Consider the following 72,089-nt stretch of genomic DNA (forward strand, 5'->3'; position numbering starts at 1 on the left):
TTGTTGGCTGTCTGTATGTCTTTTTTTTTGGAGAAATGTGTATCTTCATCCATTTTTGATTGAGTTATTTGGGGTTTTTTTATATTAAGCTGCATGAGCTGTTTGTATACTTTGGAGATAATCCTTTGTGGATTGCTTCATTTGCAAATATTTTCTCCCATTCTTAGGGTTGTGTTTTTGTTTAGTTTATGATTTCCTTTGCTTTATTTCTACCACCAGTATACAAAAAGATCCATTCATTGGGTATTATCATTTACAAAATAATAAAAATCAGATTATGGATTTAATCGATTTAAAGAGATACTTTATGCTAGTTGTGTTTCTTTGACCATCACGGTTCTGGTTTTCTGGGGAAGCTTTGGAAACGGGGTGCCCGTAACAGGTGGCCCAGCCATGACTGCTGTCCTCCGAGGGGCCAGGCCAAGTCAGACCTGCAGCCGGGGCCTCACCATGACTGCGCACACATGGGAACAGGCCACGTGTGGCTCCAAATCCACGGGGCAGCCTGACTGGGTGCAGCCGGTCATGGGACCACGGCGTGCAGGGCTGGGGCCGCGAGAGGCTCCGGAGCCAAAGAAGGAGCTGGATTCGGTGCCAGCTCGAGTGTGTGCTCCCATTAACCGGCTTTATTCTATTTGAAAAAATGAATATGCTATGAAATTTTCAATTAATCAAATTTATTGACTTTCTTATTAGATAACTTCAAGTGTTACTGTGCTTATAAAGATTATTGTATACTTTTAGATCAAAAAAATTTTATACTTATTTCTTTTTTATACTTTTTTAAATTTATACTTTTTATTTAATACTCCCTCCTCTTGAATTGGGCTTCCCAGGTGGCACTTGTGGTAAAGAACCTGCCTGCCAGTGCAGGCAACTTTAAAGACATGTGTTTGATCCTTGGCTTGGGAAGAACCCTTGGAGGAGGGCATGCCAACCCACTCCAGTATTTTTGCCTGGAGCATCCCATGAACAAGAAGCCTGACGGACTGTAGTCCACAGGGTTGCAAAAAACCAGACATGACTGTAATGACTGAGCAGGTAGCATTCACACCTCTTGAACTATTTGGGAATAATTTCAGCTTCCAGGAACAGAACTCAACTTAAACATAAATAGCTTAAATATGAAGGGATTTGTTTCTCCCCCGAATAACTATCAGGGCATTATTTCGGCTCTGTGTGTGGGAGGCAGACAGTCTGTCACCTCCAAGGCCTGACCCTGCCTATCAGGGCCATCCCGGGCCCCGCACCCCTCCCCCGGGCGAGCGCTAAGTGGTGGGACCTGCACCCTGGGGACCTCACCGCCCCACCCCGGTCCCCTCCTCCCAGGTCGGGAGACTCAGTATGAAACTGAGGCTACTGTCCAGGGGTCAAAGCCTGCGTGGTCACCGACCACCCCGTGCAGTGGGGGTTCCCCTTACTGAGACCTCCTGTGACACACGCCCAGCCCGCCTGGCGCGCCGTCTCCCAGGTCCTGAGTGTCGCTTCCCTGTCCCCCGGGGTCTTAGCGCCGTGTTGGGAGGGGTCAGCCCTGGGCGGGCAGGGCCTCCCAGGAAGCCCCTCGTGTCCTCTGTCACTTTGCGCTGAGCTCGGTCACTTGGCCTCTGTCGTCGCTAACGGGGAGCCTCAGGGTGATGTTTTGGAAGGAACAATACATGAAGGGAGGCGTTTGTGCTCAGAGCCCACGGCGGGAGGAAGGGCGCCGAGCAGAGAGCTGTGTCCTCCCGCCTCCCCTCCACCAGGAGAAGAAGCAGGAGGCGACCAGAACCCAGTTCGCAGCACCCACACTGAGGGCTTGCTTTTTCCTGGAACCATTACTCCTATCGATCATCAGTATGCTGTCAGGTAAACACGGCGCGTGCCATCAACCACGGACTCAGCCATGAAACACAGCGCTCCCATCCTCACGAGCTCGCTTTGGCTATTGGAGTGACGGCACCGCAGATGCGAGAAATAGAAGCCGGGAAAGCACTGCCTCTCTGGTGCCGGCAGCCCGAGGTCTGGAGTCGGTCCTCTTTCTGGTTTCCTGTTCGCCCCGTCGCCGCCTCTGCTCCCTCTGTGTCTCGGCTGACGCCATTCCACTCACAGCTTGGACCTCTGTTTATGGTCTGCTGTTTAGAAACCTTCCATCAGAGTGTGATTTGAAACCACTTTTTCTATTGTGATGTCCTGTTCCTTTACTTCACAGTTGTTTTCTTTTCTCTTTTTCGTATGGAGTATATTTGATTTACAATAATTACCAGTTTACAGAGCTGACCCCTTGCAACTTAATGTCCATGACATAGTCAAGCAGAAGGCAGACAACTGTTATTAGGATGCCTCGAAGCAGAAACATCAGCAGGCTGCTCGATCTGACTTCAGGTCAACTCCAGCCTGGTCAGCCTGTCCAGGGATTTCAATCATCCTTCCCTATCTGCTAAAAGCTGCCTCCAAGAGATTTTCTAGGGAACTCTTGATGCCAGATATTAAGGTCTAGTTTTCAAACAAAAGTGTATACTCCACACCTGAGTTCAGCTTCTTAGCAACAAGCTAGAATTGAGGAGCAGCAGGCAGAAACCCAAGCAAAGCAAAATGCTTGCGTGGATAACTCTCAACTCAAGAAAAAGAAACCATTACTGGCAGTGGGAGGTGGGTAAGGAAAGAAGTGATCCTTAAAGGAAAGGGAAAAGGCTGGAAGTGGCGTTACAGGTGGTGGACGAACTTGCTTGCTAAACAGACTTCAGCCAAGGCCACCCTCATTGCAGGGAATGCAAGGCCAGGCTTTGTCCCCATGGAGACCAGCCACACTGCTGCAGGCCCTGTGCAGAGCTCCCACCTCATCTCTCCTTGATGGTGGGGCCTGTGGACTCGAGAGAGGGAAATAAGCACTGTCCTGTGCTGAGGACAGCGGCCACCTGGAAGCCATCAGCCTCCCTCCTGGGCGCTGGGGGACCTGACTCAGCTCGCCGTGCAGGGTAGCCCCCCAGCCCAGCTCTGGTCAGAGGATGGAGGGGGAGGGACACTCACAGCTCGAGGCCTGGCGCCCCAGTCTGGAGACCCACCCACCCTTCCCCCGGCCCCGGTTCCTGCTGCCCGCAGAGACCCTGAACCCTGGGGGGAAGGTCCTGAAAAATACATCCTCAGTTGTTGGGCCACTGAAGTTTAGGAGTGTCTCAGCGATTGGACTATTCTGACTAATATGTCATGCTCTTTATTTCCTAGAATGTTACACTCTTGGAGTCAGAAATTTGGGAATGATCATTTTCTTCTTTTGTGAGAAGCTTCTCAGGTCAGTGGAGTAGGTGGAGACCAGAGCCGTTCCCAGCTCTGCAGGGTCATCTGAGAGCCTCGGACGAGATGGGAGAGTGTGCGGGTCTTTCTCGGTCTTAGCGACAATGAGATGCCATTTTGTAGTTCCAGGGGTAGTGTGAAGGCCGGTATATAAATATTGCAAGAAAATAGACACAACTCCCACTGAGGTCAGCACAGAACTTAATCAGGACCAGGAAAGCCTAGAGCATGCTGAGCTCCTGACAAGCGTCCAAGGAAACCCTAGTCTCCGCCAGGTGGGGGCTGTCGAGGGGTTAACTACACACAGGAACCCTTAGCTTCACGACAAGTGGGAACAGAACCTCCAAAGGCCGCTTGCTTTTAGCCTGGAGGACGCTAATAGTTGTAGATAAGCCTGTGAACAATACCTCCTGGGCGTCCAGCTTAATCCACACAGACAGGAAGGAAGGAAGTCATTCAAGGACATAATTTAAATAAACCGAGCACTTCAAGAGAAAAGAGGCAGTGCTAGCCTGCCCACCATCAGGAAGCAAACAAAGGGGCAGTGCTAGCCCCTTCCTGAGTAAGTCTACACCCTCCATGTTAACACCCACACGGCATTCCTGATGTGAAAGGTCCGCATCCTTCATTCTGACCCCACAGAGACCCGGGAATTATGGCCCAGAGCAAGCACTCACCAGTGAAAGTGAAAGTCGCTCAGTTGTGCCCGACTCTTTGCGACCCCATGGACTATACAGTCCATGGAATTCTTCAGGCCAGAATACTGGAGTGGGCAGCCTTTCCCTTCTCCAGAGGATCTTCCCAGCCTAGGGGTCGAACCCAGGGCTCCTGCATTGCAGGCAGATTCTTTACCAGCGGAGCCACAAGGGAAGCCCAAGAATACTGGAGTGGGTAGCCTATCCCTTCTCTAGTGGATCTTCCCGACCCAGGAATCGAACCGGGGTCTCCTGCATTGCAAGCAGATTCTTTACCAACTGAGCTATGAGGGAATATCTTACTCACTAAGTATTCTGCACCTTATTAAATAGAGTACGAACAGACAACAAACCATTACAATTTCCAATCAGATGAAACCAGTGAGAGAAAAGAGCGTGTCCGTTCACTGAGGAGAACCTCTCCTTCCTGAGCCCCACTCTCCACAGACCCGAGACACCGAAAGCACGTAAACCACATCTAGCTGCGTGCCCTGTGCAGGGAAGCCCCTGGGCAAACACTTTCAATTTTCTCTGGTTTTGTGAGTTTTGTTCCACACTGAATTGAATTTGTTTCACACTAATTCTGCTTCAAGAGGCTAATTCCCCAGCATGTTGCCGCTCATGGGAGGGACATATCTGGAATGTGACTCTACAGGTACCTGGGCACACAGGGCCTCAGAGCTGTGTGTGAAGCTGCACTTGAGGACTTTCACCTTCAAGTTGAGCAGCATTTTCAGATTCAAAAGCAGGACTTGCAAGTCCAGGCTCAGGGTTTGCCTCAGTCTCCAAGGAGACATTCCAGGCTCCCAGGAACCCTGGAGAGGATGCTAACTCTTACCTGTTTTAATACGAGTAGTTAAATTCAACAGGAATTCAACATCTAAATGGAAGCATAAGGCTGGAAGTTAGAATGTGTTCTGGTTCCCAGCCCAGTAGGAGTCACTGAAGTGACCCAAACCTCACATCTAACGGTGTAATTTCTACAAAAAGGACTTAGATCTATTCATAAGAATTGGGGGTTTAATAGGCTCCAGTTTCATCAACCACTACAATATTGTAAAGTAATTAGCTTCCAATTAAAATAAATTAATTAATTAAAAAAAAAAGAATTGGGGGTTTAAAACTCAGAACTTGAGTTAATTCTCCAGAGTCTTGTCCTCGTTTCTGTGAATCACCCTGGAGTTCTAGACACGAGCCTCTAGACTTCTTTGCAGACAGCTTCCTTCTCTTTAATCCAGCACCCTTGCCATCCTCCAAAGCCCTTGGTCCTGAGTCTCCTTTTGCATACATTCCAACAATTTGTTTTCCGCTCCCACTCCACAACGCGTGCAGTGTCCCGGGCTCCTGTATAAATCAGTCTCACAGATCGAGTTTCTTTGAGGCCTGGCACCTCCTGTGTCAGAACTCGCAGGGTCCCCCAAATGTGTGTATCTTCACTTACTTCTGACCAAATATGCTGTTTGTTACGGCACCTAGAGGAGCTCACGGCGAGGTGCGCGTCCCTCTCATCCCTGCGCCCTCTTGGTAAGAAGGCAGGCGGAAGCGAGGCTTCCCCAGAAGGCGGCTCCGGAAGGGGTCGGGGAGGAGCCGCAGAACCCGGAAGTGATCCTCCTCGAGGAGCCGTTTCCGGCGTCAGCCGCGAGAGTGAGGGCGCCGGTTCCCGGCAAGTCCCTAGGTCCTCGGTGGGACCCGTGCCCTGAGGCCACGCTGCCCTCCCCCAAATCTAGATGTGACAGGTCTCTGCGTCCCCCATAGACTGAGCCCCGGGATGCCCTGCGCAATCCTGCCATCCTCCAGAATGGACCCTCCCTTCGGCACAGGAACTATCTTGACTGGAAAACACATTATATGCTTTTCTGGCACTGCACGTTCATGGTATAAAATTCTGAACACTATTAAGACCATTAATACTAAGGCTGAAGATCTGGGTGTGAACAAAGGCCTGTTCTGCCGGAATTACTCACTGTATTTGCTCTTTTCCTGTAAGATTTGCTGAGGCACTTGTGTTACGTCCCTGGCAGCTTGGACGTGCCCGGAATCTGTCGGCTTCTGTTCCACTTGCTGACCAGGCCCTGCTGGCTTTTGCCCACCTCAGCTCCCCACTCTCTGCGGCCCTCCCTGCCTTAGGACACACTATGACCAGCAACACCGATTTATTCGTTTAATGAGATTAACTCTACAAAGAAGAAAAGTATGGGAAACCTCGTCTGGCTGCCTTGTAAGATTCTCACACCTGAGGCCAGAGAACACAGTGATGAGAACCCTGCCAACCAGACAGACACACCCGGCACTGCCCCACGGGAAGGGACCTGTCCAGAGCCAGGGCTGAGCGACCGTTGGCTAGGAGTAAGTCCGAGAGCCGCCCTAAAGGAGCGACAACGCGGCCACATCAGTCACAGGTGTAGAAATGGGCAGCGTTTGTGAAATCGCATGACACGTTTGGAGAATGTGATGTTGTGTGAGGACATGTGGAAGAAGAGAAATGCAAGCCGGGTAGTGTAAACTTCACCTTGCGGACAGAGGGAGCTGTGAAGAGACTCCGTGTCCAGTTCTCCACTTAGAAAGTCACTTGGGGCAGATAGGGAGAGGGAAGACCACGGTGGAGAGCCACGTCAGACACGAGTGCTTCTGTGGAGACAGAAAACCCAGGAAGCCTGTTCACTGATCACAGCAGGCCGTAGGGGAGGGACCCAACAGAGGACACGCTCAGGTCCTGCCACACCGGCTCCAAGCCTGACTGCCTGCTTCCTGGGCTCCTGAAGGCGGGCACCTTATTAAATGTGCAGTAGGAGTTTGTTAGGAAAATAAACAAATGCACGAGCCTTGTTCCCTGTTCACAGGCTCCCCTCTGCCAGGTGACAGACGCGAGCCCCCAGAGAGCACCAGCTGTTTTCGCAGAAGATGATGAGCGGAGCGATGCTGAGAAACGGCTTTATCTGAGCCTCAGAGGCCACCCTGCACCATGTACATCGGCCTCCATTTTCTTCTCCCTCAGACCAGCTTCTTCTGCTCTAGTTTTCCCATGAATACATAGGAGGGAGATGCCAGCTCATCAGCTGAGACTCATTCTGGGACCGGATGGTGCCTCAGTCCCACAGGCGTGAGTGATTGGCCGGCGGCCCTGGGGAGCGTGGAGGTCCTCGGGGGGCTTCACCGAGGGTCAGCAAGGCTGTTCTAAACGCCGGAGTTACCCGGCCTTGGGGACACACCCCAGATCTGCCTCTTTTCCGCTGTAGCCTTGCAGTTTTCAACATAGGAAGAGTTTCATTAAACAAGCAATCTAGTTTTGTCTGAATTCTCTGTCAAGAGATTCCATTTACAAGCAAAGCAGAGGGAAGGAACTGGTCAGTGAGCACCCCTACTTTATTTTAAATGCTTAACAGGCATTCTTAATCCTCACTGAAAAGACTCTGAAAGGCACACATTGTAACCCTGTTTTACAATGTAGGGACTGAAGTTCACAAGGTTAGCAACTTGCTCAAAATCACAGAGCTAGAAAACACTCACGCAGGCTTCGTATCAGAGCCTCGGATTCAAGGCAGGGCTTCGCCGCCGAGTGCTGGGAGAGGTGGCTGTCTTTTCACAGCCTGTCCACAGATGCAGATGTTTATCGAGGATAAAACAGTTTTGTGCAAAGTCTCATGCCTCTGAAGAGACCGTGTAAAGCCAAACCCTTGGACTGTGGCTGTGCCTTTTAAAACAAGACGCTCAGAGAGTTTGCAGCTGGTCGTGAATCACACCATCATCTGCTTCCCTCACCCCAAAAAGAAAAAAAAGGGAGTATTTATGGAAACAGAGGTGTGGGTAAAACAGGCTCTTCTGCCCTTGTGTATAAAACACATCAGGGGCCCGGGAGCCCCTTACTTCCGGCACCTTGGAGGAAGGCTCCACGTAGGAACTCTTGTGTTCAGGCAGCTGAGAAGGTTGCTTCTTTTTAGCAAAAATTGTTATTTAGGACATAAATATTAGCATTCTGTTAACCTCTCCAGGGTCCCCAGGGGAGCAGCTTGTGAGGCCCAGGGCTGACACGGGTGCTCAGACGGCCTCTATGGCTAAAACCACGGGGCTTGGGAAGTGGGTGGGTGTCCACAAGGGGGACGCAGTGTCATTGCAGAGGAAGAGGCTTGGTGCCATTGCAGACCTGCTCACACAGCCATCGTTCACTAAAAATAGCAACAGTAGCCACCAGCACCACCACTGGCGAGGGCACAGTGGCCGCAGAGCTGCGAGGACCTGTGTGCGGGTCTCAGGGGGCACCGCTGGGGCTTACCACCTGCCCGCATCCCCTCTTCACAGGCAGGAGATCTGGAGGCCGGAAGTTAAGCCCTTTCTCTGCCGTCACTGTCTTGTGCAGACAGCTTTGTCCTCTTTTAAAAATACCTCCACAAACAGGCAAAAGTATAATAAAGCGTTTTACATGCAATTTTTTAAAAACCTCAGTTTTAAAATGTTTGAAGTGCTAACTTATCCTGTAAGTTCTGCATAATGAGTATAAAATGTATGTCAAATAAACTAAAAATGACAGATGAAGGAAACATGAAAAAATTCTACTTCCTAAGGCCTGTCACATGGTGAGCTTATTTTTTATTCCCATGCAATTTCGTTGGAAACGGAAGGACCTCACCTGAAGGGGTGGGTGAAACCCTGAAAAGATGCTGGGCCACCGGCTCTAGGCTGACACCTCTGTTCAGAAAGCACACATCTGACATGTATGTGCCAGAGCTCAGAGAAAGAGGTGTGTAAACACCAGTACTTCCGTCCTAGCTGCACCCCTAGAAACAGGGTGTAGACATCCAGCTTGCAGCTAGCCTGTGCCTGAGGGGCCTCCTCACTTCCTGAAGAGGGTGTTTAATAAATAAATGGCCAGCTTCAGAGGTCACATGGCTCAGTGGCTTCGAGGAGTGGGGAGGTGGTGACCTGCTGCTTAGAGCGCGCCTGTCCTGGAGACCAAAGTGAATTTGCTGCTCACCCTTGATCCCAAACAGATTACATGACAGGCCTTTTCTCTCTCAAACCAGCTGCACAATTAGGAAGAGGCAAGACCCCAATAAAAAACAGATGCTGCCTGCTGCGGAAACAAGCGTCCCCGGGAACATAATTTCAAGGTCTGAGAGCAGATTATTTTCCCAAAGCAACACGATTGTTGATCATGCTTAGATTCCCAAGAAAAGGGTTTGAGAAGCCTGCTGACAACGTCGATTAGCACTTTCAGCCGCAGTAGGTGCCGGTCACACCTCCTTGGGGAGCTTGGGGTCTGAAACACACACAGCCCTCAGATCCCAAGCTCGCCTCCAGGGCCGTCAGTCAAGTCCATTTGTGTTAGACTTGTATGTATAACAAACAGGTCTGTTAATTAAGGTCAGCATATATATACATATGAAGCCCACTGATTTTTGTTTTCATTTTCAAGCCAAGATACATACTGGTTTTATTGACAACCTAGTTTTGTAGCAATACAGCCCTGGTATAGTACAACAGGTCTATCATATTTTTAATAGATGGTAAGCAAAGCTGGAAGCACTATGCCAATTTTCCGTAAGATTTTTACCATTTTATAAACTCTCAGCCTCAAGATAACAACTTTAGCCATAAGTTCAGAAATTGATATTTAACCAAGACATGATTACGTGCCTGGAAACCTCATGCAAACCATTGGGGTGTTTGACACTAATGTGGAAACTGTGTTCCGTTTATCCTCCACTTTTATTCCCATCGATGGTGACCAGGAACCGCAGGAAGTAGCTGCCGTGCCAGCCTCCTGCTATTCCTCACTAAGAAATTCATGAAAACATTCCAGATTGATAATGAGATTTTTTTTTTTAAATAAATAGTGTCATGGTAAAATCCACTTAGATAACAATCTCACATCACACAGAGGAATAAAAACCAGTTTACTAAAAAGTAAAGATTTAAAAATGATTAAAACCCGGAAGAAATATAACTCATCATGTATCTGAACTTGAAAAATTCTCTAAACTTAAAAAAATGCAAAGAAAGCATACAATAAACCAACCAAAAATGTAAGTACTAGGGGGACCCTTAGACTTCAGTGTCCCCAGGATGGAAGTGGAGCTGCACAGAGCAGACTGAGTGGATGCAGACCCTCACGGGGCAGGAGAGCAGCCACCAAGTCAGGCTGGCAGAGGGTCAGGTCAGCGCCTCCCAGGGTCCCTGAGGTGGGAAGGGACAGCGTGTGTGCAGAGGCGCTGGGGTGGGCCCTTCAACACCAACTGGACTTCTCTGTAAGGGCAGGATGAGGAGACAGGCCGACAGGAGGCAGTGGTTCACAGGCAGGACGCTGGAGGCCAGGGCGGCAGTGCAGAGCGGACGTGGGGACACTGCACGGGTCTCCACTGCAGTGGTGGAGGCACGGCGTGGTGCCCGGGGGGATCTGCAGCAGGAGGGCAGGGCGGCGTGGAGCAGGGGCCATTGTGTGACTTCAGAGGAGAAGGTCCCGCACGCCTGCACATGGATGCGGGGCTGTCTCCTTCCTCTGCCCTCTTCTGTGGAATCACAGGCCTCTCTTGACTGCTGTTCAAAGCAGACCCCGCGGACAGCAGCTGTGTGATCTCTGCCAGCTCGCGTGGTCTTTACCTGTAAGGCCCGAGTTCCACATTTCTCACTATGTGAGGGTTAGCTGTAAATTCTTCTGTCTGCCGTGGACTGACAGGTCTCAAAACGGGGAAAATGCCCTTCATCTCTGCATCCAAGCATCTCAGGATAGAAATGCTATACATTCAAGAAATGCTGAATGAACATACGTCCAGCTCTGCCATGAGGTTACATGCACAGACACGTTGGGTTGCCGTCCCTGATCTATTCCACACAGCATCTGCGTGAGAACTTTCAGGAAACTGGGCTCAGTTTGTGCTTAGATTATCTGTGATTCTCCCAAGACATTTCTCTGATCATCTCTGAGCTCTTTTACTTTGCCCTCCGTATTTAGTTAAAAAGGATCCTGTTTGCTGGCTGCTATGGGCTGAAAGGACTTGGGCCTTTGGAAGACAAGGAGGTCATGAGGATGGAGCCTTATGACAGGATTCCTGCCCTTGTATACGGGACCCTCTGCCCCTTCCTCCAGGTGAGGAGATACCATCTGTGAATTAGGAAGTGGGTTCTCATCAGACATCAAATCTGCTGGCGTCTTGATCTCGGACGTACAGCCTCCAGAATGTGAGGAACCTATGTCTGTCATGCTGGGCATGTGCCACGGGGCTCCTGTACAGCAGCCAGAGCTGATGTAGATGCCTGGGTTACCCTGCACACACACCCTCACCTGGACCACAACCTTTTCCCACCATCTGGGTCCCCCAATAGTGCATGCTCCTTCCCACATCTCACACTGAAAACTTGGGAGATTTTGAAAGAAATGTTAAAAAAAAAAAAAAGTCAGTGGAAAAGAGCAAGATTCCATAAACTCAGCAAGAATTCTATTTTTAAAAAAACTCTCATTTACAAGAAATTGAAAAGATTTAATTTCCAGTATCATCAAAAGATGGCTTCAATAATTAGAAAACTATTTCCTTTGGAAGCAATTGAGTTCAACATATAATTTAATTGCTGTCCATTACATGAGTGACAATGTAGGCAGCAAAAGTTTTTAAAATGCAGCTGCGTTTCATCCAAAGCTTTATGATCATAAAAACATGGCACTTCATAAGCTAGATTTTGTTTTTTGCAAAATCTGCATTTAACATTTTCAAAGCTTCATTTTTGTCCTTCAGATTCATCACTGACATACTTTTTTTCCCCCTCAGCCTCACAGTCTTACGCTGAAGTTGATAAAACTGAACTTGGGAAAACAGATGACCACCCAGAAAATTTAACCTACAAGGTACCCTTCCAAACGCAGCCTGCAGCATGCCTGTGACACTGTAGAACCTCCAGGAGGTCCATGATGAAGTGGGCCCAATAGTCCACTTTGGAGGAGCGACGTGGCTTCCAGAACTCCAGTTCCAAAGTCGACGTCATTCTGTGAGATGCTGGGACTCCCTCACACCAGGGGCCGGCGTGACTGCAGAGAATGAGTGTGGGCTGGGCCCCTGGAGCTTCCACACGCAGTGAGGAGGAGTGGAGGGGTGCTGGGGCCCCTGTCTGGTCTTGCCATCTGTAGCTACAGCGGGTTGTGCTTGCTGCCTGCCAGCCATGTTCATATGCCCTCCTAGAACCAGATGTAGCCCAGCTCAGCTCAGCCTGGCAGCACCACCCACCCTCCTCCCTAGGACGACCCTGCTGAGTGGACCAGGAGATCTGGACAGCAGTGCTCCTGAGGGCTGAACAGAAGAGCAAGGTTGAACACTGGGTCAGTGATGTGTCCACACATGGTACGGGCCATGTCAATGACCAAAACATGCCTCTGGCAACATTTCTGAACAGTATTAATATTTAATGCTTTTGCTTTTCATATTTTGCAAGCTGGTACCATCCCTAGTCAGGCAGGCAGGACTACCCTGGAAGATGCTACAGATTCCAAGGACATTGTCTACCTGTGCTCAGCAGCAAAGCAAAAAAATGCTCTAGCATCTTGCTTTACCAATAACCAGCATCCATAGGCTGTGCCATTTTTCCTTTTAATCAGTGAGCTACATTAATCTGTGTCACGTTCTGTCCCGTATCGTTCTGTCCCGTACCGTTCTGTCCCGTACCGTTCTGTCCCGTACCGTTCTGTCCCGTGTCGTTCTGTCCCGTGTCGTTCTGTCCCGTACCGTTCTGTCCCGTACCGTTCTGTCCCGTACCGTTCTGTCCCGTGTCGTTCTGTCCCGTGTCATTCTGTCCCGTACCGTTCTGTCCCGTACCGTTCTGTCCCGTACCGTTCTGTCCCGTACCGTTCTGTCCCGTGTCGTTCTGTCCCGTACCGTTCTGTCCCGTACCGTTCTGCCCCGTACCGTTCTGCCGTACCGTTCTGCCCCGTACCGTTCTGCCCCGTACCGTTCTGCCCCGTACCGTTCTGCCCCGTACCGTTCTGCCCCGTACCGTTCTGTCCCGTACCGTTCTGCCCCGTACCGTTCTGTCCCGTACCGTTCTGTCCCGTACCGTTCTGCCCCGTACCGTTCTGTCCCGTACCGTTCTGTCCCGTACCGTTCTGCCCCGTACCGTTCTGTCCCGTACCGTTCTGTCCCGTACCGTTCTGCCCCGTACCGTTCTGCCGTACCGTTCTGCCCCGTACCGTTCTGCCCCGTACCGTTCTGCCCCGTACCGTTCTGCCCCGTACCGTTCTGCCCCGTACCGTTCTGCCCCGTATCGTTCTGTCCCGTGCCGTTCTGTCCCGTATCGTTCTGTCCCGTACCGTTCTGCCCCGTATCGTTCTGCCCCGTATCGTTCTGCCCCGTATCGTTCTGTCCCGTACCGTTCTGCCCCGTATCGTTCTGTCCCGTGCCGTTCTGTCCCGTATCGTTCTGTCCCGTACCGTTCTGCCCCGTATCGTTCTGCCCCGTATCGTTCTGCCCCGTATCGTTCTGCCCCGTACCGTTCTGCCCCGTATCGTTCTGCCCCGTATCGTTCTGCCCCGTATCGTTCTGTCCCGTACCGTTCTGCCCCGTGCCGTTCTGCCCCGTATCGTTCTGCCCCGTATCGTTCTGTCCCGTACCGTTCTGTACCAAAACACAGGATCATTTCAGTGTCACCACACTGTTGATGTCAAATGCCCCCAGGACCACCTGAGACTGAACAAGCAGGGTTCAGACGGTGGCATAGACACACAACGTGGGGGTGTTAGGAGGGACCCATCGGGTTTCACCGGTTTTCAGTGATCTGGGGGGAGTCTGAGAAAGCGGGCTCTGTCTGGGCCGGAGGCTCGGGGTCATGGTCGGTTTTATGACTAGGGGTTCTCAACAAGTCTCAGTACGAGGGAGGCTGAGCCAAGACAGCCGTGTAGCTGTCCCTCACACCAGCTGGGCGGGAGCGTTTGCAGCTTTGTGCTGTGGACAAGGTTCAGGCTCTGTCTGTTCAGACGTGACCACTGAGGGCTCCTGTTTCTACCATGATTCCTCCCTGGTGTTAACAGGAGGACCCTAGACCTTGCCAGGCCAGCTCCTGGCTGTCAGGGGCTGCCTTTTCCCTTCTCAAAACTCACACATTGAAATCCCAGCCCACACACTCTGTACTCACGGAATCCTGGTGGTTGAGTGGGATGACGTGACAGGGAGGCAGGTCCTCGCTACAGAGCCTGGAGTTGGCCCTGGGGACTTGGAGGGTGAGGCCTCGTGGGCCTCTGTTCCTTCTGCCTTGTTGTGCATGAAGGTCTCTTGTCCTGAAACCACCTTCAGAGCCCAGGAGCTCAATTCTGCAGACACTTCGTAGCTACACCCCCGCAGTACGCAGCCCGGGGAGGAGTCTGACTTGGGTTCTCTGGGTTTGGCCCATCACTGGTGTGCTTCTAGAGCTCCTGACAGCCTAGAGGCAGCCAGGCTTGAGCAGCAGTGGCTCAGGGTCTGACACGGAAGACCCCAGCCTGAAGACCAGCTCCGCTACTCATCAGACCCTCTCTCCAGTTCTCATCACGAGACTCAGATTCACCGAGACCTGCAATGCCCTCTAGCCCTTCTGGATCGCGTGTGAGCTGCGGCCCCTGTAGGGAGGCTGGGCAGGTGGGCGCGGGGGAGGAGGTGGGGTGGCGCCCACCCTGTCCTTGCTCTGCTGTGAACTCGGGCTCCTTGCTCTTCGGGGCTCCTGGAGAACTCAGCCCTCGGCAGAAAGAGCCAGAGGTGATGGAGAAGACAGCCTGCATCCTGGGCGTCCCAGGGCTGCCTGAAGAGGATGCGGGCCCACGGCCTGGCCTCTCTCGACTCCTGTGCTGGGAGGGGGGCTGGGAGAGAACTCCCCCCCAGAGCCCCGCCTCGGTCCGCCTCCCCAGGTGTATGAGGAGCCCAGGGAGCTTTGCCGGTCTGACCTCGCAAGGCCCGCGCAGAGAGCTGGCTGGTGCCCCACGACTCGCTGTTTGTCTCCTCCATTCTTAAAGCTGATTAGTTTTGTCTGAACTTGAATTTTAACTCAAACTGATAAATCATATTTTTGATCAGAGAGGTATTTGCTTTCTGCTTTCCGAGGACTTTCAGGAAATCCCTTCATCACTGTTCCCAGAACTAGCAGGCTGTGTGGATAGCCAAGCACAGTGTGGTATTATTTTAGGTGGCACCAGGGTTCATTCACGGGTCATTTGTGAAGTCATAAAGGTCACAAGCCCCGCATTCCCATCACCTCGTTGGTGGTCAGCAGACGTCTGTTGTTCCCCAAGAGCTTTCAAGCCTGGATGCCAGGGGCAGGCGGAGGCTAGAGGGTCTGAGCACTGTGACTCAGGGTCCTGCTTCGTGTCCACATCCCTGGCTCGAACATCCTGCTAAAACACTGAGGGTATCTGCTTGTATTTCTGTATTTGAATTATAAAATTGTTCCTACAAGTGTAGGAAAAGAGGGGAAATTCTAGTGTTTATCATCAAATGACTACCGTGTGTCGGGATCCTCATCATTGTAATTGCATTTAGTCCAAAGTCGGTCCTTCCTGTGGGTGTTGACTTTCCTGTTTCTGAGACAGAAAGGTGAGATGTTGCCTGGAGCCCCACACCGCGGTGCCAGGACCACATGCCTTCCGGGCACGACCTGAGCTCCTGGTGGAGAAAGAGCGCAGGACAAAGGCTGCCACTGCCGGCCACCGGGAGGGGTTCATGCCAGGGAAGGTCACTGACAACAGCGGGAGGGTGTTATGACACCCCTTGCTTGGCTCCTACTTTGGACTAGGTACTATTCTGAGTGGTTTTCCTTTTCTTTTAAATTGGAGGATAATTACTTTACAATGTTGTGTTAGTTTCTGCCATATGACAATGTGAATCAGCTATAAGTGGATATATATATGTATCTGTGTATATATATGTATATCCCCTCCTTCTTGAGCCTCCCCCCTCCCCCATGAGTGGTTTTTCAACCGGAAACATTTCACTCTCACAACCCTGCAGGGGGAGTATTATTATCCCCGTTTTATTGAGAGAGAATCTGAGAGACAATCTGAACCCTCAGAGTTTTCAGGTCTCAAGCTGGGAGGCGGTGGAGCTCAGTGACACCGGAGTCCTGTCTCAGCATCAGACCCTGGACACCTGTCCACCTGCCGTGGGACACGATGTAGAGTCAGGGCTTAGAATCCAAGCCCATTTCTGCAAATGGGTCTGCAGGCTTACACATCACCCCCCACCAGCTGACAGTAATGGGCGCAGGAACCAGCCAGACACAGTCTTGGCCCCAGAGGACTTGCGGGGGCCAGGACATCCTTGCTGCTCGGGAACTGGGAGTCGGTGCCCACACCCCGGTCCTTCCCAAGCCGGCAGTGGGTGTGTGGTGAGCAATTGGTGGCCTCGGTCACTGGACGGACGCGGACAAAGTCAGGAGGCCCGCAGGAAAGGACCTGCTCTGCCTGCCAGGGCCTTGCACTGGGGTCCTGACCCCCTGCAGGCGTTCTTCCTGGCTCCTTCCCCAGGTCCAAGGTCCCAGCCCTGCAGCAGGGAGTGCGTCAGGGCCAGCACCTCGCCCTCCTGTCCTGGACCTGTTCACTCTGGTGCTCAGGCCACAGCCTGAACAAATAAAAGACAAAAGACCTGAGTTTGGACTGAGTTAAGCTGCAAATATCCAGAAACTGAGATGCAGGTCACAGGAACCAGTTAAGCTGCAGACCGTCAGCTCCTCAGCAGCGGTGCGTTGCTCACGTTGATGGGTCGCGGGGGGCAGGGCCCTGCAGCCGGTTCTCAGCCGAGGAGGCTTCTGCTCATGTCACCCCGCGTGGCCTGTTAATTCTGAACATAAATATGTTATCATATGTGAAACGAATCGCTAGTCCAGGTTCGATGCATGATACAGGGTGCTCGGGGCTGGAGCACTGGGAAAACCCAGAGGGGTGGGATGGGGACGGAGGTGGGAGGGGGGTTCAGGATGGGGAACACATGTACACCCATGGCTGATTCATGTCAATGTTGGCAAAACCACTACAATATTGTAAAGTAATTAGCCTCCAATTAAAATAAATAAATTTATATTAGAAAAAATAAAACTAAAGAAAAAAACTATGGAACTCAAAAATAAAAAATCTGAGGAAAGGTATTGCATTTTTCAAATATTTGGCCAAGGAGATCGTTTCTTTACTTGTACAACTTCCCCCAGAAGTAAAGACAAAGAGAAAAAGAATTCATGGCGAAGTCTGAATTTACCCAAATGAAGAAAACATCCCCGCGCTCTGACCTTCTCAGTACATTGATTTTGTTTCCCGACCCTCCAGTGAGCGTGGAGACAGCAGCAGCCCTGAGTTTGGGTGAAGCAGTGAGCGAGAGCCCAGCTGCACGCCAGCAGGCTGACACCGCAAGTTCTGGAGCGCACCGTGGCCTCCGGCTCCACCCCTGCCTCGCACAGCACGCGAGTCGACTCCTCAGCGCAGACGTGGTGGACACAAAGCGCCGGCGTGATCAGGGATCGTGAGAAGTCTTTTGTCAGTCAAGCTGACTGAGGCCCAGACAAAATTCTGAAATGCCCCATTTTAAGATATTTATACCAATCACATTGAAAAACACTACTATGTAAATTTTATGGATGAGAAATTAATACATGGCAGAATTGGAACTTACTGAAATTCAAGTCTAATACAATTCACTCTTTTTTTTTTCTTTTTTAGAAATACTAAGCTAAATATAACAATGTCATGGGTGCTGGTTTATGTGGAATAAATTTATGAGTAAAATTATATTCATTCAAAGGGCACCTTATCAAATAAGTTCTGGCCTTCTCTAGGTCATTGATGAGGTCCTTTGAAATTCTACAGTCCTTTGTAAATTCACAAGTAAAATACAACTATAGCAAACAATGAAAACACAGAAATCACATGAAATGAGCCTGGAAGGAAGAGAAAAAGGCAGAATGTCAGGCCGTCATAACATTTGTGTTTATTCTAAAGGCAATGAGAAGATATTCAGTGAGAAGACTGTAAATTTTTGACTCCAGGAAAGAAAGAAAGGAAGGAAAGAAGGCAGAAGGAAGGAAGAAAAGGAAACCAGACCGACAGCGTGCGTGTCCACGTGACGAGAGAGGTCAGACAACCTCCGAGACCGAGGGGGCCTGCGGCACAGAGTGGGCCAGGAAGGAGCCAGGCCAGTGGCCACTGGGGTCCCTGCCCCTGGAGGGCAGAGGCGGGGGCAAGACACTGAGCAAGCCCTGACAGGCTCACTGGCGTCAGTCTGTCAAAATGCTGCTCTGACAAATATTCTGACAATGTTTTAATAATAGTTTTTCACCATTTGGCACAAAATTGGAAGTGCAAGTCCTGCCTTGGAGGAAGGTCCCTCTAGATACTTGGTCCGTGGAGAAAGTATACATGATCTTCCCCAAAATGAAGGAAATATTTAATAAAAGTCGGCATTCATTCTAAGAAAGGGAAAAAACTTTAAGCCAAAAGCAAATAGAAGAAAACACATGATCTGGTAAAGAATGTCTATAAGAAAAGCGTCTCGCAGACACCATGCTGGTCAGGAGGTAGCGGACGGTCTCCTGTGAGGCTGTGATGAGAACAGGCTGGCCACCACCTGGTCACCACACTGTCCCTGGGAACCAGACAACTTAAAGAGGCAATACAAGGAATTAAGATGTAATGACTGGATCGGAAAAACATGCTGTCTCTACTGAAGATATGCTGTATGTGGACATCTGAAAAATCTAAACTATTTGGATTTAGTAAGGTTGCTGGTGATGAAGTCAAATTTTTAAAATAAATTTTATTGGTATAAACCAGAAGCAAACAGAATTTAGAACAGCATCACAGAACACCACAAGACATTAAATATCTTGAACAAATTTACAAAATATGTGCATGGCCACTAATCAGAAAACCAAAAAAGAATGTTTATTGAATTAAAAAAAATAGAAGTGGATTCAATGTTGTAACGATAGTGATTATTCCCCAACAAATCTGCAGAGTCAATGAATGATCAATGTGCCATCAGGATTTGTCCTTGCATGTGTTATAAAATTGTGTTTAAAGTTCTGAATTTTATATGGATATGCAGAAGCCAAGGCTAGATGGGAGAACTCTGAGAAAGAAGCATATTTTACTGACAAACTTCCCAACGTGTCTGTCTCAGCCAGTTTGGGCTGCCTTAACAAAATTCCAGGACTTGGGCGGCTTGGAAAACCAGGATTCACTTCCCACAATGCTGAGGCTGGACGTCCAAGAGCCAGGGAGTCTCCCCTCGAGGCAGCTGGCTCTTTGCTGCTCAGACGACCTCTTCCCTCTTCAGAGGCAACTCCAGCTTTCCAGGGTCTTTTACGGGCACTGACCCAGTGGTGGGGCCTCAACCTCACACTCACCCTAATTCCTCCCAAAGTCCCCGCCTCCAGACCATCACGGTGGGGGCGTTAGCGCTTCAGGGCGGGAACAGAAGGCAGATGCCTTCAGTCCACACAGGCTTGTCCCCCGAGAGCATCTTTTTCTTCTGTTTCTTCACTGGAAAGAGAACACTCTTTTAACGGTAAGGGGATGAAAATCTGTCACCCCAGCTGACCCAAGGTCTTCAAAAGAACAATTCTCTTAAAGCAAGAACTTAAAAGCTCAGTTTTAATTTCCCATAGTTCCTTACTCACACCAATTTGGCTTTAAACCCGTGTGACTCTGTGAAACCGTTCATTCTCTTTTTTAATTCAGCTTTGTCTCTCTCAGAACAACTCAGATATTGGCATTAACACTTTTTAAATGCCACTTAGTATCATTCCAAAAGGATACTATTTGCAGAACTGCCCTATGACAAGTCCAGAAAAACACATCATTAATGGCTTAAGAGAAAAATATATCAATTAAAGCATAGTGCGTTTATAAAAAGACGATAATTAAGCAAACGCCCATGTGTTGGCAGTTACTGTTATTTCACAGCAGATTTAATGTGGTGGCAACACAACTGATTTTGGAAGTGAAAATAATTGATGCTTCAGACATACGTGGTGCTGAAAATAGGATTTCTTCCGATGCAGGGTTGCGAGGCACTGTTGACTAAAAACATCCAACTCTCTAACCGGCAGCCCTGGGGGCCCTCTTAGCGGAAAGGATGGGGGCTCCCGTTGCCATGGCAGCGCGGCGAGCATCTGCGCTGGGCTCCGCCCGCCGGGAGGACCAGCTCCTCGCTGCAGCGCTGCAGCGTCGCGCCGTGGACCCGAGGCCCCCGCTGGGCGGGTGTTCAAGGCGCAGCCACGCGGGTGAGGGCAGGACAGGCCCCTCCTCTCCCGCGCGGTCAGACACGTGCTCAGTGTGAGCGGTGCTGAACGCGGGCCCCGGGGTGACTCTCACGTGAATGAGATTCCAGCACAGCGAACACAAGCGGAACAGAAAGCGTGAGAAGCCTGGGGGTGGGGAGGGGGGCGAGGGGCTTGGGGCTTCACGAGGGAATGGAAGGCCTGGACAGTGAGGAGTGGACCGAGCGTTCCAGAACAGCGGGGAGGGGACCGCACACGGCTCCGTTGAACGCCAGTGCCCAGCCGTCAAGGGAGGCGAAGAGAGCGTGTTCTGAAGGTCGGTGAAGTCCCCGGGGAGGACCTGGAAGGCTGGTCAGTCATGCTTAGAAGGTCGGAAGTTTGTGACGTTCCCGAGATGTGGCCACCACTACCTGGGAGAGACAGACTGACGGACGCCCACGGATGAGCAGAGAGGACATGGACCAGCCACGGGAAGACGGTGATGGTGGAGTTTAAAATCCAGGTGCGAGACCATGAGGTCTTCAGACCGCGGAGGGAAGCGCGAGGGGGACGCGGAGCCCCTCCCATGAGCGCAGGAGGACCAGGGGGTCTGAGGAACCTCCACTGTCCGCGGGGTCGCGGAGGGTTGGGGGTGAGACCCAGAGACACAGGAGGACCCCGACGCAGCCGTGGGGTCAGGCCCACGTCCCCCAGAGGTGTCTGATACGGGGGCGGGGGGTGAGCGGAGAGGGAAAGCGTAGGAAAAGGCCTTGAGCCGGTGTCTCGGGTCGGGGACTCGCAGCCTGTGATGAGGAGCTGGGCTGCCCAGGCGACTCTGGGACGTGAGGTGCCCTCAAGAGGCGTCTGTGGCTCCTCCAGATGCCCTCACACCAGGCTGCGGGTGCCCAGCACGGAGCCTCCCAGGGACGGGCCGCCCTTCCTCACACGCTCGCCACGTCTGAGGGAAGAACCAGGTTACGCTGAGGCCTGTGTCTAGAAGCACGGAGAGGCACTGGTGTGCGGGGCTAAGTGCGGGCAGATGCTCTGCGGGTGAGCACACGTCCTCTCCTCCCACCCGGGGGCCAGCGCCCAGACCCCACGGCCACCGCTGGCGCGGAGGAGCTCAGTCCACCCTCCTGCTGGTGGTGAGGGCCCCGCCCTGGGCAGGGCGCCCCTGCCCACAGACGGCTGAGCCCAGGAGGCAGGGCAGGTGCAAGGCTCCGGTGTCTGCAGCCCCCAGGGGCCCTGGGGGACGTTCGCTCTGCTCCTCACCCTCCAGCTTATTTCATTCCCAACAACCTTCCGGTGAACATGAAAACAGAAGACAATATCGGTGCGAAGGCGATCATTTAGAAGTATCATTGCACTGATGCGCATCGCTGCCTTTTCTGTGTGTGCTCTCTCCCCTCATCAGACAGACATAGCCATTTGCTTCAGGGAAGATGAGAATTGTTACAGCAGAAATGCAAAATGCAGGGAGAGGTATTATCAGATTTTGACTGAGAGTGACATAGTTGTGAACCTGCTGAGACAATATTTTTTAAAAGTTGAGGTGTGAGAGGGTAAACACATCTGTGCTTGTATAAACACACACACGGACATAAACACTTACATACACATGCATGTCACGTTCTCATTCCTCAAGCTTCTCCAACTTAGCAGAAGGCCAGGCTTGGGAGAGCTCCCACACAGGATGGGTGGGGAGCTGAGGACGCGATGTGGGGTCCCCCCACTCAGGGTGGGGGGCGGCGCTGGGACCAGGAGGAGGCATTTCTGGGGAAGGATGGGTGGAAGCCTGGGGCCACCACCTCTTCTGTCCTGATGCCAAGAGCGGCCTCTGCGCCGGGCCCTGCCAAGCCTCACAGAGCCGTGTCGGGGGAGCTGGGACCGAGGCTCCCGCAGCTGCAGGTTCTGGGGTTCCCACAGAGGTGGACAGAGGGTTTTGGTGTGTGGTGGCCAGGCGCTCAGGAAGCAACCCCAGCTCGGACCCCCGGGGTGCAGCCTCACCCCCAGAGCTGAGCCAGCCTGAAACCCCAAGGGCCAGCGGCTGTCCAGCAGTGGCCCCGGTCCCCATCTGTGCGGGAGGAGAGGGACATGTAACAGCAAGTAAACCAACCTGAGGGCAACAGACAAGAACAGTCAGGAAAACGTCGATTCTTGCTCTCAGCCGGAGCGTGACATCTGCGTGACAACACGGAGGCAAAAACAGACAAAAATAGACGTAAAATCTCCCTGTGCTGTGTGCTAAGTCGCTTCAGTCATGTCCGACTCTTTGCGACCCCGTGGACTGTAGCCCACCAGGCTCCTCTGTCCATAGAATTCTCCAGACAAAAATACTGGAGTGGGTAGCCATGCCCTTCTCCAGGGCATACAACCGTATAACTGCAGAAAATAAAGTGATCATAATTGTCCTGACCTTTCTGATGTTGCTGATTTTAAGGGTCACTGTTTGGAGAAAATGAGGTAGAAGGTGCTGGAGTGAGGGTGCTGGGGGCAGAGGCTAGAGACAGAACAGGGGGCTGGGGTGGGGGGTCAGGACACCCGTAGGGACCGCTTCAGACACAGTCTTCAGAACCGCTCAACTGAGCCCAGCGCCCGGAGGGCCTGCTCTCCGGGTGAGCGGTGTCCTGTGCTGGGCTTTCCAGGCACAACTCCTGCACTGAGCGGTGAGTACCCAGGGCGAGGCTTCACTCAGGTCAGCCGAGGAAGGCGGGGAGCCGCAGCCTGGGAGTGGGGGTCTCAGGGTCAGTGGGGCTCTCAGTCCTCATGGCAAGATCCTCAGTCAGCTTCCCGTTAAGGTAGAGGAGTTGGAGAATTAAACACGCGGGGAAAACTGAAGTCTGGCCACGTGTGTCGAGAGTCCCTTCTACGGCTCTAAGCCCCAGGAGCCCAGGGTCCACTGCAAAGTCAGGGAAGATGCCCTTCCTTCCTGTGAGGACTCAGCTCGTCAGACCCCCCGGCCGTGGTGTCAGGACTGCGTCAGGAAACTGGCTGTGTGGACCGGGAGCAAAGAACGAGCTCCGTTTCCCTCCCTCCGCCTCTCTGCTTCTCCTCCTCTCGGGCTCTCCCCCTTTCTGAACTCCCGTCCTACAGGAGGCTTCTCCCGGGACCGGCACTTTGGGGATTTTGTCCCAGAGCAGCCCCGATCAATGGCTTTGCTGGGAGATTTGGCTCGAGGTTCCACTGGCCAAAGAGAAGAAATCCCAGTTGTGCACACACACCCCTGCAGCTGCACTTGGCTTTCTTCAGAAAGAGCGCCCTTGGAGCGTCCACACCCAGTAACTAACGTCGGCCTCCCCCAGCGACCACGCCACCTGCAGTTTCCCTTCCCTGCTGGAGCGGGGGTTGTAACGCTTATGCCCCAGGTTCCTTCTTTCAGCTACAGATGGATACGAAACCCTCCCCCCAGCTCCAGCCACCTCCACTAGGCTTGTAAACTGTCACGCTAACTTCCAAATATTTGGCCAGATTGTCTCTACGGATACATTCTTACCCACTTTTGCTTCCTGAGAGTTGAAGGCAGAATAAGACATCTGGTTTGTCGCTTAGTTGCTAAGCCCTGACTCATTTATACAGACAAGAAAATAGTGCTTTAAAAATTGTCCTGTGACAGTGGTAAACTGGACCCTTTCAGAATGGCTCCTGGAAGGAGCTGCAGGAAGGGACTCTAGCCAAGCATAGAGCTTGGGGCGACTGTTCCCTCGGGTGACCGGTCCTGGAGGGACACCCTGCAAACAGCGGGGCAGGGAGCTGGTCTGGGTGGAGGGCACACTGCCTACTGCACATCAGCATCTAGTGTCTCCTAACGATGCTCCTTATGTTACCAGAAAGATGAAAGGGGCGGTATTGGGTGTTTAATGCTCTCAGGAGCCCTTCCTACAAGTTCTGTATAAAGAGTCCAGGATAAGGCCCAGGGGTGTGGCAGAAGTGGAGAGGGTTTGTGGCTTTAAAAAGACAAATCACCTTCTTCAGCTTTGTTTTCGTTGTTCAGTTGTTAAGCCTTGTCGGACTCTTTGTGACCCCATGGACTGTAGCAAGCCAAGTTCCTCTGCCCTCCACTCTCTCCTGGAGTTGGCTCAAATTTATGTCCATTGAGTCAGTGATGCTATCCAACTATCTCATCCTCTGTTGCCCTTGTCTCATTTTGCCTTCAATCTTTCCCAGCATCAGAGTCTTTTCCCATGAGTTGGCTCTTCGTATCAAGTGGCCAAAGTGTTGGAGCTTCAGCTTCAGCAGCAGTCTTTCCAATGAATATTCAGGACTGATTTCCTTTAGGATGGACTGGTTGGATCTCCTTGCTGTCCAAGGGGTTCTCAAGAGTCTTCTCCAACACCACAGTTCAAAAGCATCAATTATTTGGCGCTCAGCTTTCTTCATGGTCCAACTCTCACATCCATACGTGACTACTGGAAAAACCATAGCTTTGACTAGATGGACCTTTGTCAGCAAAGTAACGTCTCTGTTTTTTAATATGATGTCTAGGTTGGCCATAGCTTTTCTTCCAAGGAGCAAGCATCTTTTAGTTTTATGGCTGCAGTCACCATCTTCAGTGATTTTGGAGCCCAAGAAAATAAAGTCTCTCACTGTTTCCATTGTTTCCCCATCTATTTGCCATGAAGTGATGGGACCGATGCCATGATCTTAGTTTTTTGAATGCTGAGTTTTAAGCCAACCTTTTTACTCTCCTCTCTCATCCACATCAAGAGGCTGTTTATTTCCTCTTGGCTTTCTGCCATGAGTGGTATCATCTGCATATCTGAGGTTGTTGATATTTCTCCCAGGAATCTTCATTCCAGCTTGTAATTTATCCAACCTGGCATTTTTGCATGATATACTCTGAATATAAGTTAAATAAGCAGGGTGACAATACACAGCCTTGATGTACTCCTTTCCCAATTTTGAACCAGTCTGTTGCTCCATGTGTGGTTCTAACTGTTGCTTCTTGACCTGGATACAGGTTTCTCAGGAGACAGTAAGGTGGTCTAGTATTCCCATCTCTTGAAGAATTTTCCACAGTTTGTTGTAATCCACACAGTCAAACGCTTTCACATACTCAATGAAGCAGAAGTAGATGCTTTTCTGGAATTCCCTAGTTTTTTCTATGATCCAACATATGTTGGCAATTTGATCTCTGGTTCCTCTGCCTTTTCTAAATCCAGCTTGTACATGTGAAAGTTCTTGGTTCACATACTGTTGAAGCCTAGCTTGAAGGATTTTGAGCATTACTTTGCTAGCATGTGAGATGAGTGCAATTGTGTGGTAGTTTGAGCATTCTTTGGCATTTTCCTTCTTTGGGATTGGAATGAAAATTGACCTTTTCCAGTACTGTGGCCACTGATGAGTTTTCCAAATTTGCTGGCGTATTGAGTGCAGCACTTTCAGAGCATCATCTTTTAGGATTTGAAATAGCACAGCTGGAATTCCATCAGCTCCACTAGCTTTGTTTGTAGTAATTCTTAAAGCCAACTTGAATTCACACTCCAGGATGTCCGGCTTTAGGTGAGTGATCACACCATCGTGGTTATCGGGTTATTAAGACCTTTCTGTATAGTTCTGTGTATTCTTGCCACTTTTTCTTAATCTCTTTTGCTTCTGTTAGGTCCATACTGTTTCTGTCCATCATTGTGTCCATCCTTGCATGACATGTTCCCTTGATAGCTCCAGTTTTCTTGAAGAGATCTCTAATCTTTCTCATTCTGTTGTTTTCCTCTATTTCTTTGCATTGTTCATTTGAGAAGGCCTTCTTGTCTCTCCTTGCTATTCTCTGGAAGTCTGCATTCAGTTGGGTACATCTTTCCCATCTCCCTTGCTTTTCACTTCTCTTCTTTCCTCAGTTATTTGTAAAGCCTTCTCAGACAGCCACTTTTCCTTGCTGCGTTTCTTTTTCTTTGGGATGGTTTTGGTCACTGTCTCCCATACAATGTTATGAATCTCTGTCCATAGTTCTTCAGGCATTCTATCAGATCTAATCCTTTGAATCTATTCATCATATCCACTGTATAATGAAAAGAGATTTGATTTAGGTCATACCTGAATAGCCTAGTGGTTTTCCCTACTTTCTTCAATTTAAGCCCAAATTTTGCAATAAGGAGCTAATGATCTGAGCCAGGTTTTATTTTTTTTCTGACTGTATAGAGCTTCTCCATCTTTGACTACAAAGAATATAATCAGTTTGATTTCTGTATTGATCATCTGGTGATGCCCATGTGCAGAGTCATCTCTCGAGTTGCTGGAAGAGGGTGTTTGCTATGACCAGCATATTCTCTTGACAAAACTCTGTTAACATTTGCCCTGCTTCATTTTGTACTCCAAAGCTAAACTTACCTGTTATTTCAGGTATCTCTTGACTTCCTACTTTTGCAGTCCAATTCCCTATGATGAAAGAGACATCTTTTTTTGATGTTAGTTCTAGAAGGTGTTGTAAATCTTCATAGAGCTGGTCAGCTTCAACTCCCTCAGCATCAGTAGGTGGAGCATAGACTTAGGTTACTGTGATGTTGAATGGTTTGCCTAGTAAAGAAATTAAAATTGTTCTGTCATTTTTGAAATTGCACCCAAGTACTGCATTTTGGACTCTTTTCTTGACTATGAGGGCTACTTCATTTCTTCTAAGGGATTCCTGCTCACAGTAGTAAATATAATGGTCATCTGAGTTAAATTCTCCCTTTCCTGTCCATTTTAGTTCACTGATTCCTGAGATGTTGACGTTCAATCTTGCCATCTCCTTCTTGACCACATCCAATTTACTTAACATTCCAGGTTCTTATGCAATATAATATACGATATTGTACTTTATATATATATATATATATATATGTATGTATATATAATATTTATATATTATATTGCATCTTTATGGCACTGGACTTTACTTTCACCACCAGACACATCCACAGCTGAGCATCACTCCTGCTTTGGCTCAGCCGCCTCATTCTTTCTGGAGGTAGTAGTAATTGCCCTCTGCCCCAGTAGCATATTGGACACCTTCCAACCTTGGTGGGGCGGGGCGCGGCTCATTTTCCGGTGTCATATCTTTTTGCCTTTTCGTACAATCCATGAGTTTCTTCAGGCAAGAATACTGGAGCTGGCTGCCGTTTCCCTCTCCACTGGACCACCTTTTGTCAGGACTCTTCACTGTGACCCCTCTTTCTTGGGTTGCTGTGCACAGCATGGCTTACAGCTTCACTGGCTGTGTTCACGTTTATGTTTATGTTTAGGGAGTTCAGATCTGAAGGTACCTAAAGGAAAACAAAGCAAAAAATGGATCTAGCCTTACTTGATATTTATGCCACTTAATTTGATTAATTTATTAAGATTAACCGATTAATCTCCTCAACTTTGACCATTGAGATCTTTTCTTTTACATTCTATTTCCTCCTTTCAAAGTCAGTTGTTTTTGTTGCTGTTTGATCACTAAATCATGGCTGAATCTTTGTGACCCCCATGGACTGTAGCCTGCCAGGGTCTTCTGTCCTTGGGATTTTCCAGGCAAGAATACTGGAGTGGGTTGCCATTTTCTTCTCCAGCGTATGTTTCCTACCCAGGGATCGAACTTGCATCTTCTGCATCGGCAAGTGTATCCTTTACCACCGAGCCTCCAGAGAAGCCCCTTCAAAGTCAGACCCTTCACTATTCCCCCCCCAGCCCACCTCCTACCCCAGGTTTCAGAACAGCCTGGACTCAAATTGCATCTGCAGCTGTTGCTTCTGTGTACCGTTTTCCATTTAAATCATAATCACACTTTATTATAAATTATATGACACTTTATTATTATCTGCTATGAGAACAATTCTGTCCAAATTCTACACCCTGAAAACCTCTCTATTATTCCTGCATGAAATGAGGAATAAAACACAAGCAAAAACACAGAACTTTACCCACGCAGGGTCACAAAGCCTCAGAACCCAGTCTATTTCCTGTCCTGGGCTCCAGCTCTTCTGCTCCCTGACTAGTCCCCCGGCTCCATCCTGCGTCCAGTCTCACTGGGTGGACACTGCAGGAGCCCCTGGTGCCAGGCAGCCACCAGCTGTTGCTGCCCAGGACTCTACTGCTGACCCATCAGTGCAGAACTTTGCTTCTGTAGAAAACTTGGCTCTAATTCTTTTCTGTTTCAGGTGCTGTGACTTTGTGCTCACTTTTTCAAAGGATAGGCACGGTCTGTGTGCAGGCATTTTCACATCTTCTCTGCTGTGTGATGTTCTGACGTTGCTCTCCGGTTTGGCTGTTGAAAAGGTAGCTCCAAGCAGAGCGAATGACATGGGTTTCATCAGCAAAAGGGTAGACGCGAGTGTCTTTGCTCAGAGAGGCCAAGTGTGGCCTCACACATTAGACCTGCAGTCAGTGTTCGTCAGATGCTGAGAGCGTCCTAATCTGCACGGAGTTACAGGGAGAGACGCTGTCAGGGAGGAGAAAGGCTGAGAAGGAAAAATGGACAAAAGCAAAGCCAGGACAGGGTCGGTCTCTCCTCTCAGTCTCAGCGCCGAGGGAAGCCCTGGGGACCAGGTCTCAGCGCCAAGCAGGGCCCTGGGACCGTGTGCCCGGGGGGACGTGTGCCCGGGGCGGCTGGAGAGAGAGTGGCCTTGGTCATCTCCCAAGGTCAGGGCGCCTCAGCCATCGCTGCCTCGTCAGGACTTAATAGAGCAAAATACCTGCAATTTAGCCCCATCTCTGCCCACGCTCACCGCTGCCTGGGGACTCTTTCTCTTTCATTTTATCGCACAGTTCTCTTGGGATTTTCTTAACTATTTTTCATACCTTTTTCTGTCATTATTGCAGAATTATGGCTGGGGTCTCTCACCCACATCCAGATCCTACAGGTCGGTATTTCCCATGTCCGGCAGGTTTCAGTCCCTTATCAGGGCCCTAAAAAGTCACTACTCTGTGTTTTAATACACACCTCACTCTGGAAAGCAGCGGTGGGTAGCATGAAGCACACAGATTTCAGGTCAGAACACACTTTTGGGTCAAATCCTCTGGTCAGTTCCTGGTCTGTTTGTAAATGTCATGGAAAGAATGTTGAGTGGACGAAGGTGGTGTCTGATGCCCAGGACAAAACACCTCGTCTCCCACCACATTCAGGGTCTGTTTGAAGATGCTGATGAGAAGGGCGTCCATTTTCATAGTCAGAGGCCCAGGCTGTTGCCTGCAGCACACGAAGGTGTTTCTGGAAGCTTCTAACCATGCGGGCTGTGTCCTTGCAGTTCACGTCCCGTGATCTTGGCAGAGCTCAGGGCCACAGAGGTGTTGGAAACACATTAATTATAAAGAATAATTTATAATAATATAGAATTTATAATTTATAAAAAACTGTTAAAAATCGATGTCGACATTTCTGTGGCTGAGATGCACACGTGTGTAACTGCATGTCAGTGTAACAGCCCCTGAGGGGGTCTGCTGTTGGGGTGCATGGTTTGCAGCCCCTCAGAACCCCGAGCATGCATCTCCAGCACTTAGCAGCTTCATCTAGTCACAAAACCTGAGCGTCTCTCTCTGGAAACTTGTTAGCAAGGCCAGTGGGGACTTGCCGTGGGGCCTCGGTCTACTCGGCTTCCCCCTTTGCTGACACTAGGCTAAGCACCTTTAAAGGGGCGTCCCCGAGGGCCTCAGCGCATCCAGCAGTGCGCGCTGCTGCAGTCTCTCCGTGAGCCTCCGCTGTAGCGAAGAGTGAGGACCCACCTCCCCAGGCCAAGTGCCCGCAGCACACAATGCCGTCAGTGAGCCGCACCAAGCTTTGCGTTCACTTCCTTTAAGAAAAAAACAACAGAAAGACCTGCTCTTCCCCAGCTGTGTTTGGATGGAATCCCCACGTGGAACATTTGCAGGACAAGGCACCTTGACCTGTGAGCTGAGGCAGCATCAGGAAGCTTCCATCACCACTGTCCTCCTCATCACGGGAAATCACCAGCTCTGGGATTACCGAGAACTGGGAAACAGAACTTGTAGGAAGCTGGGGACAGAGAGTCCAGTCCTGCCACCGCAGACCTGACCTCCCCAGGCCCCGCTGCTGAAGGCCTTTATGCCAAAGGACAAGGATGGACAGCGGAGTATTTACAGGTGGAGCCGCTGGGCGGCCTCTGCTCTTCAAAGCTTGTTCACCGCTGTCTGCAGGGAGCAGTGTAAACCCTGTATTCTTAGGATTCACCGAGGGTATAAAACCTGCTTTATAAAATGACCCAGATTATCCCTAACAAAGTTCTGATTAGAATCTTCCTGTTTAGAGAGATTCAAAAAAATGTTACATTTTGTGTTTTTACTACCCTAAGGATTCTTCACGGGTGTCATAAAAGTTTGATCTTTCTTTTGTGAAAGGAGGAAAGAAGGGAGGGCCCAGGGCGGCCAGTTTTCATTGTCTGTTTTCATTCTTTGTATGTTTAGTGTACGGTAGAAAATACGATGTTTACAAGAAAGCCAAATGTCAACAGGTAAGTCTGTATCTACATCAGAAATACACCTTCATAAAAGTATCTATGTCTCCTAATGCATGAAAATACCATAAAAGATCAAGAGTTTTAAGGGAAAAGGTATTTTTTTTTTAAGAAATAAATGGCAAGCAAGTTGAGATGATGAGTAAGGTTCATGATTACAATCTTTACTTCAACAAATCATGCACATTCGGTTTTTGTTTTGCTTTCTTTTTGTGTTGTGGTAAAATGCACATAACCTAGACTGTGCCGTCTTGACCATTTTAAGTGCCCAGTTCAGTGGCCTTAAGCACATTCACAGCACCACCCCCAGAAGGCATCCCCTCATGTAAAACTCTGCCAGCGGGATGCTCTCCCTTGAGCGCTGAGGCCCTGGCCCCTCCCTCAGCCCTGGCACCTGCTGCAACCTCTTCTGTTTTGATGAGTTTGACGACTCTAAACTCCTCATATATGTGGGATCATACAGAATTCGCACATTTGGTTTTTAAGAGGAAAAAAGGAAACATTCATTACAGAAGTTCTTCATTTAATCTGAGCCCCGAACAGACTTATTCTCATAATCATGACAGAATCTTCTTATTCTGTTTGCAACACTGCGTGTAAGTACATTCAAAAATGGCTTTAAAATAATAGTGATAATAATTTAAAAACCAACTTTTCACTTAATTTTTGATTATCTAAACTTAGTTTGGGTCCCCTGGCTGGTTTATATAAGCTTGAAAGCAAGCCAGTCTCTTTAGAAAAGATTTTTTTACCCCCGTGGGGAGTTTATGATTCAGGGGACTGGAAACAGGATATTGAGATTTTTCACATGTTGCCATTAAGCCCCAAGCAGACCCTAGTTTGGAACCTAGAGGAATCCTTTGTGAACAGAGTACTGGAAGCTGGTGCTTGTGGCTGGAGCCTTGACGCTCGGCTCTGGGCCCATCCCTTCGCCCACGCCAGATGAAGGTCTGCCCGTGAGAGAAGGGAGGGGCCGTTGCACACACAAACACGGGACATTTGATGTCATTTGTTCTCTGAGAAGATGCCCAGTAGCTGCTGAGGGTGCTGGTAGCTCGTTGGTGAGCCTGAAAACGGGTCACAGAAGCAGCACTCAGGAGGCAGCGTTGCGGAGCGGAGGCTCGGGCTCGTGGGGAACTTCTCCGTTTACCCTGCGCTGATCTCTGAACACATGCTGACTGTCCTCTGTCCTCAGACACACGTGAAACAGGACGCGGTTTTACTTTGAATAACATCAGGGACAGAGAGAGCTTTAAAAACAGAGAACAAAACTTCAGAGCTCCAAGATTTTAGGATGTATAACAAACTGGAGACATTCCATAGATTTACCTAAAAATACTCAGGCCTAATAACATTTGCTTGGTCTAGGAAAACTATGAGAGCTCTCTCACTTAATGAAATCTCGAGCCAAAACAACTGTAATAAATCTAACCTCATCTTTCAAAACTGTATTCTTGGACAACAGAACTTCATAATATTGGATGGAATCCACAGTAAACCGATTCTTCTTAAGCTTTAGTGAGTGTGTGGTCCTTTACCATGTGAAAAAGACGCAACTTGGCTTGTTAGGGTTTTATAATTAAATCAAACCTCAAAACACATTGAGCAAAAGAGATAGCTGTGTGAAAAATATTAATTACTGCTCAGAGAGAATAAATGTCAGGTAGGCTGTTATTTTCCAAAATCTCAGAATCAGCTTCTATAAGTATTAATAGTCCAGTATAAACATGGTGTCTTTCTTCTTCCCATAGCAACTTTGTTTTCCAAACGTGACCGCTCTTGTAAACGGCCCTCAGGTCCGTCTGTGAGGGACCCACAGAGGGAAACAGCCCTGAAGAGAACCAGCTGAGACCACTGACCGACTGAAGCGAGAGCACCGACCTTGGAGGAGAAAAACACTCTGTTCTCTTCGCTCCGAACCTTATAATTAAAGCAAACATCTCAATCCAAATCCGTGTCCCTGAGGAGAAGATTCTCCACTTCGTGAAGCAAATATACTACGGAAAGTGGTACTTTTCCAAGGAGTGACTCTTGGCGCGGACGCTGACATGGACTCCGGCCCGCGGCTCAGAGTGGCGCCTGTGGCCGCCTCATGGCCCCTGGAGGGCACAGCCTCCGTCTTTATCCCACCGCCTGTTTTACACCCAAATATCTCTGGACAGCATTCTGTTCTCTACACCTACAGCTCCAAGCCACCATCATCTCTTGCATGTATTTTCAGGAACCTCCTAAAAAAAACAGATCCCTGCACCATTTTCCCCTCTATTCCAACCGTATGTCCATGATCCAGCCAGAATGATCTCCTTAAACCGGAAACATAAACTTGACTTTGTGGCACCTCAGCTCACCCTCCATCAGTGGCTTCCCCGTTAGTCTTTTGGTAAAAGCCCAAGCCTGATGTGTGGCTTCCTCTGAGAACCCTGGAAAGCTGCGGTGACGCCCGGCATCACCTGTGGGCTCGTTGCCCGTCAGCCTCGCTTGTCTCGCACTGGCAACAGCAGCAGCAGATCAGAGCATCACGCGCACAGCTCGTACCCGCAGCGTGTCCCAGGGTGACCCTCTCCCAGTGCCGTCTGCCCTGAAGGACGGTGCGTCACCAGCTCGGTGAAAGAGGAGCAGGAAAGATAGCGGACCACCATCTGACTCTTGAAGGTTCTGTCCAGCAGTGACTGAGTCCAACACCGAGCAGGAAGTACAACCTCCCCGCAGCAGAGAGCCCCGTGGACAGGGGGTGGCGTCTGGGGGCAGAGTGAGCCAACCCTCCGCACTCTCTGAAGGCTAAACATCCATCCGAGCTCCTTGGGGAAGAGGGAAGAACAGAGGCTGAATGCAGGTCTTAGCAGGGTGGTCTTGGCTTGACCCTGAGATGGGGCCCAAGGTTCACACTGCCCTGGCAATAGTGTTTCCCGGGCAGGAGCTCCAGCTCCACCTCCAGCACCGGGTCATGGTCTATGGGAAGACAGAGACCCCCAGGGCGGCAGCAGAAAGTACCTGGAACATGTGGAATCTAACAGACAAGCCCCTGAGGGTTGGGGGAAGACATCCGACACAGCTGTCGGCACCGTCTCGAGCTGGCTCTCACACGGGTAGATGACAGTGATGCTGAAGGACCCGCGTCCTGTCTGAAGGTTGTAAGTTCTCATGTGCATGTGCAGAGCGGTCAGGACAGCAGAGATTATGTGAGCAAATCTCAGATACTCTTACAATCAACACCCAGTTATTTTTATCTTAATAATATATAAGCATGGTCAACAGAAAAAGCCCAAAAGCAGGGCTGGTACAGAAAAACAGCTTTCCTCTGAATCATTCCTGCCTGTCCTAGTGAACGCCTTCTCAGAAGTAACCACTCTCAGCACTTCAGCAGTTTTTCGTAGTATTTACCTCAGAATCGTAAATAACGTGTTCTGATAGCATCTCCCACAATGTTTCTGGAACTTCGCAGTGATGCAGCTTGGTGTTGTGGCGGTTTCATCTTTTGACCTGGTCAGTGTGCGCATGCATGCTTGCCCAGTCATGTCTGACTCTTTGTGACCCCGTGGACTGCAGCCCGCCAGGCTCCTCTGTCCACGGGATTTCCCAGGCAAGAACAGGGGGCTGGGTTCCCATTTCCTTCTCCAGGGGTCAAACCCCAGCCTCCTGAGGCTCCTGCACTGGCCAGCAGATTCTTTACCACTTGGATCACCTGAGCAGGCAGTGGACCCTTTTAACCTGGAGTTTCCTTGTCCTTAAGTTTTAGAAATGTTTCTTATGATAGTCCTTTGATGCTTTATTTCTGTTTTCTATTTTGTAAGTCCTGTGAGTCGAATGTTTTAGCTTCTAAAAAAAGAGCCCTTGGTCAACCAGAGCAGGCTGCTATGATAAACTGACACAAACCGGACTGCCTAAACGACACAGGCTCATTTCTCTCAATTCTAGGCGCTGGAAGTCCGAGAGGAAGGTGCTGGCAGACCCATTTGTGTTTAGGGGACTCTCCTCCTGGCTTGCAGACGGACATTTCTGTGTGTCTGAGCGCAGCAGCGAGCATGCGGGGATCCCGGGCCTACACCCCTTCTCCGGGCGCCAGTCCCACCACGAGGCTCCACGCGCAAGGCCTGACCGCCTGGCAAGGGCCCCACATCCAGATACAGTCACACTGGGGTCAGGATTGCCACACATGGATTCTGAAGGGCCACAAACATCTACTCAATATAGGAGTCTAAATGTCAAACCTCTTTTCTTTTTAAATTAAATTTCTAAATTCTTGTGTGTTTTTGCTGTTGTACTTTTTGGAAAATTTCTTCAATTTTTGTTTCCCATTCTCTGTTGCTGTTTCTGTTTCGGTTCTCTTCTGTGTTTTGTCAGAAGCTCTTCTCTAAACACTTTTCTTATAACATCGTTTTTCCTGTTGAATGCAGTGCATTCCCTTCTCTCACTGAAGACAGGAATTGCATTCCGACTAAGGGCCCTGGAAAGATGGCGCCGACCCTGGAGTAGTCTCTGAGACTTTCCACATCCCGGCGTGCCGGCGGACAGGCTCATCTGACAGCGAGAGCAAGCCTACGGGTCAAACCCACGACATCAGCGCCGCGGAGCCCACAGCCCGTCTCCTGCCCTTTGCACCCTTCCTGTCTCATCCGTTTCTCTCCTCCTTTCTCTGCTCATAGATTATTCTCAATCTCTCATTTGTCTTTGTCTTTCAGGTTTTTCATTTCCTTTGGGAAAATGCTCTTATTTGAAAATAAAGCCAATCAGAAACCGTATGAGCGGCTTGTGAAATGGTGAGATTCCTAGTGGCGAGGGATCTGAGCTGTTCCCACCCAAGGCTGCGGCCGTGTCCATCCTGCGCGGGGTGCTTTCTCTGACCCCTGCCCGCGTGCTGAAGCCAGCAGCTCAGCAGGGATTCCTGCCCCGACTGCCCTGGGGTTTCTGGGTCCAGCGGGCTCCAGGCCCTGGGGCCTGGGAGACGAGAAGCCCCGATAGCCAGCTCCCGCTCACACAGCCTCAGTGAGCCTCCTTCTCGACCTGGCAGCCCCACCTCAGAGGTTCCCGGCAGGAAGCAGCCACTCTGTGGTCCCTCAGCTCTGACCCTTCTCAGCCCAGAGCAGCGCCTTCCCTGCCTCAGGTGCTTCTCACACTCAGGGCTGGCTCTGCTGTGCCTCCTCGCCTCCCGACTCTGTGAGCGTCCACGACACCATCTCGGCAGCGCTGTGAAATAAACACTCGGTGCGGCCTTTGGGATCAGGCCTTTAAGTGCAGCTGCTTAATGTAGTTAACAGCGTCCCTAAAGCACCAGGAAAATAAGAATAGGAAAGAAACTCTGAGGGGGTAGGGGAAGGGCTGGGGTTTCCAGAGGTTCAGACAATGTTCCTCCCAGAAATGAGTAATAGGACAAATAAGCTATTTGTCAAAAACTATCGAGATTAATGCCACACCCGCACATACAGCAGCAGCACCACCACCCAAGTAGCTCAGCCTGAGACCATCGAGATCCTGGTAACAGGAAGCCAGACAACCCAGTAAACTCCAGGCCCCCTGAGAGGAGGGTTCTCGGACCGCTCCAGCCCCGTCTTCAAGGACAGCGGAGAGCTCACCAAGTGCGTCTCCTGCCGGAAACACCCGGGGCCTCGGACCCCCGCTCCCGCACCGTCTTGGCTCCGGGGGCCCCTCTCTCCTCCCGGTCACCCACCTGACTGCAGTGATGAGGGTGGGCGTGAAAACCAGGCGACTGTTGAGTGTCGCCCACCCAGGGAGCAGCGAGGCCAGGATCTGAACCCAGGTCTGCGTGACCTGCGTCCTTTCCACTGTGACTCGCTCACAAGAGAAAATAGCTTGTGCTAAGTATTAAACAGTCAAACCTGAACCCACATAGTCAACCAACTAGTGTGTTTTTCATCGTGCTGTGAACAGCGGCGTAAGTCTGAAGTCTCAGGAAACGGCCCCTCGGAGCTGGGGCCGGGGCCTCCGAGCAGGCGCCGCGAGGCCCCACCCCTGCACTGAGGACCATCCCAGCATCCCTTCATCCCTCCTCAGAACAGAGTTGAAAGGACATTTTTAAGACTGCCCCAAAGCTGGAACTCTTAGGAATAGCATTTTAACATGTAGTTTTTATTGCCATTGTTAAGTGTGCATTCTATTATCTGTAAAGCAATATTCATCAGATTATTAATTTGATATGTGAAAAATAACCATTTTTGTCTGTAAGTTTTATCTTGATTTTAAAAAGTTGCTATTGGTTGTCTAAATACGAAGCTGAAATCATCCTGTTGGTGACTGGCTTATTAAAATCTGCACTGACTGGCTGGTTGTTTACCAGTCAAAACCCTCTGGAAGCCAACATGATCACTGACATGAACACTGACTTGGATGTGGGGGTGAGGACAGCCACCTGGAACCTGTGTCTCTAGCAGCTCCGTAATCTGAGCCAGAGGCCTGGGGGAGGAGGAAGCACTTAGGCACAGAAGGTAGGTGGGAGCTGATGGCAGGAGGGCAGAGGAGAGGAATTCCTGGCAAGGAAAGTGGTCCCCGAGGCAGTGACCACCACTGGTCACCCCGCAGCGGGCTCCCCTTTCCTTCTTAGGCAACTGCCTGTGTTGCTGGGAAGAGCAATCCTCTCAGCCAACACTGAGCTCACAAGTGGAAGTCATCAAGAGTTCATGCCAGGAAGGCTTCTTAGGCAACAGGGAGCTAAGTAAAGCCCATTTGCCACCATCCTTCCTCCTGACTGGAAGCAGATGCAATTGCTAAAGCTCTAGCAGCCACATTGTGACACTGAGGATGGAACTGACACAAAATAATGGTGGAATGGAAAAGCTAAAAACAGCCTGGGTCCCTGGCCACTTCATGGACCATCCCAGCAGCACTTGACTGCCCCCTTCTGGCTCTTTCCTGTGAGGGAATAATCCTTGGTGGTTTGGGGTTTCTGTTATTGCAGCTGAACCTTGACCTAACTGATAGCTCCTCACAGGAAGATTTCTCCCTACATCCTTGTTCGTACTTCCTTACATACTGAAGTGCTCCTTTGCTGGGTGCATGCTCGGTCACTTCGGTTGTGTCCGACTCTTTGCTACACTATTGACTGTGGCCCGCCAGGCTCCTCTGTTCATGGGATTCTCCAGGCGAGAATGCCGGGGTGAGTTTCCATGCCCTGTTCAAGGAATCTTCCCAATGCAGGGATCAAACCCGAATCTCCTGTGTCTCCTGCATTGCCAGGCAGTTCTTTACCTACTAAGCCACATTGGAAGCCCGTGTTGGGTGCATATATATATTTATAACTGATATACCTTCTTTTCGGGTTGAACCTTTGATCACTACGTGTAGTGTCCTTATTCTTCTTGAAATCTTAGGAAACCTAAGTGATAAAAGCAATCCTGTCTTTAAAGTTAGTGTGAGAATGTTGCTCACCCAAATTTGACTAGTTTTAGGTTATATTTATCATATTTGCAGTATTTTTCATGGAACATAAGGATGGAAGGAGCCTTAATGGTTTTTTTAGTGTAATTGTGCTTCTGCTTTACTCTCTTTTTTTGCCATTGTTGATGAGGTACTGTCTCTGTTTCTCCCCTTGGCGGAGATAGTTTAATACTTCAGCTATAGTATATCGTGCATGTATATTGTTTATGTCGTACATAGTCGGTCAATGTATGCATGAAGCGCATTGTGACAGCAGGGGTTTGCGGCTATTGCATCCTGCCATCTATGCAGGTCAGGCTCCCAGGTGACCATTTGCTGCTGCCCCCTCGGTCAGGACCACTCTCACTGCTCATGGTGTTTTTCTGGTGACAAAATGAGAGCAAGCCACTCTATGAGCTCAATACGTTAAATTCCATTCAATGACCATTTTTTGCATTGTGGCAAATTCAGATGTGGCATTTCTTCTATCAATGTTGAGGGTTAGATATTTGTAAACTGCCCTGATAGGAGAATTTGTGTAGAGAAATTTAAGAGTAGACAGAGTGTAGAGGGAGCTTCCCTGATAGCTCAGGTGGTAAAGAATCCACCTACAACACCGGAGAGCCCAGTTCGATTCCTGGGTTGGAGCAATCTCCCGGAGAAGGATAGACAACCCATATAGTATTCTTGGCCTTCCCTGGTGGCTCAGACAGTAAAGACTCCTCCTGTAATGTGGGAGACCTGGGTTCAATCCCTGGGTCAGGAAGATCCCCTGGAGGAGGGCATGGCAACCCACTCTAGTACTCCTGCCTGGAGAATCCACATGGACAGAGGAGACTGGTAGGCTATAGCCCATGAAGTTGCAAAGAGTTGGACATGACTGAGCGACTAAGCCCAGCACATTTTAGCAACAACACATCCAGGTTATGCTCTGAGACTCAGGCAGTTGTGGAAGGAAGGAAGTATGAGTCTCAGATGCCAGGCTTGGAGGTGCTCAAAGAACTGCACCTCGGTCTTCCTGAACCAGGAACCTGCGAGGCCCAGAAGCTGGGGGTGGGCGCGGGGCACGTGGTCTTGGGGCACGGAAGCCTCTCTCCCAGAGGAGGCTGAGGGGGACTTCCCAGCTCCGCCAGACTCCCACACTCCCATCAGCCGCTGGAAGAGCAGGGTCTTTCTGGAAAGAGACCAAATGTGAGCATTTTTCCAGCTGTTGATGAGCTTTGTCAGAGTAATAGTAACGTATTGGGTTGAAACTCACCATTTTGATGCAAAAAAGTAAATTTTGTAATATTCAACTTTCTACTTTCACAATTATTTTAACATTTTATGTTTTCATGTTTTACATCTCTGTATCAGTTACTAAATATCTATTTTCTGCTGCTGCTGCTAAGTCGCTTCAGTCGTGTCCGACTCTGTGCGACCCCATAGACGGCAGCCCATCAGGCTCCCCCGTCCCTGGGATTCTCCAGGCAAGAATAATGGAGTCGGTTGCCATTTCCTTCTCCAATGCACGAGAGTGAAAAGTGAAAGTGAAGTCGCTCAGTCGTGTCCGACTTTGCGACCCCATGGACTGCAGCCTACCAGGCTCCTCCGTCCATGGGATTTTCCAGGCAAGAGTACTGGAGTGGGGTGCCATTGCCTTCTCCTATCTATTTTCAAGTTACTATTAATTTCTATTTTTATTTTGAAATGCATGTTAATCCTTTCATTTGCAATTATTTCCTTATATAATCGTTTATGAATTTTACACTTTTAACACTTCATTCTCCAGCTTTAGCTCACCGTTTGTCATTTCACTGTGTGTTTTGTTGCTGGTGAACTCGAGGCAGAGCAGGGGCTTCCGAGAACGGCGGGCCGAGGTCCCCCGTCTGCCTGCTCAGCCCGATCCATTTATTTCCCACCCACCAATGACTGTGGGCCAATTGGAAGGAAAAATAGAATAACTGTGAAAAGACAGGAAGCGAAAAGCAAGGAGAAAAGGAAAGATATACCCATTTGAATGCAGAGTCCCAAAGAATAGTAAGGAGAGATAACAAAGCCTTCCTCAGGGATCAGTGCAAAGAAATAGAGGAAAACAACAGAATGGGAAAGACTAGAGATCTCTTCAAGAAAATTAGAGATACCAAGGGAACACTTCATGCAAGGATGGGCACAATAAAGGACAGAAATGGTATGGACCTAACAGAAGCAGAAGATATTAAGAAGAGGTGGCAAGAATACACAGAAGAATTGTACAAAAAAGATCTTCACGACCCAGATAATCATGATGGTGTGATCACTCACCTAGAGCCAGACATCCTGGAATGTGAAGTCAAGTGGGCCTTAGGACACATCACTACAAACAAAGCTAGTGGAGGTGATGGAATTCCAGTTGAGCTATTTCAAATCCTGAAAGGTGATGCTGTGAAAGTGCTGCACTCGATATGCCAGCAAATTTGGAAAACTCAGCAGTGGCCACAGGACTGGAAGAGGTCAGTTTTCATTCCAATCCCTAAGAAAGACAATGCCAAAGAATGCTCAAACTACCGCACAATTGCACTCATCTCACACGCTAGTAAAGTAATGCTCAAAATTCTCCAAGCCAGGCTTCAGCAATACCTGAACCGTGAACTTCCAGATGTCCAAGCTGGTTTTAGAAAAGGCAGAGGAACCAGAGATCAAATTGGCAACATCTGATGGATCATCAAAAAAGCAAGAGAGTTCCAGAAAAACATCTATTTCTGCTTTATTGACTATACCAAAGCCTTTGACTGTGGATCACAATAAACTGTGGAAAATTCTGAAAGAGATGGGAATACGAGACCATCTGACCTGCCTCGTGAGAAACCTGTATGCAGGTCAGGAAGCAACAGTTAGAGCTGGACATGGAACAACAGACTGGTTCCAAATAGGAAAAGGAGTACATCAAGGCTATATATTGTCACCCTGCTTATTTAACTTCTATGCAGAGCACATCATGAGAAACGCTGGGCTGGATGAAGCACAAGCTGGAATCAGGATTGCTAGGAGAAATATCAATAACCTCAGATATGCAGATGACACCACCCTTATGTCAGAAAGTGAAGAAGAACTAAAGAGCCTCTTGATGAAATTGAAAGAGGAGAGTGAAAAAGTTGGCTTAAAAACTCAACATTCAGAAAACGAAGATCATGGCATCCGGTCCCATCACTTCATGGCAGATAGATGGGGAAACAGTAGAAACAATGGCTGACTTTATTTTTTGGGCTCCAAAATCACTGCAGATGGTGGTTGCAGCCATGAAATTAAAAGACGCTTACTACTTGGAAGGAAAGTTATGACCAACCCAGACAGCATATTGAAAAGCAGAGACATTACTTTGCCAACAAAGGTCTGTCTAGTCAAGGCTATGGTTTTTCCAGTGGTCATGTATGGATGTGAGAGTTGGACTATAAAGAAAGCTGAGCGCAGAAGAATTGATGCTTTTGAACTGTGGTGTTGGAGAAGACTCTTGAGAGTCCCTTGGACTGCAAGGAGATCCAACCAGTCCATCCTAAAGGAGATCAGTCCTGGGTGTTCATTGGAAGCACTAAGGTTGAAGCTGAAACTCCAATACTTGGGCCACCTGATGCGAAGAGCTGACTCATTGGAAAAGACCCTGATGCTGGGTAGGATTGGGGGCAGGAGGAGAAGGGGATGACAGAGGATGAGATGGCTGGATGGCATCACCGACTCGATGGACATGGGTTTCGGTGGTCTCAGGGAGTTGGTGATGGACAGGGAGGCCTGGCGTGCTGCGGTTCATGGGGTCGCAAAGAGTCAGACACGACTGAACGACTGAACTGAACTGAACCTGAGACATCATATACCTACGGTTTGTAAATGTATGGTCTCTCCACGGATCAAAGCACCTTGGACTCCAGGGTCTGGACTAGACACCACCACCTGGACTTCAGCTTTCAGACTCAGTTCCCAGGGTGCCCGAGCCCTCCAGGGACCCTGACTGCAGGGTGGACAGCAGGGAGAGAGCCAGCCATCAGCTCCCTCTCAGACGCCCGTGAGAAAAGCAAGCCTGGCGCGGCCAGACTATCCCACTGTTAAGGTTTAGCATTTAGTAGAAACTTCACTGATTTGTAAAAAAAAAAGTTAGCTTACTTTTCGATGTTGTGAGGCCAAGCAAAATGTGTCTGTGAGCCAGGTCTGTGCCCCCAGGCACCGCCAGGCCTAATGAGCAATTGTGACCTGGGAGCTTCAGACCCCCTGCCTGTGGAGACCTCCACGTGGCTGAGCCAGAAAGAAGCCGGAGCCCTCTGACAGTGAGGTCACTGCAGACCTGCTGTTACCATGGATGCATCTTTCTCCTCCTCATGATTAATGCAGTTACTCCTATTTTGTAGCAATATGCTGCACCAACATTTAACCTGCAGGAAGAAACAGGAGAAAGGAAGAGGGAAATAAACAAAATTAATATTAATATTTGCAGATTTCTGCAGGAGAACAGGCAGAAAGGGGGCAACAGAGCAAACATGCCCTGCTACAGACTGGGGGCTAAACGCCCAGCTGTTAGAGCATTTCCTCCCGCTGTGACCTGGGCTGACCCAGGTGTGAGCCTCGGACAGTCCTCTCTGTCTCAGTGTGAGTCTGGGTAGAAGCCGGCCTAGGTTGTGTCCTCCTGTCTTTTTCCCTTGAATCAAATGATATGTGGGAAGAATTCTTAGGAAATCGGATCCGTGGAAATTATAGGCAGCCAAGTGCCTCGTGCCTGTAGAATTTCCCAAGGGAAAATGGATCAGAAAACAACGCTGGCATCTGTCTGCCTCCAGCTCCACCCGCCATCTCCTCCTCCTCTTGCGGGGATGCCGGGTGTATTAGCCAAATTGCACCTTTACAATATACTTGGGCCTTTGCTGCAGCTGAAGGCCTGCACAGCAAGAGAGGAGAACAAAACAGGGCTGAAAGGTAAGCCTGGCTCCTCCTGGAGGTTGGCGCCTGTGCCCCCAACACCCCGCAGTCTGGGCCAGGCTTTTAAAGTGCAGCCAGGTACCCAAATTGCAGGACTGCTTGTCATGTCTTCCTAGAATCTCACTTTGACTCAGTGATATAAGGCATGAAGTGTTGGTTTTGTATTTTTTAAAAATTGAAATATTCTGAAATAGAAGATGACATCCACACACATTATAAAATAAAATGTAGCATTTCAAATAGGCATTGCTCTGGTGCCTACGCACTCACAGTGAGTCCTCAGACCTGGATTCGGGGTTACTCCTAGCATCGTCTCATCCAAAATCTCCTTTGGCACCTGAGTCTCCATTCACACTCAGCAGAGGACACACGGTTTCCAAAGCCTGAGCTTCATCCGCACCCAACAGAAAAGTCTAGGGGGAAGCTTCCTTGTTCTCAGGGACCCATCCATGTTCAAACTGTAGTTCTGGGTACAGGAGGCAAGCTCCGGGGCCTCTGCTTTCCCCACAGGGTCGGGCTCCCAGCAGCTCAGCCTCTGCCTGAGGTCCAGACCGACATCTCCTGTTTCAGAACCGGCAGCAACATGGTGAGCCCCGGGCAGGACTGAGGTGGCCCCGGGGGGCCCAGGCCCTCTGCCCAGGTCCCTGCGGGGACCCCCGGGGACTCACGACCCCTGTGCCTTCTCCAGGATCCTGGGGGCCTAGAACGCCGGGCAGAGTCGGCCAACGAGGCTCCCTTTCTACTTGTGGCCTGACTCACTCTTAATTAAGATTGTAATCGCATTGATCCAGGCGCGGAAGGATGTTTGCTACAGTGTCTAAGGTATTGATGGAGCTAATAAATGTCAAGTAGCCCTCTGGGTCCCAGCTGTGTCCAGACGGGCTGACACACGGTGTCTAGGCCCCACGCGGCAGTTCACCGCGGGGCCCGGCAGACAGCTTAACCTCCCCTTCAGACCAGTTCATGTCATCCACTGTCACGTTGGGCATGGTTGTCCCAGGAGGCGTGTACAATTAAGGCTAAAAAAAATGGCTCCAAAATATGAAAGGAAACAACGGAATCAGAATCAACAAACCGGTACCAATGGCATCTTTCAGGCTGATCACACAGCCACACCTTGGTTCCCGTGTCTCTTACGAAGGTGTGTTCGCCCTGTGATACTGCTGTGGACCTCGTGTGTTCATCAAGCTCTGATCCGGTGCGAGCTGGGCTCCCCCGCACTCTGTCCCAGCTTCCCCACACCTCTAGCACCAGCTTAGAAGCAGCCCTGCAGCTGTGAGCCCTTTCTGCGCCCTGTGACGCCCTCTTTATGTTTCCCGTCAGGTCCGAGGCCAGTGTGTTCTTCAGGTTCTAAGATGTCATGGCTAATATTCTCACTGTTCAATGTTAAACATCTGCCCTGACAGCTTAGATAGGTTCTGAATTTGAGAAAACAGCATGTCAGTCATTCTCTCTAATCTCAAATGTTCTATCCATTCGTACTTGAAAAATAGCATTTTTAAACCTTGGACAGGAGGTGGTGGCAGAATGATACGATAGAAAGAAAGTGCTTAACAGCCCAATCATGATGAAAATTTCTCTCCTCACTCTCTCAAGAAAGAAAACCAAAGGAAATCTTAAGACCACAATTGCCAACAAATTAGGAATTGATTTGCTAAATCACCCCTGGACTAATACATCTCAAGATTACAGTTGTTGGAATCTGAGGTCAGTATCTTGTGCCATTAAAAACACCTACCATTACCTTCACTGATGTCCAAAGACACCAATGCTTTCTGGCTTTCATCTTCGTTCAGAAGGGCTGAAGTAGCAGGTACCCAGCAGCATCACGCTACTGAGTGGAACCAGCCACTCAGTTCTCAACTTTACAGACTCGCCCCCAGCTCCACACGGGGCGAAAGTGGGCAGTCCGTGCCGCGTCACCGTGCCTGGCATGCTGGAGGCAGTGAGTACATTTTATTTAAATAGCTAAGTCAGGAAGGAAGAGTGGGTCAAGAATGAATAGGCTTCAATGTCTGTATGTGGAGATTATAAAATATAAGACCCTAAAAGTTAGAAGAAGCAAAAGATCCTCACTGTGTCCAGCTGTCTCTACCTTGGGCCGTACTTTCATCTTTCTTGGTCTCTGGTTCTCTACCTTTTGGCCAATAGAATTGGTCACACAGGAGGGGCCGTGAAAATGCAGCAACAGCTGAATGCAGCAGTGCCTCCACATGCCCACTCCCTTTATCATGTTTGATTTTCTCTTTAATGTAGCAAATACTTTGTGTTAGGACATCCAAAGTGGGTTTCCTTCAAATGGCAAATTTTCTAAAGCTTTGCATTTGTCAATATATTGTAGGAAAAAAATACAAGAGGCAAACGCAGGGGAAAGTGCCCAAAATTCTGATATCACATTATATCACAACCTTTAAAATATGAATCTTATGTGTGGTGCAATGCTGAGATGTTTTTAAAACTTTTAATAACATCTGTCAAGAGTCTTCATTGTCACCGTGGTGAACACATACAACACAGAGTTCACCACTTGGACCATTTTTCCGTCACAGTCACATTTTCGTGCCCCCGTCACCACCACACTTCCTAGAACTTCTTCGTCTTCTCAAACTGAGACTCCGTCCCGTGAAACAGTAACTCCCCATCCCTCCTCCTGCAGCCCCTGTTGTTTTACAACCACCGTTCGATTTTCTGTCTCTGGGTTCGACCACTCAATATACTTCAAATAAATGGAATCACACAATTTAGTCATCTTGTGTCTGACTTTTACATTTAGCATAAGGTCCTTATGGTTCTTCCACGTTGTTGCATATCACAGGATTTCTTTCCTTCTCAAAGCTGAAGGCATCTCAACGTACCTGCATATCACAGTGTTTATCCGTTTACCCACTGGCAGACATTCTGACAACTGTGAATGACGCTGCTGTGAATATGTGCGCAAACAGCTGTCAGGCTTCTGCCTCCAGTCCCCCTGGGGGCGCCCCCAGAAGTAGCATGGCTGGATCATATGGCAACTCTGGGTCTCAGCTTTTGAGGACTCTCCATGCTGTTTTCCACAGCAGCTACATTACTTTCATCCCCACCAATAGCGATAAGGACTCCGATTCTCCGCTTCCTTGACAGTTACTATTTTCTGCTTGTTTGGTAGAAGCCATCTTACCAGGAGTCTAGAGATCTCCCACTGTTGCTTTGGTTGGAATTTCCCTAACAGTGATGTTGGGCATTTTTTTAGGGGTATTGGCCATCTGTACATCTTCTTTGCATAAATATAAGCTCAAGTCCTTTGTCCATTTTAAAATCAGCTTATTTGGTTTTATCACTGTTGCTGAGAAATTCTTTACATATTCTGGATACTAACCTCTCATTAGGTATATGAGTCACAAATATCTCCTCCTATTGTGAGAATTGGGTTGTTTTTTTTTATGCTCTGTTGATAGCGTTTTGATGCACAAAAGCTTTCAGTTTTTATGAAGTTTAACTTGTTTTCTTCTCCTGCCTCTGTTTTTGGTGCCATATCCAAAAAATCACTGACAAATCCAATATCATAAAGATTTGTCCTTATGTTTTTTCTAGCAGTTTTGTAATTTAGGCTGATACATTAAGGTTTTTGATCCATCTTGAGTTAATTTTTACATATGGTGTAATGTAAGGGTCTACTTCATTTTTTTTGCATGTGGATATCCAATTTTCCTAACATAATTTGTTGAAAAGACTGTCCAGAAGCTCCTCATTTAAAAAAAAAGTTATTTCCAAAGGAAGCATGACTAATGTTTTTCATTTAAACGCTAATTTTTACATTAAAATAAAAAGATTTTCATTTTTGGCATACTTTCTCTATGCCTAATAGTAGTTTTTTTGCATTATCTTTAAGGCTCAAAGAGCCCTTTGAAATTTATTCTTTTCAGTTCAGTTCAGTCCCCCAGTCCTGTCTGACTCTGCAACCCCATGGACTGCAGCAGGCCAGGACTCCCTGTCCATCACCAACTCCTGGAGCTTACTCAAACTCATGTCCATCAAGTCGGTGATGCCATCCAACCATCTCATTCTCTGTCATCCCCTTCTCCTCCTGCCTTCAATCTTTCCCAGAATCAGAGTCTTTTCTAATGACTTGGTTCTTCACATCAAGTGGCCAAAGTATTGGAGTTTCAGCTTCAAAGACAATTCTTCCAATGAATATTTGGGACTGATTTCCTGTAAGATTGACTGGTTGGATCTCCTTGCAGTCCAAGGGACTCTCAAGAGTCTTCCCTAACACCACAGTTCAAAAGCATCAGTTCTTCAGCACTCAACCTTCTTTATAGTCCAACTCTCACATCCATACATGACTACTAGAAAAACCGTAGCTTTGACTAGATGGACCTTTGTCAGCAAAGTAATGTCTCTGCTTTTTAATATGCTGTCTAGGTTTGGTCATAGCTTTTCTTCCAAGGAGCAAGCGTCTTTTAATTTCATGGCTGCATTCACCATTTGAAGTGATTTTGGAGCCCAGAAAAATAAAGTCAGCCACTGTTTCCACTGTTTCCCCATCTATCTGCCATGAAGTGATGGGATATCAGATGCCATGATCTTGGTTTTCTGAACGTTGAGTTTTAAAGCCAACTTTTTCACTCTCCTCTTTCACTTTCATCAAGAGGCTCTTTAGTTCTTCTTCATTTTCTGTCATAAGGGTGGTGTCATCTGCATATCTGAGGTTATTGATATTTCTCCCAGCAATCTTGATTCCAGCTTGTGCTTCCTCCAGCCCAGCATTTAGCATGATGTACTCTGCATATAAGTTAAATAAGCAGGATGACAATAGACAGCCTTGAAGTACTCCTTTCCCTATTTGGAACCAGTCTGTTGTTCCACGTCCAGTTCTAACTGTTGCTTCCTGACCTGCATACAGGTTTCTCAAGAGACAAGTCAGATGGTCTGGTATTCCCATCTCTTTCAGAATTTTCCACAGTTTGTTGTGATCCACACAGTCAAAGGCTTTGGTATAGTCAATAAAGCAGAAGTAGATGTTTTTCTTGAACTCTTTTGCTTTTTTGATGATCCATCAGATGTTGGTAATTTGCTCTCTGGTTTCTCTGCCTTTTCTAAATCCAGCTTGAACATCTAGAAGTTCACGGTTCACGTACTGTTGAAGCCTGGCTTGGAGAATTTTGAGCATTACTCTGCTAGTGTGTGAGATGAGTGCAATTGTGCGGTACTTTGAGCATTCTTTGGCATTGCGTTTCTTTGGGATTGGAATGAAAACTGACCTTTCCCAGTCCTGTGGCCACTGCTGAGTTTTCCAAATTTGCTGGCATAATGAGTGCAGCACTTTCACAGCATCATCTTTTAGGATTCGAAATAGCTCAGCTGGAATTCCATCACCTCCACTAGCTTTGTTCGTAGTGATGCTTCCTAAGGCCCACTTGACTTTGCATTTCAGGATGTCTGGCTCTAAGTGGGTGATCCCACCATTGTGGTTATCTGGGTCACGGAGATCTTTTTTGTATAGTTCTTCTGTGTATTATTCTTTTATAGAAAGGTAGATGGTCTACCTTTCCAAGCACTGGACTTACCAGGGAAAAATGGCAAATGAACATCCTAGCTTCATGAAGATTAACTCTAGTGGAGGAGAAAAACAACAAAGGCAAGGTGCAGAATTATAGGTTATTATTAGTGTGCTGTGAAAAGCAAGCTTAGAAAGAGTACCCTCTTTTCGTAAGGACCCTCTTCTGCAGTAAAGGAGGGTCGCCCCTTAAAGAGCAGGGACCAAGGGCGATGGGGAAGATGACACCGAGTGAAGACCACAGTTGGGGGGGGGCTGGTCACCGGAGGGAAGGACCCCCCCCCCGCCCGGAGCGATCCACGCCCCACGGGCTGGCTGGAGGTCGGTTATCGAGGGGAATCTGAACCAGGTCAGCGCCCCCGAAGCCCGTGCTTCTGCGTACCCCAGTCAGCCCCGCCCGCGGGCACGCGGAGAGCCTGCAGGAGGCTGACTGTGTGCTCCGGACCTCAGGGGCAGGCGGCCCGGCGCGCAGACCCCTCCCTGAGCCTGCGGCTTCCCCGGGAGGACCCCTCCCCCCGTCCCTCACCTGCCCCCGGCCCCCAGCGTCCTCACAGCGTGACCCCTGCCCCGCCCCCATGCGCCTGTACCCACGTCCCTCTCAGGAGGGGCCGTCTGCTCCCGGGTGCACCAGCGCCCACGCCACCGGGAGCCGCCAGGAAGCCCAGGATTCAGAGAGGGGCCAGGAAACCCCGCCGGGAAGGGCGTGAGCGCTGTCAGGCCTGGGGCACTGAGCCCCTGGCGCTGGTTCACGAGGTCAGGGGCTCCGTCTCCCAGGCGCTCCGTCTCCCAGGCGCTCCTCACACAGCAGCCTGGAAGCCCCACCGGCCAGAGCCCTGGGCTGCAGCCCAGCTCCTGCGACGGTGACGCCGCCCAGCGCTTGGGGACAGCAGCGTCGGGGACGGGCAAAGGGTGCAAACCCGCACAGCAGCAGCCACGCGGCAACCTGTGTCGAGCATGGAATTCTATTTTCTCAGCAATCAGGTCTTTGATGTTTATACTTCCCTGGTGGCTCAGACAGTAAAGAATGTGCCTGCAATCCAGGACACCCAGGATCAATCCCTGGGTTGGGAGGATCCCCTGGAGATGGAAATGGCAGCCCACTCCAGTATTCTTGCCTGGAGAATCATAGGGACAGAGGAGCCTGGTGGGCTACAGTCCACGGGGTTGCAAAGAGTCGGACATGACTGAAGTGACTTGGCACATAGCACAGCAAAAAGATAATGGGGATTGTTTCTGGAAGAGGCAGGAACGTTCTTCTTACAGCAGAACAAGCGCAGTAGCTCCACGCAGACCCGGTGACCACCAGCCCGCCCGGGCCGCCTGCTCCGAGGATGCTCCCGGCTCACCTCTGCCGACTCCCGCGTCACAGGCAAAGCATTTGGAGACAGCCTGGCTGAGCCTCTCAACATTCTGGATGATCCCTGAAACTCACTCCAACTCAAAATTTCTATGAATCTAATTATGCTATTCTTTAAAATTCTTGGGAATAGTGTCATTTGAAATATGATATTGGTAATGTCCCAAGCTCACAAATATTCATGAAAGAGCTTTTTTTTTCCTGCTTTCCATGCGGACCATATGGATTTCAAGTCTCTTTTAAGTGCAGTATTTGGATTTTGGAACAAATACAGCATTATTTTTTTGAACAACAAAAGTGCTTTTATTATATGTACTTTGAGCATTTGTAGACCAAAAAAATATATGTACTTTAAAAAATTGAAAAGGTCTCCAGGCCTATTGAAGCTTTGTAGCTACATCAAGGATAAATTCAAAGACATCGGTTGTTCAGGAAAATAACAGATACTAGAATCATGAAAGGCAGAAAGAACCACATCACAGTTCATCAGCATAGCTCACATTGTCTCGACCTTGCGCTGTTGGCTTTGGACTCAATGAGTCTTGACTATGGGGCCGCTCTGTGCGTCCAGGACAGAGCAGCACTCCTGCTCTCTCCTCGTCAGGCGACAACGTCCTCCACCAGAAGAGATGGTCAGAATGCCCCCAGCCGGTGCCACAGAGTCTCTTGGGGGGGGTGGTGGAATAACCGCAGGACCCAAAGGACCCATGGAATAGCCACAGGGGGAAGGGGAATTGCCCATGGGCAGAAATCCCCAGGGTGCGTGGAAAAACCGCAGGACCCACGGGGTAGGAAAGAAGCCCCCAGCTCACCCTCACAGACCACAGAAGGGAGCACCGTACATTCCCACAGGAGCAGTAAGTCCATTCACCCTTGCAGACTGTCAGCTGAAATGGCTCCAGAACCGATCTCCCAGGGAGATGAACTAAGTCAACTGCAGCAGCCTGCATCTGAGATCTAATCAGAGAGGTCAATATATTTGCCAAATGTCACGCAGCCCATCAAAATTATCCACATGACCTGGAAATTCATGTGATCTTTCTAGATTGCAAAATAAGCCCCAAATCTTACACTTCTAAAATTTCAGTGAAATTTAGTGGAAGTCTTTCCTTTATCTTTTAGAAATTAAAAAAGTCATAGTTCCCACATACTAAAATCTCTGTCCACTAAAATATCTAAAGGGCTTAAGCTCAATCATATGATCGGACATTTGGGAAATAATCACCACCAGTGTGTAGTCCTCAATGTAAATAACAACTTGACAGAATCGAATTCTCCTTCCCTCCTCCAAGTTTCCCAGGCAAGTTAGGAAGGAGGTGGACGGATGCAGTGAGGAAAGGCAGGGTCAGAAATTTGAGGGGTGACCTAAATGCAGCTGTGGTCCCTCTTCGCCCACACCCCTGCACATCGCTTCTGCCCACAGAGCCAGGAGTGAAGGGAGAAGACTGCCCGACCACCCCCTCCACGCTGGAGGACCAGAGTGAAGACAGCGTGCCCAGGCTTGGGGTCACATGACCAAGGGTGCTCTCTCCTAGGGAGAGGAAAGAAACTCAGATGCTGTCACGGAATCCCCCTGAATTAGCGGTCAGATGAAGGGCGCCCCAGAGAAGTGTCACTCTGCCACATTTGTGGTGCCGCCTGCTTCCTGCCCTCGGGCTTTTGGACTCTTCAGAAGAACCGCAGGTGGGGAGTCAGCTCTTCAGGCTGGAGGGCGGGTGTGACGAGGCGCCGTCACAGCGGCAGCTCCGTGAAGAGGCGGAGAAGAGTCCTGGCCGTGGTGCACGCAGGACCTGCCAGCAGGACTCGAATAATCATCAGAAATGCAGAGACATGAAAGGGAAACCGAGGCCACTCTAGAGCTTACAGCAACGGGAGAAACTCCTGAGAACGAGACAGGTGTTTGTGGAGGACTGACAGTGGAGGGTCTTCATAAGGGTTACTGACGACACAAAGAAAGCTGCCAGAAACCTGGAAAAATGCTAGAAAAAATGATGTGAGACAGCGTTCCTGAGCTGAAAGGTAGGATATGCAAACATTCCAGTTCCTGAATAAACAAACAGTGGCAACAAGTACAGTTGTGTGGACAAGAATAAAGAAAAAAAACTAAATCTTATTAGCAACAGGGCAAGTGGTAATTTGCATCCTCAGCAACCAAAATATCATTTTCTCTTAAACATGAAATGTCAAAGCATAATGGAATAAGGCTCACGATACCTGAGGAAGAACATATTTTTCATGATCAAGGTGTATTTCATCTAATAAGCAGAATAGCAGAGTTCAAAGTGGTTCCTCTCAAGGACCCCTCCTCAAGGAGGGACTCCAACCAAGTGACAAGCCCAGGAACAGAAAGTGGAGATATAAAGAGATTACCAGTAAGTGCTGGAACCACCCGAACAGAAACCGGCTCGCAAAACAGACTTGGGCATCAGAAAGCTTTTCAGGCACAAACCTAGAGCAGTGATTTGTGTCATGGATGGAACTGTGTCCCCCTCCCATTTCCAGTTCAGGGCTTCCTTGGTGGCATTGGTGGTAAAGAACCCACCTGCCAATGCAGGAGGCACCAGAGATGCAAGTTCGATTCCTGGGTCAGGAAGGTTCCCTAGTGTAAGAAATATCAATAACCTCAGATATGCAGACCACACCACCCTTACAGAAGAAAGTGAAGAGGAACTAAAGAGTCTCTTGATAAAAATTAAAGAGGAGAGTGAGCCTAAAATTCAACATTCGAAAAATGAAGATCATGGCATCCACTCCCATCATTTCTGGCACATAGATGGGGAAACAATGGAAATAGTGACAGACTTTATTTTCTTGGGCTCCAAAATCACTGCAGATGGTGATTACAGCCATAAAATTAAAAGACGCTTACTCCTTGGAAAAAAAGCTATGACCAAACTAGACAACATATTAAAAAGCAGAGACATTACTTTGCCAACAAATGTCCGTCTAGTCAAGGCTATGGTTTTTCCAGTAGTCATGTATGGATGTGAGAGGTGGACTACAAAGAAAGCTGAGCGCCGAAGAATTGCTGATTTTGAACTGTGGTTTTGGAGAAGACTGTTGAGTCCCTTGGACTGCAAGGAGATCCAGCCAGTCCATCCTAAAGGAGATCAGTCCTGGGTGTTCATTGGAAGGACTGATGTTGAAGCTGAAACTCCAATACTTTGGCCACCTGATGCGAAGAGCTGACTCATCTGAAAAGACCCTGATGCTGGGAAAGATTGAAGGCAGGAGGAGAAGGGGACGACAGAGGATGAGATGGCTGAATGGCATCACTGACTCAATGGACATGAGTTTGGGTAAACTCTGGGAGTTGGTGATGGACAGGGAGGCCTTACATGCTGCAGCCCATTCGGTCACAAATAGTTGGACGTGACTGAGTGACTGAACTGAACTGAATCAAGAGCATGACATGGCAATCCACTCCAGTAATATTGCCTGAAAACTTCCATGGACAGAGGAGGGCTATAGTCCCTGGGGTTGCAAGAGTCAGACACGACTGAGCACTTACACATACAGAGATCCATAGGACGGAGTCTCAAAAACCAACATGACCACATCCAGAGACAAGCCTTTCAGGGGGTTGTTGCTGTTTAGTCACTAAGTTGTGTCTGACTCTTTGCGACCCCATGGACTGGAGTCACCAGGCTTCCTTGTCCTTCACTGTCTCCTGAAGTTTGCTCAAATTCCTATCCACTGAATCGGTGATGCCATCCAGCCATCTCATCCTCTGTCGTCTCCTTCTCCTCCTGCCTTCAATCTTTCCCAGCATCAGGGTCTTTTCAAATGAGTCAGCTCTTAGCATTAGGTGGCCAAAGTATTGGAGTTTCAACATCAGTCCTTCCAAAAAATATTCAGGACTGATCTCCTTTAGGATGGACTGGTTGGATCTCCTTGTAGTCCAAGGGACTCTCAAGAGTCTTCTCCAACACCACAGTTCAAAGGCATCAATTCTTCAGTGCTCAGCTTTCTTTATGGTCCAACTCTCACATCCATACATGACCACTGGAAAAACCGTAGCTTTGACTAGACAGACCTTTGCTGGCAAAGTGATGTCTCTGCTTTTTAGTATGCTGTCTAGATTTGTTATAACTTTTCTGCCAATGAGCCAGCATCTTTTAATTTCATGGCTGAAGTCACCATCTGCAGCAATTTTGGAGCCCAGGAAAATAAAATCTGTCACTACTTCCACATTTTTCCCTTCTATTTTCCATGAAGTGATGGGACAGGATGCCATGATCTTGGTTTTTTTAAAGCTGAGTTTTAAGCCAGCTTTTTCACTCTTCTCTTTCGCCATCATCAAGATGTTCTTTAGTGCCTCTTCACTTTCTGCCATGAGAGTGGTGTCATCTGCATATCTAAGGTTGTTGCTATTTCTCCTGGCAATCTTGATTCCAGCTTGTGAGTCATCCAGCCTGGCATTTTGCATGATGTGCTCTGCGTATAAGTTAAATAAGCAGGGTGACAATATACAGCCTTGACGTTCTCCTTTCCCAATTTTGAACCAGCTGTTGTTCCATGTCTGGTTCTAACTGTTGCTTCTTGACCTGCATACAGATTTCTGAGGGTAATTAGGTTGAATAATACCATAGAGTGTGGCCTTTATCCCATATGCCTGGTTTCCCATAAAAGAATAAGAAGCACCAAGTATGCCCATAAGGGGAAGCCCGTGTGGACATAGCGGTAGCCATCCACAAGCCAGGGAAGGAGATCCTGTCAAAAACCAACCTGCTGGCACTTAGATCTGGGACTTTTAGCCCCAGAACTGAGAGGAAACGTTTCTGATGTTTAAGCACCGAGTCTGTGGTATTTTGTTATGGGGCCTGAGCGGACTGACAGAATGCACCATAAAATGACTCCTATTTAGAGTGATGGAAAATCAGCAAACTTAATTTGACAGTTTGAGGAACATGGGCTAAAGTAATTTTAATGAAAATAATCAGTTAATAAATTAAACAGTCAATAAGTAGTGTCCAAAATACTGGCCAATAATGTTTTGTTATTAATTTTAAAAAATAGAAATAAAGTTAGCATGCAATTAATAAAAATAAAGATAATGGTTAGAAAAATAATAAAAACAAAAAATAAGGAATTAGAATACAAAAAATAATATAAATAATACAATTTAAATGCTAATCCTTTAAAAATAAGCAATAAAATAATTATTTTATGAGTATCAAGAAAATAATATATAAAATCACAACATTAAAAATATAGTTATGGGAAAGGATATTTTCTATTTTAGAGATATATGTATAATGTATTTAATAACTTAATAACAAGCACTTTAACACACTTATACATTTTGACCTTTAGCATTTGTATCAAACTGCAAGGATGGTTTAATATTACCGTGTGTGTGTGTGTTACGCAGGCATGTCTGATTCAATGAGACCCCATGGACTGTAGCCCACCAGGCTCCTCTGCCCGTGGCATTTTCCAGGCAAGAATACTGGAGTGCGCTGCCATTCCCTTCTCCAGGAGATCTTCTTGATCCAGAAATCACACCTGGGTCTCCTGCATTGCAGGCGGACTCATTACTGTCTTAGCCATCAGATATTCATCACACCCTTTGGTAAAAAAAAAAAAAACTATCATTTTTTATATCATAAAAGTATCTTGTAAAAAATCCAATATCTATTTATGGAAAAAATCTATTTATACTAAGTTGGATTTAAAACAAATCAATTAAAGCCATTATGAAAAATTTTAACATCAGACTCATATTAGAAATTCATATTTAAAAAAGGACAACCAAAGATGATTATTCTTATAATCAAAAACAAGCAAGAATGATCAACAGCATTGCAAAATTTTAATATAAAAGTAAGTGTAATACAGTGTATATGTACAACGCCTGGCATATTAGCCAAGAAAATGACAAAAATTATCTCTAATCTTTACATCAACTCAGGAGGCGAAATTATTTCCCAGTTCAATGAAGACACAATGGACACTTTGGGGAGAGCCTCGTGCAGGACTGAGATAGAACCAGGTCTGTCTGAATCCAACACAGTCCTTTTGATCACTTGCCATTGACATCCTTGTTCTGGATGTTCTATGTAATGAAATTAAACAAAGAGAAGAAATGCAAGACAAAACTGGACAGGTAGGGGCCAAATCAGTGTTGTTTGTAGGTCGTATGACTATTTACATGCAATTCAGAAGTATCTATTGCATATTAGTAATGCGATACGGTGCTCAGACATAAATAATGTGAAAAATCACTGTGCTAATGTTATAAAATACAATGAAAAAGATGTACTTGTAATAGCAACAAATAATATAAAATACCTAGGAATACACACCCACAAATTTGGAGGACTTGTATCACCAAAATCTGTCATCTGCTAAAGAGAAAAACTCTAAAAACAAAACATTATAGATATTATTTTTCCCTGTGTAATCTATTTGGACAAATCTAAATTTCCTTACAGAAACAAATAAACAAAAAACTAATTTTAAAACTTTATTTGAAGTACAATAAGGTGATACTTTACCAACAAAAGTCCATATAGTCAAAGCAATGGTTTCTCCAGTAGTCATGTATGGATGTGAGAGTTGGACCATAAAGAAAGCTGAGCATCAAAGAACTGATGCTTTTGAGCTGTGGTGCTGGAGAAGACTCTTGAGAGTCCCTTGGACTGCAAGGAGATCAACCAGTCCATCCTAAAGGAGATCAGTCCTGAATATTTATTGAAAGGACTGATGCTAAAGCTGAAGCTCCAATGCTTTGGCCACCTAATGCAAAGAACTGACTCATTGGAAAAGACCCTGATGCTGGGAAGGATTGAAGGCAGGAGGAGAAGGGGATGACAGAGGATGAGATGGCTGGATGGCATCACCGACTTGATGGACATGAATTTGAGCAAGCTCCAGGAGTCGGTGATGGACAGGGAGGCCTGGAGTGCTGCAGTCCAAGGGGTCGCAAAGAGACAGATACCACTGAGCAGCTGAACTGAACTGAAGATGATACTGTACAAGTGATATTAAAGTGTAATTTAAAGATTCAGTAACTATAAAAGTATTATAACTTTATAGCAACTAACATACAAAAATTATACACTGAAAATAGATCCAAGAAACACATAAGTATTCTTATATGGTGAATATTGTTTTTTCCAATAAGTAACATCAATTAAGCACAACAGACAAAGGAGTTACTAAAATTATTTATTTTTTAAATTGAAGTGGGATTGACATATATCACTATTTTAGTTTCAAGTGCATAGCATAATAACTTGATATTTGTATATATTGCAGAATGATCACCACAATTTGTCTAATTAACTTCCATCACCTCACATAGTTACAGATATTTTCCTGTGATGAGAACTTTTCAGATCTACCCTCTTGGCAGTTTTCAAACATGCAGCACAGTTTTGCTAACTATAGTCGCTATCACATGCTCAGGACTTATTTCGTGACTGGAAGTTGGTACCTTTGACCACCGAAGGGTTAACTTTTAAGTGAGGAAGCCGGTATTAGGACTTCAGGTATAGCCGTATCTTCTGGGCTATATTATTCACTCAACGCTGATAAACCAGATTCCCGTCAAGTGTGAGACCATGCAGTGTCATCTGATACTTGTAACGCTGACCCTGAAGCAAGAACTTGAATTGTTTCTGAGTCACCAAATAAGATTAAACTGTGTGCACGATAATCTGTGTTCTCTGCATCCTGATGCATTTGGGTTCCTTATAACCTGACCACCGAAGAGGGCTAGCCGGTGGCTTCAGCCTCTGGTCTCCCATCCGTGCTTCTTCCTGGCTCCAACCTCCACTGTCCTGCCAGAATTCAAATAAAATTACATTCCTATTTTTTTGAAGTGTTATATTCTTGATTAATCAGATAATTTCTCTCCCTCAGCCGGGCTTCGAAAAAGAGTCTTTCCTGCTTAGATATGAGAGACAGAATCTGGACACTTCTTTCCAAAAATACAGATCCCATTTTGCAGAGTGTATTTTCATGAAGGAATTCAAGCCTGTTTCAAAAGGCATGTGGGTGGTGTAGGTTTTTCCACAGGGTTGGAAACAGCACCTGACAAAATAATGGGGTGTTAAGCCTGCATCCTTAGAGGAAGCAAGCAGAACTGAGGCAGGAGCAGGATGGTCTCATAGTCGTCACCTCTAACCTTCGGCTGACCCCGGCCCTGAGGGCTGTGCCCACTCATGCTGGTGGCCTTCTTGTTCTGAGAAGAGTGGCTGTGGGTTCTCCCAGATGCTGAGGGGCTCCTGAAGACAGTCTCGGGGGCCGGGGGAACCGACCTCCCTAAAATGCTGCTGCTGGGCTGGACTCATGCCTGGAAAAGCTCCAGCCTCCTTGGAGGTGGGTTCTGCAGAGAGAGCCTGCTCCTTCCCAATATCCCTCTCGCTTTCCTGACTTCACACGGAGCCAAGGTCCTCAGGGTCCAGGCAAGTAAGATGCAACCTGAGAATGGCACAACCAGAAATGAAAGAGCTATCAACCCTGCTGGTAATAAACCAGGATTATCGAAGTGCATTTATTATATTCTCAATTATTCTATTTTTCTCTTTGCAAAATACCTTAGGAAGAGTATACAGAGACTGTAAAGAAGAAAGCATTTCATACAGGGTTTGAAATGCCTGCAGGGTTCTGCCTTCAAGTCCTTTACCCAGTTGGATCCAGCAGGATAACCCTGTCATGCTCAAAGGCAGACTTGACTTTAGGGTACCGAGATTAAGGAGATATAAAGTCACTACTAAAGGTTACTAAGATCATGGCATCCGGTCCCAACACTTCATGACAAATAGATGGGGAAACAGTGCAAACAGTAGCTGACTTTATTTTTGGGGGCTCCAAAATCACTGCAGATGGTGACTGCAGCCATAAAATTAAAAGACGTTTACTCCTTGAAAGAAAAGTTATGACCAACCTAGAGAGCATATTAAAAAGCGGAGACATTACTTTGCCAACAAAGGTCGATCTAGTCAAGGCTATGGTTTTTCCAGTAGTCATGTATGGATGTGAGATTTGGACTATAAAGAAAGCTGAGCACCGAAGAATTGATGCTTTTGAACTGTGGTGTTGGAGAAGACTCTTGAGAGTCCCTTGGACTGCAAGGAGATCCAACCAGTCCATCCTAAAGGAGATCAGTCCTGGGTGTTCATTGGAAGGACTGATGAAGCTGAAACTCCAATACTTTGGCCACCTGATGGGAAGAACTGACTCACTGGAAAAGATCCTGATGCTGGGAAAGATTGAAGGAGGGAGAAGGGGACGACAGAGGATGAGATGGTTGGATGCCATCACCCATTCGATGGACATGAGTTTGAGTAAATTCTGGGAGTTGGTGATGGACAGGGAGGCCTGGCGTGCTGCAGTCCATGGAGTCGCAAAGAGTCGGACATGACTGAGCAACTGAACTGAACTGAACTGAAAGGTTACACGACTTTTCATTCAATAAACAAGGAAGCAAGGAAGAGAGATGGGGAAAGAATGGGAGAAAGGAAGAAACAGGGACCAAGAAAAGAAAGCACGTGAAGGAGGAAGGGAAGCACCCACACAAACACCACCTTCTCAGGAGCTGTGGCCGCAGATGAGTGAGGCTTGGTCCTGAATGGAGCTCACGCCAGAAGGAATGCCAGTGTGATCATGAAAAATAGGGTGAATGAAAACAGATTCTATACACATACATTTAGTGTCGATTTAGATTATTTTAATAGCAAAAATTGTATAGTATGATAAGTCAAACTTTATAAGTAATTATCTCAAATGAGAGGAAATTTTAAACTGTCTTGAATTTTCATTTTTTTGGAAGAGACAACTTTTTTAAATGTAATATAAGAATTTTATCCTCTAATATCTTCAAAAGCATATGAGGAGAGAAGAGAGATGAATTTAAGAAAATGAATATAAACTCATACACAGGTACCACAATTATTTAAAGAGCCTCCTGTGAAAACATAACTAAAGGATAATATCATTTTTTATTAAAAACTCTATATATTACTAACACAGGAAATCATTACTTTTGTAATCCAGATGAGAAATAGAAACTAACACCATAAGGAAAATTATCTCAATAGCTGGAGGCAATACTACCGAAAAAAAGCAAGTCAATGATGTGTGTCAAAAAGAAAGGTAGTAACGTCTAGGAAATATTTAACTAGAGGAAAAGACTTCAAAGCTAAATCTGATTACAAGTCACTATTAGTAAAAAGAAAAAAACTGACCCTGAGCTTGTACTAAATCAGATTTCATGTGTTCATATGTTCTCTGTTTGAGGCTAGCTAGCAATGACAAATGTTTTACTATTCTTATTTTTTTTTAAACCTATGGCTCAGCCAGTCAAGAACCTACCTGCCAATGCAGGAGGCGCAGGTTCAATCCCTGGATCGAGAAGATCCCTTGGAGGAGGAAATGGCGACCCACTCCAGTATTCTTGCCTAGAGAACCCCATGGACAGAGGAGCCTGGTAGGCTATAGTCCATAGCATCACAAAGAGTCAGACACGACTGAAGTGACTTAGCACGGTTAGCACAAATAAATTCAATATGGATTCATTGTAGCATTACAGACTTGTTGACCAGGTATATTAAATAATTTAGTATGGAACTGAAATGCCCAGGAACAGAAAGAGTTTCTGTATGTTGATCTTAATACGCTTAATTTCCACTCTATGAAGCATCCAACTAGCAAAGGTATAACCAACATTATCCAGGTAGCTTCAGCTTTGGGTCTTGACCTGGACTCATCAAATAAAACCCAATATAAGTTACATAACACCATAACGCTGGTACATTTTTATAGATTAATATCCCCTTCTGGCATGCTGAATCCAACGGAACGTTAAAAGACTCTCCACAGTAGGATTCATCCTGGGAATGTAAGTGGAGTTCAATATAAGAAAATCAGTTAACGCAATACACCGTATTAACAGAATGAAGAACAAACGCAGATGATCATGTAAATAGATGCAAAGAAAACATTTGACAAACTCAACACATTTTGCTGATTTAAGAAACAAACTCAGCAAACTAGGAGTACAAGAGAGTACATGCTTTTAGCGTGACACAGGACAACTGGGAAAACTGCAGCTAAGATCACACTTCATGATGGAAGACTGACATCTGCCCTCCCCCCACAAGATCAAGAACAAGACAAGGATGCCTAACGCCACGTACTGCAGGTCCCAGCCAGAGCAGCTGGGAAAGAAAAAGAAATAAAAGTCATTCCGATTGAAGTAAAGGTGTCTCTATTTGCAGATGACACGATTCTATACATTGAAAATCTATAGAATTCATCATTTATTCACCCAGAATAAACTATTAGCACTAATAAAGCAAAGTTGCAGGGTATGAGATCAACAACAAAAAACATAATCAGTTATGTTTCAATACAGTAGCAGTAAATAATCTGAAAGGAAATTAAAACTTAATTTACAATAGCATTCAAAATCGTAAAATATCTAGAAAGAAATTTACCCAAGAAAGTAAAAGCTTTATACACTGAAACTATAAGACACTGTTGAAATAAATCAAAGACCTAAATAAATGGAAAGACACCCCATGATTATAAACTGGAGAATTTAATTTTGTTAATACAGTGATACTCCCCAGAGTGGTCTTCACACTGAAGACAACCTCAGCCCAAATTTAATGGCTATTTTTTTTTTTTTTGCAGAAAAAGCTGATTCTCAAATCCATATGGAGAAGGCAATGGCACCCCACTCCAGTACTCTTGCCTGGGAAACCCCATGGACGGAGGAGCCTGATAGGCTGCAGGCCATGGGGTTGCGAAGAGTCGGATACAACTGAGCGACTTCACTTTCACTTTTCACTTGCATGCACTGGAGGAGGAAATGGCAACCCACTCCAATATGCTTGCCTGGAGAATCTCAGGGACGGAGGAGCCTGGTGGGCTGCCGTCTATGGGGTCGCACAGAGTCGGACACGACTGACGTGACTCAGCAGCAGCAAATCCATATGGAAATATGACGAGTCCCCAAATAGTCAAAACAATCTTGAAAAAAAAAAAGTAGGAGGACTCACACTTCTAGTTTCAAAACTTAAAGCAAATTCACCTCCTTGCTAGAATTTGTTACAAAGTCAATACTTGCAGCACTTGCTTTTGGGGCCATTTGCAGGCATAATCGGAATGATGAAATTTTGAGTCGCCCAAGGCCCATGTTCCCAACTAGGGTCAACCAAGGCTGCCCTCCGCTTTCCTGTCTCAGGTCTCACCTGTAAACGGTGAACAGGCGTGCCATTGCAGCGTATTTAGTGCCACATTTTTGCATTCTTGTGTGTGTTTGGGGTGATTTTTGCTTTAAAATGGCCCCAGGCATACTGCTGAAGTGTTGGCTAGTGCTCCTAAGCACAAGAAGGCCAAGTCCTCGGTGAGACAACCCTTGTCACGAGTTCTAGCAGCTTTGCCATCAACAAGTGTGCTTTGCCCTCATTCGTTCCCAGCTTTTCTCTCTACTTTTATCAAGGTTATTCGTGCACAAAGGCAGACTCGGTGCTTTCGTACAGTGTCCTCCCTTCCGTGTCCCACGTTTGAATGGACGCTGCTGCCTCCAGAGCGGCCTGCTCTGCCGAGTCCTCTCTCTGCTCCGTCAGGACTGGGCCCCCTTCCTCCCCTGCAGGCTCTGCGTGAGCGCCCCGTCTCCTTCAACAGCTCATTTTACAGTTCGGTTTAGGTCAATACCAGCATTCAGTTTTGCCACTACAAACGTAATTGACAAGGACACGTAATGAACTATGAGTGTGTGTTTCACAGTAGATTCCCCCTTCTCTGGAGTTAGAACCGCCTTGTTTTCTATCTGGTTGTTACTCAAGTAACACAACTCGAAATCTCTTCTCGAGGCTTTGACACATCATCCAGTTCTCTCCCAGTCCCGTCTTTGAGAGGAAGCTGTCTCCACGGGGCGTCCTTTAAACCGGCTGCACAAGCTGCTCGGGGGCCGCCACCCTCCGCGCCGGGAGGCTCCTCCTCGGCAGCTCCCCTGGCTCCTGTTTCCCTGCCTCCTCTCGGGTCTCAGCGAAGCACACGTCCCAGGGCTTCCCCAGGAGGGCAATCGGGAGGCAGATACCTGTCATGTCTGAAAATCTCTGCATTCCACCTCAAATTCTGGTTGATGGTTTTTCTGGATTTGGTACACAAGGTTCACAAGAGCGTGGGCTGCCCTCTGATCTCCCTGCCGCCGTGTGAATGGCTGGACCTTGTGTTTTGTCTCAGGGGTTCAGCTTCCCTTCTGCCCTGAAGTCCTGGCATCGTGCTTTGCTTTGGCTTGATCGTCATCCCTTGCACTGGGCCGTCGGTGTTTCCTTTCAGTTTGGAAAGCGGTGTCATCTAGCTCTGGAGGTTTGCTCTTTGATTGTTTCAGGGGTCTCCTTCCCTCAGATGCCTCTGACCCTGGGTCACTGATACAGGACGAAGGCTGCGGGACTAGCTGTCCAAGCTTCGCTTTCCCCACCGCCCTGCCTGCCTCTTTCAGCACTAGTTTCAAAAAGATTTCCTCAACAGTAGCTTCCAACTCTTTCACTGTTTTAACTTGGGCTTCCCTGATAGTTCAGCTGGTAAAGAATCTGCCTGCAATGCAGGAGGCCCCAGGTCGATTCCTGAGTCGGGAAGCTCCCCTGGAGAACAGATAGACTACCCACTCCAGTATTCTGGCCTACAGAATCCCATGGACTGTACAGTCCATGGGTGACAAAGAGTAGGACGCGACTGAGTCATTTTCACTTTCACGTGTGTTTAATGTCTCAGTGTTCATCGTTGTCCTCTGAGTATTTCCGCCTGGGAACCCTCTCCCTCATTTCATTACATCTCTGACCTCCCTGCGGACGCTACTGATTCCTTTCTGCCCTCTTCTGCTTGCACTCTTCAAACCTCGCCTTGGCTTGTTGTCGATTTGTTCTCTGTCTTTCCTGCAGAAAGTTTCCCGCCGTGCCTGGTATTCACGGGATCCTTTCGCGGTCAGGAGAGGAGTACCGAGCAAGGAAGACGCACTTCCGTATCACGCGTCCCATATCGCGCGTCCCAGCTTCCGTGCGGCCCTCTGGAGACGAAGCAGTGGGGGGCCCTGAGCTCTGGGAAAGCTGCGCCCCTCTGGGACCCCCGAGGACGGGCTCAGTCGGCGCTCACCGCCCACCTTCCTCCTCGGGAGGGAGACAGGCCCCTACCCCCAGGCCTCCCTGGCAGAGCAGTTCCCCTTCTGAAGAAGGAAAAAGGCAAGCTAGGAGGCAGCGTGAGGGCGAACGTCCCCAGTACGGGTGGGCCCTTCAGGGAGCCAAGTCCAGACTTGTCCCGCGGTCCCGTGTCCTCTGGGACCTGCGGGGCAGCTCCCCTCTGCAACATACCCGCACCAGCTCCTGCAGGGAGTTGCCGCCAGAGGGAAAGATGCAGGTGTCTAATCTGCTTCAAAGGAAAAGAAACAAGAAAATGCCTAATTTCATATAAAATCGTAGGTGCACACAAAGACAGGAAGGGTTCTGGAATCTCAGTCAGCGGGAACATCCTACAACATCAAGCAGCAAGTTGTGTGCGCCCTGGGGGCCTCCGGAGTGGGTGGCCGGAGCGTGCCCGCCTGGGGCAGAGTCCAGGTGAGCCCAGCACCCTCAGCCTCGAGTGCACGAGCGCTGCAGTGGGCACAGCCAGCGGAGAGCTGCAGACTGTGTGTGCAAAGCCATCACATCTTAAAACATGTTCAAAGTTATTTTTAACCTTTTACAGTCCTTCCTGGTTTGCACTGTTCGGAGACTATTTTAAACCTTTGCTTTATTACCTTTGGAACTGCAGACAACATCACACTATAAACTGTGAATGAGAGAGAAGGGGCCCACACAGGCCGGCAGCCTGAGGGCCGACCGAGGAGGGGCGCCCCCGGGTCAGGCTCCGCGGCCGGGGACCCAGTGCTCACACCTGGCTCCCACCTCAGGGTGTGCACCAGCCTGAAAGGCGCCCGCGGAGCTTTACGGGCTGCCGGCCGCCTTCACCCCGGTGTCTGCAGGGTCATCCGCTGGCGGCCTCGCCACCCCCCGCCCCCCGCCGTCACTGCCCGCTGTCCTGGCGGCCCGCCGGCTCCCTGTCCCCCCGGACTCGTCCCCTGAGATCACCCCACTCCGGGGCAGCCACTTCCTCCCGAGTCTCCTGTCCAGCCTCCCCCTGTGGCCCCTTCCCTGCAGGAAATCAAGCCCCAGGCCCCCGGTCCCCCCTCCACAGGATCAGCGGGGCTGGATGAAGCACAAGCTGGAATCAAGATTGCCGGGAGAAATATCAATAGCCTCAGATATGCAGATGACACTACCTTTATGGCAAAAAGCGAAGAAGAACTAAAGAGCCTCTTGATAAAATTGAAAGAGGAGAGTGAAAAAGTTGGCTTAAAACTCAACATTCAAAAAACTAAGATCATAGCATCTGGTCCCATCACTTTATGGCAAATAGATGGGGGAAGCAATGGAAACAGTGACAAACTTTATTTTCTTGGGCTCCAAAATCACTGCAGATGGTGACTGCTGCCATGAAATTAAAAGACGCTTGCTCCTTGGAAGAAAAGCTATGATCAACCTAGACAGCATATTAAAAAATAGAGACATTACTTTGCCAACAAAGATCCGTCTAGTCAAAGGTATAGTTTTTCCAGTGGTCATGTATGGATATGAGAGTTGGACTATAAAGAAAGCTGAGTGCTGAAGAATTGATGCTTTTGAACTGTGGTGTTGGAGAAGAGTCTTGAGAGTCCCTTGGACATCAAGGATATCAAAACAGTCAATAGTAAAGGAAATCAGTCCTGAATATTCATTGGAAAGCCTGATGCTGAAGCTGAAGTTCCAATACTTTGGCCACCTGATGTGAAGAACTGACTCATTTGAAAAAACTCTGATGCTGAGAAAGGTTGAAGGTGGGAGGAAAAGGGGACGACAGAGGATGAGATGGTTGGATGGCATCACTGACGCGATTGACATGAGTTTGAGCAAGCCCGGGGAGCTGGTGATGGACAGGGAGGCCTGGCGTGCTGCAGTCCATGGGGTCACAAAGACTCGGACATGACTGAGGGACTGAACTGAACACTTTACCGTCTGAGCCACCAGAAAGCCCAGTTGTATGGTAATTTTAAAATCTATTTTCCTACTGATGGGGATTTGAATTGTTCACAGCAAAGCCAGTGCAGACACCTCTGAACAAGCCTTTTGTGCACAGATTTTTTCCTACCTTTTGGGTGAACACCAGAGTGGTATCAGTGAACCATGCGGCAGCATGCATCTTTACCTTGTCAGAAGCCGCCAACTTCTGCAAAGTGGTTGAGACTTTCCCCTCAGCTCAGGAGAGACGTTAAGCTGCTTCCCAACCCTCACACCCTGGGTTGGGTTTTAATATTAGCAAAATGGAGTCACACTCCCTATTTGGTGTGTAAACCACCATGTACGCATGAGGTTGTTTTTTCCACAGGTTTATTCTGCTGTTCCAGCACCATTTAAAAAAATACCTTTATCCACTTAATTTCTTTAGAATTTTTGTCAAAAGTCAAATTACAGTCTACACAAGTGTCTATTCTGAACTGCTTGCTGTGTTGATGAAACTGCCTCTGTGTATGTGCCGACTGTCATCGGAGTGAGACTTGGAATCAGGAATTCTTTGCTCTTTCTTATCAGAAGTATTTGGGCTATTCCACGTCCTTAACATTCCCATATAAATGTTAGAATTAATTTATACATTTTTAGAAAACTAGTATTTTGGTTAACGCTGTATTGGATTAATTCATAGATATTTGAATTCTTAACGTTAGTGAAAGTGCTTCTCTCCGTTTACTTAGGTCCTCTTTAATTTCAAGTCACAATTCTTGTCCTTTTTTATGAAATATGCTCTTGAATATTTTATATTCCTTTTTTATTCTGTATAAATAAATTTTTGTTTTATTTTTCACTTGATTTATGCTAGGATATAGCAATAAAAATAATTTTTATAGTTATTTGTGTCTCATAGCCAAGCTAAATTCACTTATTATTTCCAGTAGTTATTTGTAAATTCCTTAGAATTTTCTGCATAAACAACTGTGCCACATGCAAATTTAAAGGTTTTGTTTTCTCTTTTCCAACCTGTGTGGCTTTCTGTCTCTTTTCTTGCTTGAATGCACTGGCCAGGTACTCCTGTGCAGAGAGCTGAAGTGAAGGGATCAGAAAGGTCTTCCTTCCTCGCTCCTGATTTGGGGGCAAGCCTTCAACATTTCACCATTCAGTGATCTGCAGGTTTTTCATAGATGCTCTTTTATCAGTTTGAGGGAATTCATTTTTATTCTTTGTTTGCATTTGCTATCTATCTTGAATAAGTTTTCAATGCTGTCAAATATTTTTCTGCATTTCTTGAAATGACATGATTTTTCTTCTTTATTTTGTTAACGTGTAGACAAATTAATGGTTTTTCAAGTGTTCAATCAATCTTGAATTCCTGGGATATATCTCACTTGGTAATGTTATATTATCTTTTTATTTCCAATATTTTTTAAATATTTGGTGTGATCACTCACCTAGAGCCAGACATCCTGGAATGTGAAGTCAAGTGGGCCTTGGAAAGCATCACTATGAACAAAGCTAGTGGAGGTGATGGAATTCCAGTTGAGCTCTTTCAAATCCTAAAAGATGATGCTGTGAAAGTGCTGCACTCGATATGCCAGCAAATTTGGAAAACTCAGCAGTGGCCACAGGACTGGAAAAGGCCAGTTTTCGTTCCAATCCCAAAGAAAGGCAATGCCAAAGAATGCTCAAACTACCGCACAATTGCACTCATCTCACACGCTAGTAAAGTAATGCTCAAAATTCTCCAAGCCAGGCTTCAGCAATACGTGAACAGTGAACTTCCAGATGTTCAAGCTGGTTTTAGAAAAGACAGAGGAACCAGAGATCAAATTGCCAATATCCGCTGGATCATCGAAAAAGCAAGAGAGTTCCAGAAAAACATCTATTTCTGCTTTATTGACTATGCCAAAGTCTTTGACTGTGTGGATCACAATAAACTGTGGAAAATTCTGAAAGAGATGGGAATACCAGACCATCTGACCTGACTCTTGAGAAACCTGTATGCAGGTCAGGAAGCAATAGTTAGAACTGGACATGGAACAACAGACTGGTTCCAAATAGGAAAAGGAGTCCGTCAAGGCTGTCTATTGTCACCCTGCTTATTTAACTTATATGCAGAGTACATCATGAGAAATGCTGGGCTGGAAGAAACACAAGCTGGAATCAAGATTGCCGGGAGAAATATCAATAACCTCATATATGCAGATGACACCACCCTTATGGCAGAAAGCGAAGAAGAACTAAAGAGCCTCTTGATGCAAGTGAAAGAGGAGAGTGAAAAAGTCGGCTTAAAGCTCAACATTCAGAAAACTAAGATCATGGCATCTGGTCCCAGCACTTCATGGGAAATAGATGGGGAAACAGTGGAAACAGTGTCAGACTTTATTTTCGGGGGCTCCAAAATCACTGCTGATGGTGATTGCAGCCATGAAATTACAAGACGCTTACTCCTTGGAAGGAAGGTTATGGCCAACCTAGACAGCATATATAAAAGCAGAGACATTACTTTGCCAACAAAAGTCCGTCTAGTCAAGGCTATGGTTTTTCCAGTGGTCATGTATGGATGTGAAAGTTGGACGGTGAAGAAAGCTGAGCACCGCAGAATTGATGCTTTTGAACTGTGGTGTTGGAGAAGACTCTTGAGAGTCCCTTGGACTGCAAGGAGATCCAATCAATCCATCCTAAAGGAGATGAATCCTGGGTGTTCATTGGAAGGACTGATGTTGTAGCTGAAACTCCAATACTTTGGCCACCTCATACGAAGAGTTGACTCATTGGAAAAGACCCTAATGCTGGGTAGGATTGGGGGCAGGAGGAGAAGGGGACAACAGAGGATGAGATGGTTGGATGGCATCACTGACTCGTTGGACATGGGTTTGGGTAGACTCCGGGAGTTGGTGATGGACAGAGAGGCCTGGCGTGCTGCAATTCATGGGGTCGCAAAGAGTCAGACAGGACTGAGCGACTGAACAGAACTGATGGTTATGTTCATGAGGAATATTTGTGTATATATGTAGTTATATACATATGTATATACATGCATATGTTTACGTCTTTGTCATGTTTTGATGTCAGAGTGCTGTGTATTCAAAACCACACACACAAGTGTTTGGCATATTCCTGTTTCCCCTACTTTCTGTAAGAGTTTGTGTAAATTTCCATTGCTTCTCCTGTCATTCCAGAATTCACCATCTGGGCTGAATACTGTCTTGATACTAAGGTTGTCTGACAAACTTCAATACAAATGCTCAAATTTTTCTTTAGATACATGGCTATTCAGACTTTCAATTTGTTTTTGTGTCAATGTTGGTAAACCATCTTTGTCAAAGATCGCTCATTTCATCTATGGTATCAAATTTATTAGGATAATTTTGCTTTAATACTTCCTTATAATCTTCCTAAAATTATGTAGAAATTGAAGTGATTTCCCCTCCACTTGTGTTTTCATTCATCTCACTAGAGATTAATCATTTTACTGCTCTTTTCAAAGGACCACCTTAAAATACTTTTGTCTCTATTGTTTGCTTTTCTCTGTTTTACTTATGTCATCTATTTGTTTGGTTTCACTGTGCAATTTAATTTACATTACTTTTTCTAGTTTCTTATGCAGACACATAGAACAAGTTTCAACAATTGGTCTTTTCTAATATTGGCATTAAAACTGCAAATTTCCCACGAAATGCTGTTATTATTACTGTATTTATTTTCATAAAGCTCAAATATTTTCTGATTTTTCTAGTGTTTTGATCCTTTATCAATAAGTTATTTACAAGTGTGCTGTTTAAATTCCAAGTACTTGGGGCTTTTCTAGCTTTTGTTGTAGTTGCTCTTCTGTTTCATTCTGTTCTGATCAGAGAACAGAAACTGCAAAGGTTCAAGCTCTCAGAAGCGGCTGACTGGCCGAGCACGTGGTCCACCTGGGAGAGTCCCAGCTGTGCGCGGGCGGCACACGCGTGCTCTCGCTGTCGTATGGCAGGTTCTGTGAAAGTAAAGGAAGTCAAGGCAGTTGATAAGTGTCTTAAATGTCCATATGCTCATTTCTTCTAGTAATTCTATCAATTACCAAGACAAGGATGTTAAACGTCTTCAACTATAATCTTGAATTTGTCTGTCTTTCTTTCATTCTCACTTTCCTTATAAAAAGCAATGACTTTGAGGTTTATATTTAGATACATCTACATTAATAATTGTTATGGCTTCCTGAAAAACTGACCACTTTATGTCTGTAAAGTGTTACCCTGTACCTTTGCTAACAGGTTCTGACTTAGTCTACGCCTAGTTTTGGTATTAAGGCAGCCACAGCAACCTCCTTACACTCATGGCACGTCAGTCTCTTTCTATCCTCTTGCTTTCAACCTATTATCTATATTTAAAGCCTCTTGTAGGCACCATATGTCTTATTTTCTATTTAGTCTGTTTAGATAATCTCTGCATTTTATCTACTACTGTGGGCAGGAATCCCTTAGAAGAAATGGAGTAGCCATCATAGTCAGGGCTTCCCTGGTGGCTTAAAGGGTAAAGCGTCTGCCTGCAATGCAGGAGACCTGGGTTCAATCCCTGAGTTGGGAAGATCCCCTGGAGAAGGAAATGGCAACCCACTCCAGTACTCTTGCTGGGAAAATCCCGTGGACAGAGGAGCCTGGGAGGCTGCAGTCCATGGGGCTGCAAAGAGTCGGACACGACTGAGCGACTTCCCTTCACTTCATCATTGTCAACAAGAGTCTGAAATGCAGTCCTTGGAAGCCGTCTCAAAAACAACTGAAGGATCTCTGTTCGTTTCCAAGGCAAACCATTCAATATCACGGTAATCCAAGTCTATGCCTGACCAGTGACGCTGAAGAAGCTGACGTTGAGCAGTTTTATGAGGACCTACAAGATCTTTTAGAACTAACACCCCAAAAAAGATGTGCTTTTCATTATAGGGGACTGGAATGCAAAAGTAGGAAGTCAAGAAACACCTGGAGTAACAGACAATTTGGCCTTGGAGTACAAAATGAAGCAGGGCAAAGGCTAATAGGGTTTTGCCAAGAGAACTCACTGGTCATAGCAAACACCCTCTTCCAACAACACAAGAGAAGACTCTACACATGGACATCACCGAATGGTCAAAACCGAAATAAGATTGATTATATTCTTTGCAGCCAAAGATGGAGAAGCTCTATACAGTCAGCAAAAACAAGACCGGGAGCTGACTGTGGCTCAGATCATGAACTCCTTATTGCCAAATTCAGACTGAAATTGAAAAAAGTGGGGAAACCACTAGACCATTCAGGTATGACCTAAATCAAATCCCTTATGATTATACAGTGGAAGTGAGAAATAGATTTAAGGGACTAGATCTGATAGACCGAGTGCCTGATGAACTATGGACGGAGGTTCCTGACATTATATAGGAGACAGGAATCAAGACCATCCCCAAGAAAAAGGAATGTAAAAAAGGAAAATGGTTGTCTGAGAAGGCCTTACAAATGGCTGTGAAAAGAAGAGAAGTGAAAAGCAAAAGAGAAAAGGAAAGATATACCCATTTGAATGCAGAGTTCCAAAGAATAGCAAGGAGAGATAAGAAAGCCTTCCTCAGGGATCAATGCAAAGAAATAGAGGAAAACAATAGAATGGGAAAGACTAGCAATATCTTCAAGAAAATCAGAGATACCAAGGGGACATTTCATGCAAAGATGGGCTCAATAAAGGACAAAATGGTATCGACCTAACAGAAGCAGAAGATATTAAGAAGAGGTGGCAAGAATACACAGAAGAACTATACAAAAAAGATCTTCATGACCCAGATAATCAGGATGGTGTGATCACTCACACTCACCTAGAACCAGACATTCTAGAATAAGAAGTCAAGTGGGCCTTAGGAAGCATCACTACGAACAAAGCTAGTGGAGGTGATGGAATTCCAGTTGAGCTCTTTCAAATCCTAAAAGACGATGCTGTGAAAGTGCTGCACTCAATATGCCAGCAAATTTCAAATACTCGGCATTGGCCACAGGACTGGAAAAGGTCAGTTTTCATTCCAATCCCAAAGAAATGAAATGCCAAAGAATGCTCAAACTACCGCACAATTGCACTCATCTCACATGCTAGTAAAGTAATGCTTAAAATTCTCCAAGCCAGGCTTCAGCAATACGTGAACTATGAACTTCCAGATGTTCAAGCTGGTTTCAGAAAAGGCAGAGGAACCAGAGATCAAATTGCCAACATCCAATGGATCATTGAAAAAGCAAGAGAGTTCCAGATAAATATCTATTTCTGCTTTATTGACTATGCCAAAGCCTTTGACTGTGTCGA

General features: G+C 47.5%; 1 long non-coding RNA gene across 1 annotated transcript; it reads left to right on the forward strand.

Annotated features, from left to right (window-relative positions):
- The first annotated feature begins 19,832 nt into the window (after positions 1-19,832).
- Positions 19,833-35,313, forward strand: LOC145538014 (uncharacterized). Its single transcript, XR_014076585.1, has 2 exons — positions 19,833-20,673; positions 32,326-35,313. It is a non-coding gene; the product is annotated as an uncharacterized LOC145538014 (long non-coding RNA).
- The last annotated feature ends 36,776 nt before the right edge of the window (positions 35,314-72,089 follow it).

Source organism: Giraffa tippelskirchi, chromosome 1, assembly GCF_054371585.1.
Source record: "Giraffa tippelskirchi isolate mGirTip1 chromosome 1, T2T-mGirTip1v1.2.pri, whole genome shotgun sequence".
Classification (NCBI taxonomy): Eukaryota; Metazoa; Chordata; class Mammalia; order Artiodactyla; family Giraffidae; genus Giraffa; species Giraffa tippelskirchi.